Source organism: Vipera berus (genome assembly GCF_964194415.1).
Source record: "Vipera berus genome assembly, chromosome: 3".
NCBI lineage: Eukaryota > Metazoa > Chordata > Lepidosauria > Squamata > Viperidae > Vipera > Vipera berus.
The window spans coordinates 186,552,469-186,624,557 of record NC_138204.1 but is presented as its reverse complement, the minus strand read 5'-3'; the positions used below and the strand labels follow the sequence as shown (position 1 = coordinate 186,624,557).

Below are 72,089 nucleotides of genomic sequence, written 5' to 3'. Positions count from 1 at the left end.
TCAATTTGCTCAATATTCTGTAGTTTGGGGTCCAGGTCAATACTTTGTTTAATTGTGGTGCTTAATGAATTTTTGCTCCCTAGCTGAACACTGAATCCATTTGTGGTTTTTACTTTTAAAACTCAAAACCACGAAGACATTTCTTAATCTTTAAATAACCCTTAGTTCTGCTTTTCTTTTTCAGTGCAACTAATTAATGAGTCCCAGGTGGCAGCCCATGGTTCCTTTTGTTGCAATATATCTTGGCTTGTTGTTTCTTAATATTCCATTTGGAAATCAACTGTGAATTGTCAGAATGGAAAGGTGCTTATTTTCATTTATTATCAATGCTGACAAGAAGATATGTGTGTTCCCTCAAGCTCTAGTCTGTTAGTAAGATGATCTTTAAAAGCCAAAATCCGCAATTTGCCTACAGGAACCTTATATATTTTGACTCCATTCTGCGCCTGTCATTAAAGATCTTTTCATCATTTAGATCAGGGATCTTCAAACTTGTCCCTTTTATGACTTGTGGACTTCAACTCCCAGAATTCCGGAGCCAGGTGCCTGGCTGAGGAATTCTGGGAGTTGAAGTCCACAAGTCATAAAAGGGACAAGTTTGAAGACCCCTGATTTAGATAGCAATAAGGTGAGTAATAAATAAAATCATTCTTTAAAACTGTGTATTGGTATTAATGAAACATCTATTCTCAATATAAAACTATAGAACCATAACTTGAAAGATAACATTTAGGCCCCTTTACCCAAATCTGTTTTAGCTCTCTAATAATTCCTGTGAAAGTAATTTCTTCTACTGTCAAAGGGCTCTTTCTTCTAAGAATGGGTATATGTGTGGGGTTTGGCTTTTTTTTTGGTCATTCAACTAGAATCTGTCTTTCTGTAACTTTAAATCCCCTTTTCAATGCCTGCACTCTGTAAAGATAGAGAATAGGTCTTTTTATTCTGTAAGATCTTTTAAGTATATGAACAGGGGTATCATATATTGGTCATTATACATTTCTCACAATTGAAAAAAAAATCTTTTCATAGGATTTAAAAGTCCATGACTGCTGAAACATTAGGATGGATAGAAACAAAACCAGATATACACACACACAGCTAGCAAGTGAAGACAGCGCTGTTTATCACTATACAAATATAATTCAAAATATATTTACTGTATAGGACTTTATGTGTATTTAGTTTAGTTAGTTAGTTAGTTTATTGAATTTATATACCGCCCTTTTCCCATAGGACTCAGTGCAGTTTACAAAGTATTTAAAAACGTCAATACAATACAAAAGTTAAAGACAGTTAAAATAATTAAATTTAATCCCTGAACAAATATAAAACCCCATTTAAAAACTCTCAGCCTGGGCCGGAAAGCTCAAAGAGCCAGGTCTTCAGGTCCCGGCGGAATGACCGAAGGTCGGGGGCAGTCCTAAGCTCCACGTGTGTGTGTGTTTGTGTGTGTATAAGTGTCCAAGCATATTCTAGTACTTAATATTTAGAACTTAAATACCATAAACATTTACTACTATACTAGAATACACATCTGCTTTATTGCTAGCTTCTTCCTTTTCCTCCCATGCTAACTTACCTACAGACTTAGGAATGCTAACAGCTTCTCTTCATTGTGTCCAGTTGTTCAGGTACAGTTCACTTTGCAACCATCTGGAGCACGGGTGTCAAACTCGCCACATCACGTGACATGTCACAATGTATCACGACTCTTTTTACATTGCCGGCAATGGGGTGGGCGCGGCTTCGGTATGATGAAACCAGCCTACGGGCTGGCAGTTTGACACCCCTGATCCTGGCTTTTCGCTGGCTTTTGGCTGTAGGTTCTTCTTTGACTTCAACTGCATGAGAGTGTTTACTGGTTCTTTTCCTGGACTATGGATTGTCTAGTTTCTGGCCTTCCTTCATTGCATCCTCTGATCCATCCCTCATCCTGTTGCCATTACTCCTGACACACCTAGAAGGTGGAGAGCTGACAGTCAAACCATTGCAGAAAAAATAAATTTACCTTGACAGGTGCAAATAACCTTTTTCTGTTTTAGGGCAATTTGTTCTTCCACAAATCTCATGACCATTCTGGTTTTTTCCCCTGAACCTGTTATTGTTTGTCTGATTCATTGTGGTGGTTAAAATTTGACACAATGTTTAGGATGGTATCTTGCCAATATAAAATAAACCGGCTTGCAGAATAAACTTACATCTTGTAGAATAAACTACATGGCAGCTTGAAGTTTACAAATTATACTTTTCTTCATGTAGCCAAATACCACACTTCTTTTTTTTCCTCTTCTGCAGTGACATCGCAATACTGGCATTTTCTTTGTTTGAAGTAAGTCATGATTTAGTATTTATCTGGACTCATTTCCCTAAGCCGTCACTATCACATCTGTAAAGCTGATTTAATAATGGAAAAGCTTTCCAATCTTTTATACCATCTCTACTTCAGCTTTATATCACATAGCAGAATAACAGTTGCTGTTTTCTGCACAGTTCGGAATGGGGAAATATGCATTCCATTGGGACTCAGCCAACATTTGTTAAGTTTTGAATTTTGCATGTGTTGTTTGGAAAACTAAACTTTCATCTTCTACTTATTACATCAGGTTGTATGCATATTACATTCAAAGATAACATTTTAACAGAAGCATTTCTGATTTTGCAAGGGATCTGAGGAAATCCACCTAGAAGGAACACATTGAGACCATACTGAGGTAAAAAGTTTACAAGAATACAAAAACTATCCATTTAGCAAAATTATTGGAATCCAGAAAAATAATATGTTTGGGGAAGAAACTGTACCAAGTTATATACTCTTGGAGAGAATGATGAGAGTCTCCAGATAGGCAAAATGAGTTTTATCAGGTTCAAAAAATGTTAAATTATACTAGGAGGTCTTGTAATAATTGTTGAAGTTATGAGGAGAATTCTGAGGAGCATCTAAGGTATCATGACAGGGAGAATTATTTTACGTGTGTGGGATTTCCATTGATTCCAAATGCAAGCATGTTAGCTATACAGAAAGTATTACAGTATAACATTTTCAAAACAAGCATATGCTTCCCAAGTAATTTCCAGGTCTAATTAATGCTGGACATAAAAAGCTGGATATAAGAAGAGGCTTTAAAATATAAGGATTATACTTGAGAAGATTCTTTTCTGGAACATTCACTTTCATCCCACTATTGTTCTTTCATTCCTCACATAATCCAAGTAACATGTTGAAGTAATCTGTCTAGCTTAGTGTTTTCCAACCTTGGCAACTTTAAGCTATGTGAATTTCAACTCCGACAATTCCCCAGCCAGCCATCCCCCATGGTAGCTGGGAAATTCTGGGAGTTGAAGTCTGTTGTTGTTGTTAGCTGCGAAGTCATGTCCAACCCATCGCGACCCTATGGACAATGTTCCTCCAGGCCTTCCTGTCCTCTACCATCTTCTGGAGTCCATTTAAGCTCACGCCTACTGCTTCAGTGACTCCATCCAGCCACCTCATTCTCTGTCGTCCCCTTCTTCTCTTGCCCTCAATCTTTCCCAGCATTAGGCTCTTCTCCAGTGAGTCCTTCCTTCTCATTAGGTGGCCAAAGTATTTGAGTTTTAGCTTTAGGATCTGGCCTTCTAAAGAGCAGTCAGGGTTGATCGCCTCTAGGACTGACCAGTTTGATCGCCTTGCAGTCCAATTATCTTGAAATCTACTTATCTTAAATTTGCCAAGGTTGGAAAAACTGGTCTAGCTGGAGACTATTTATTGTTTATTTATTATTTAAATATTATTAAAAAGTTGCTCTTAGTATTTCTCTGGTGTCCAGGTCCTTGTGGTTTCTCTGCCTTCGTTCTGAAGTAACAGATGGGTACCATCTTCTCTCTGATATAACTGAAGGCTACTATTCTTTTTTCCTTTTTGAATAAACCGTAGAACATGTTGTTTGTTTACAAAATGAAAAACAGTATCTTGCACATTTTATCTATTGGTATTCTGATCCTCTTTGTTGAAAAATCAGCTTGCTCATGCTCATTAAAAATATAAGAACTTTACAAAATTCCCCGATTGATTTAGTTTTTCAGTGAAGCCTTTATAATGATAGAGAACCTACTACAAAGAAATGCAGTGAAACAAGTTCAAGAGTCAAAATAATTTACAATTATTATCACTTTTTGCTAGGTAGCAGAAATCTGTCCATCATTTTATGCAGACTATTATGCAAACAGCATACCAATTCACTTCGGAAATAATTATTTTTTTAGACAGAATATAGAATGCAGTAGCAGCAGGCTGTTAAAGCCTCTGTTTGAAAATGCCACCTTTTTCATGTTTTGTCATTAGAATTGGTCTATAAATTTTAGGCAGACCTCAGTTGAATGAAAGTCTGTCACATGCCAGACATATATTGATTTTTCTCTCTCTTGAATCAATGCTTTCAGGGCTCCTTATTATTTATTCATAAGGTAGAAAACTTATCTGAGAGGTATTTATAGAAGTGTAAATCTGTAATCCAGGTAGCTGTGTAAAATGGTCTGCAGGACCCAGAGCAACTGGTGTTGGCAAAAAAAATTGCTTGATTTTATTCCAAGCACATATTCATTTTAGTAATTTTTCCTTCACTAACACCTTCATCTAGATATTATTGAAGGCTGATATCCCACATGTTAGTGCTTTCATAATTTTATGTATTAACATTCAAGTAAAGGAAGTGAGAGGACTTTCCATATTCCTTCCAGTTTTTGGAAAAAGATGCCTTTAAAACATTTTAAAATCGATATTTGCGCCTAAGGAAAGAAATGTTTTCAACAGACCTCTCCATTTTTGTTCCATCATTCTAAAGATGCTTAATCAGTATGCATGTTGTGAATTTCCCTTGACCATAAGAATATTTCATTTTACACTGCTGCCTTTGCATATGTTCACAGTGTTAACACAGCTCTGCACTGAATGCAGTGCAGAGCTGAAAGGGTAAGAACCTGCTCACAGGGCTTGCAATATTGTAAGATGTATCAACATGTTCAGAGTATTGATGTTTTGGCAAATTTTAGGAAACATCATAAGCTGTCCCTTGAAATTGGTTTAATGGAGTACTTTACGGTGCAGCTCAATATATATGTAACTTTGTCATTTGTATAAGGGAATCCAGACAAGGCGTATACCCAGAAGAACTAACTCTAACTTCACTGTTGCTTAAATTAACAGAATCTTGCAAGTCTAAAAATATATCTTTTGTCCTTACCTATGCAGTCCAAGGAACTAGGGAGTGGGATTTTTGACATATTTTTTTCTCATTCACATTCCTTCTGTGAGTTCAACAGCCTTTTGTTGGATTACTGCCTAGCCTATCTGTTAGGAAGCTTATTACTAAACTATAGTCTCCCAAGTAGCAGTAGGTTGGTGGGCAGATGTGGAATTTCTAAAACCTTGCTCCTAAAAATGGCTATTGGGAGGATTTGCCAATTCAAAAAGTGGCCGCTATTGGGGAGGACAACATAGCCAATTACAAAACAGAAACTTCCCAAAATACTACTAGTCATATTCTCTATCCTCCTTCCCCTATTTACACGATGCTCTTTTTATCCGAGCTTTGCTTTTTTCCTTTCCCTTGAAGCAAAGCACAGGGTTACAGTCACCCATTATTATCTTTTCTTTTTGAAGCTCAGAAGTATTTGTGGAAATAAAGATTGTGCTAGAAACTATAACAATAAGGCTTTAAAATAATATGAAAAGCCAGGTTGTCCCTAGGTTGTGTCAGGCATCACAAGTTGTCGCTGTGACCACACTGGCATCCCTCTAGTTTATGCCAATCTGGTATAATATTTGATAAATATGTACAAGATGGTAGCTTCATTATAATTTAGATAAATCCAATTCATATTGATTGGCTTTAATTTTGGTTCAGCGTGCCCATAGGTATTCTGGGGTATACTTATATCTCAGTTGATTCCTATATAGAAACAATTGATATGGGATCTAAGATCCATCCATCCACCCACTGACCCACTTACCTAAGATCTATATATTTATTATTTGTGAGATTAGATTCTAGCTATGAGCTCAATATTGTCTATGGAGATTCTCAGTCATCCAGGTCATGGTTGTCCCAAAGATGCATTTTCAAGAGGCAACTGGATTTTTTGTTTTTCTTGGATGACGTTTCGCTTCTCATCCAAGAAGCTTCTTCAGCTCTGACTGGATGGTGGGGAATGGAAAGTTTTATATTCCTTGCAGACATCTGGTCATTTGCATTCTTTCAGAGAGTTGTTGAGGCCACTTGGGGGTTTGTCTGTGTCCTCAGGGTCAACTGAGTAGTGAAAATACATGTGGAGCCTTCTTGGAACTGCTAAAATGACTGTGTTGTGTAGTTTTACTTTCTGCGGGATGTTTTCTGCCCTGTGTCCCTTCACTGTTGAACACAGGTGCAGGCTGCTGAGGATGAGTCTGTGTTGTCTGCATCTCAAACTGAAGCACAAATGATTCCTGTAGTCTGCAATTTTTTGGAAATCCATTCATGTCCTAGGATCAGTATCCTTTTGCTTCCATGAACTTTTCTAAGCTTAACACCCCTGATTCAGAGTGAGAAAACTAATTACACTGAGATACGTCATTGCAGTCATATTTTTATAATCTTCATTGATATTGGACTATAGACCAAAACCATGTTAGAACTTCTGCTCATCAATCTGCCCAACATGCTTATATCCCAGAAATCTGTTTTAATTTACTTTGTGAACCATTGCAGCAGCTGCAGCTTCATAGCAAAAAATAATTAGTCATAGCAAAATCTTTTAATTTACATTCAGTCCCACAATAAACTGTATGTATCTGCCGATAATTGTATTTTTTGAACTTCTTAATTATGTTTTTGATATCTTTGATACTCATTTATTCATTTAATCATTATATCATTCATACTACTAATTAGTTTGATTTTTGCACCTAATTTAAATCTCCTTTCTCCAGTCTGTCTTTAATCTTCACCTTATACAAAGTGATACAAATATAGTTTCATTTCCCTTCCCCACATCCAATTAAATTTCTTTTCATTATGGCTTGGAAAAATTGTTGGAACTTCAATTCAGATATTTGCCTACTCTAATATTCTGACTATAATCTCCCTTCCCGGTACTATACAGTAATTTTTTTATGCTCTCTACATAATACTTAGAAATTTTAATGCTCCATTCTTCATTGAAGTGATATGTGGTAGCTTTTGATCGCTAACCAGAATATATTCTTCGTTTGATATACTTTCTAGTACCACTATCAGTTAATACATTTATAGCAGCAAAAAATGAGGCTATGTATTATATGAATGAATTATTTAGTAACTGATTACTCAGTGATTTAGCTCAATTATTTTTTCATCCTTCTGCAATACAACTTTCCTATTTTTATGCAGCAGTAATTCATATTCAACTACTAGGTGTGAAACTGACTCTTAGTAGTTGAGAAAATAAGCCAGGGATTTGATTTTCTTTGAGGTGACATTTTGCAGTCAGGGGATCTTGTGGATCTGGCAGGGCCATCAAAGAGAGCCATGTGACCTCTGTGGCAAGGTTGTTTATCGCTTTTACCTCGCCACTAAAAGAGAGAACTGCTGTTAGTGACACATTCCCTGATAACCTTATGGCTGGTTTATTTTTCATACAACACCCAGAAATACAATGTGACAGCACAGTTAGAAAATGGAAGTATGATGAAATGGGCTGGTTACTGTTTGCTTTTCGGGGTCAAATCAGAGTGTTTGTTTTGGTAAAAGAAAACCTAATTAAGGCCCAAGTTACTTGTATGAGTGCCTGCTCTTTCAGATCTTCAAGGGAACATTTTTTGCAGGTGAAATCACAAATATCTTCAGCCCAGTTTATCCACCCACGCCTCCTCGCTCAGAATGTATCCTTTTGGCCTTTGCATGTTGAGGGTATTTTTTTTAATGTGCTGACTTTAAAAATCAACCCATTACATTTGTAATCCACCAAGAACCACTTGGAAATAGGCAGCATAAAGATTTGCAAATATCTTTCCAACTGAAGCTGTTAGGAGAGTTACAACTGCATCAATAAAGGAGAATATCTGTAACTCCGGGTTGATATGAGGGGCCCTTAGTGCTCTCTGAACTTGGTTGTTTTCTTGTAGCTATTTCATTACTCAAATTAGGTGACATCATCAGTGCTCAGAACTGATGCGCAGCATTGATGATGTTACCTAGTTTGGGTTTTGAAACGTCTGCAAGAAAACAACCAAGCTCAGAGAGCACCAAGGATGCCTAGTTACACCTGAAATGCTGTTTTCTATCAGCCAAAATTGCTCTTCCTGCACTGCTTCACCAGACATGGAAAAAGTATTCAGGGACTGCATAATGTTTCTCCCATTAGGATAATAGATTTCCATGTCTTTAATCAATGGGAAATCAGCATTGTTGGGTTACTTTGCTGAATAGAATGATACCATGTTAAAAAAATTGGATAGTTCTGCTCATCAGCCATCAGCTTCCTTCTCTTACTGTCACCTCAAAAAATATTCCAAAGGTTTTTCCAAACACTTTCCTGTGAATCAAATCATTGGCAGTTGCTATAGAAGAAGGAGTTGATAAAGATTCCTATTACTTTAATGTAGGAAGAGCCCTGTGGGGTCTGGTGGACCATGCTGGTCCATTATGTTGTGTCACACAATGTGTCACACAAGGGCCCATCACAGGTATGAAGGAACCCAAAAGCATAGACAGGAGAAGGATTAGGCCTAAATACCACTGTTGGTCCTTAGGTATGCTTCCTGGGATTCAGGAGATAGAAAATTATGTTACTGACGTTACATTCTTTTGTGAATTTGCCCAATGCATTTTAAATCAGTGGCTGTCACTCATCTGTTGGCTGCAAATTTTGGTTTAATTATGTGGTATTTCAGTCTTGAACAAATGACCCAATGTTCTAAAGGTTTGGGAGAGACACTGTCCAGATTTTCCTTATCATCATGATTTTATATCATAACATTATATGTCTATGGTATGAACACATTTCAATTGGAAATACAGATTCTCAGGGCTTTTTTTCTCATAGAATGCTCAGAATGGAGTTCCGGCACCTTTTTTGGATGGAACCTTTTTTTTTTAATTGAAAAGTTTTACAATACATTTTTAACAAAACAAAACCCCTCCCAACCCCCTCCCCTCTCCCCAACCCTCCCCAACTTATCCTTTTTTGGATGGAACCTTGTAGGCTAGGCAAGGTTGGTTGTATGACATGTGTGAGTTCCGGCACCTTTTTCTTTTACAAAAAAAGCACTGCAGATTCTTGTTCTACTTCTGCATGCATACAGAATCTATAGCCAAATACAGTCTGCAAGGCTTTCGTATCTGAATTTCTTAGTTCATTGGTCTTTTTCCTATCAACCCCCCCCTCTCATTTTTGACCCTGTAATTCATCTTCTCCTGCCGTTGTCAGCTGCTGAGCACATAACTCTCTTTTTCTGTATATAAAATCTCTAGTGGATCTATTAACTTTCTGTTTTGGTCTATAGCATTTAAGGAGTTTTGTCAAGAATTGGTAGTTTGGCAGCACATTCTGATTTTTTCTTTCCTTTCGTCTTTTAACAACTTTAATACCTTTTGACCCAGCAGGATCCTCTTTATCAGCAATAGCGAAGGCCCTGAAAATTTCTTTAGAATTCTCTATCTTCCATAGGGTTTCCAAGCATTTTTCATGAAATTGTGGTGGTTAAAAAATGCAGGAGAGATTCTGCACTAGAATATATTTATATGATTTCATCAGAAAATAATTTTTCTGGATAATGAAGGGAGGCAGAACAGAAGTAATGCAATTCTTAACGCATTTCATTGCTATGGAGTCAGCCTGTTTTATAAATCTGATAAATAAAACAGTGCAGAAATCATGGCTGCTTTGCAATGAGCAGTCAGGTAGATTTCTCTCTTTCTTTGTAACACTTTATTCTATTTTGAAATATATAAGGTTTAACCATTGCTACTGGAATTAATTGAAGAAGTGGCAGTGTTATTTTTGGCAGCAGCAGCAGTATGATTTTAAGGAATTCAATAATATGGGAAATGCAAATGAATGCAACAAAAATACGATTCTGTTCTAGCTGATGCTCTTAAAAAGGATAAGCAAGATGGGTAACTGTATTCTCTCTGGTGAACAGATTGGAGGTCAATGTCAAATTCTAATGGAATAGAGATTGTGCCTGATAAAAGGGAGACAAAATCTTAATGTACTGATCTCTGCTTTCCACTGGAATATAACTCCATATTTTTCCCTGGTTTAATGCTTTATGAAATCAGTATTATATGAAGGCCGTTTAACAATTATTGGACAATCTGAAAAACAAGCTTCCATCATATTATATGTATCAGTTACAATATTTTAACTAATTTTCATTTACAGACGAACATTTTTTATGGACTTTGGGCAATCCAATAAATTTTATTTCTTGTGTACATATATATGTATGTGAGAAAGAGAAACTAGAAATGCAAAACCAGAACCATGTTTTGGTATGATAGCAATTTTATCTATATTAGCATTTGTTTCAAGCTTGATATACTGTAAACATATGCTTAAACAGATTCAATGTCTAATTTATGAAAATGACTTACTGTGATAATAATACCTTGGGATTTTGAAATTAAACCCCAAAAGATAATGTCATGCATTATACCGGTACTAAATATACTGCTTGATTGGAAGACAGAGAGAAGCAGAGTTTTGTGGGTCTATTTTCTGTGTGGATGAAGGCTTGTGTCGATACATTAGCATTTTAAGTCTACCTGTCCTGTCTGTTGCTTAGATGCTTTAGGAAACAATAACAATAATAAAGTTGGAAGGGACCTTGGAGGTCATCTAGTCCAACCCCCACCTCAGGCAGGAAACCCTATACCATTTCAGACAAATAGCTGTCCAGTCTCTTCTTAAACACTTCCAGTGTTGGAGCATTCACCGCTTCTGGAGGCAGGTTGTTCAGCTTCTAGAGGCAGGTTGGGGTGGCTGCCGGAACTGCTGGGGTGGCAGTTCTGGCATTATAGTGTTCAGCTGTTTTCAGTGGGAAACTCCTGATTTTCAGATGAAAACCTAAGTCTATACATCCATTTAAAGGTACAGGTTCCCCCGCACATGCATGCTAGTTGTTTCCGACTCTAGGGGCCGGTGCTCATCTCCGTTTCAAAGCCGAAGAGCCAGCGCTTGTCATGTGGACGGCATGACTAGACGCCAAAGGCGCACGGAATGCTGTTACCTTCCCACCGTAGTGGTCCCTATTTTTCTACTTGCATTTTTACATGCTTTCGAACTGCTAGGTTGGTAGAAGCTGGGACGAGTAACAGGCGCTCACTCTGTTACGCGGCACTTGGGATTCGACCCGCCAAACTGCCGACCTTCTGATCGACAAGCTCAGTGTCCTAACCCACTGAGCTACTGCGTCCCTTTAGTCACAGTTTAATTTAACATCAATTTAGTCACAGTTTACTTGGGTTACAGGACTCCACCATGTGTTTTTCCCTAACAAACTATGATTTGATTAATCATAACTAAACATGGTAGACTTGCCTACATTACGTTATCAATTAATCTATGGTAATCTGAACAATTCAGAGCATGCTTAAATAATCAGAGGTTTTTTTTTTCCTTTTGGTAAGTAGAAACAGGAAAGTAGAAGACCCTGCTATAATTACTTGTACTAGACAGTGCAGTGGTTAGCTGGAAAATATGTGATTACTTAGAAAATACCCAGGTGAGCACGTAACATCAGTAGAAATCAATAAAAATCTACCCTACCCTTTTTCTTTCAGATGGTTTCAAAGTACTATACAGAGTTGCGATTTTTTTCTCCCTTGGTTTCTGCTCAACCTTTCAATGCAGTGATTGGTAAGAGTGAGTTTAAGATGGGAAATTCTAACTTAAGAAGAAGGAAGGCTGATATTGATGGCTTGATCTCTTCTGCTGTGAGATATAAGACACAAGAAGAACCACTAAAAATACAAGCAACTAACTCACTAATTTTCTAAGTATTTTTCTAAATATCCTTACTGTTTTTTGAAAAATACAAATAATAGATTAAATATCAAGATTCTAGTATAATTACGATTGGATGCATTTTAGGCTCACCTCAAAGTATTTTGCATATTTAAGTAATTAACAGTCATGCTGTAATAGTATATTGAACCAATACAGTTTGAGGGGTTTTATTTTATTTATTTATTTAATTTTATTTTATACCGCCCTTCTCCCGAAGGACTCAGGGCAGTGTACAGGGCAATACAATAAAATACAATATATAAAAATTTTAAAAAATATTAAATACAATAGCCCAAAATGTTAAAATACCCCTAAACCCATCAGACCAGGCCGGCTTGTTCAAATAAATATGTTTTTAGGTCACGTCGGAAGGAGCGAAGGTCGGGAGCCGTCCTGAGCTCCACCGGTAAACGGTTCCACAGGTCTGGCGCGCCCACAGAGAATGCCCTCCCCCTGGGGGCCGCCAGTTGACACTCTTTCACCGACGGCACCCTAAGGAGGCCCTCTCTGTGGGAGCGCACTGGACGAAGGGAAGTTGATGCCGGCAGCAGATGTTCCCGTAAGTAACCCGGACCCATGCCATTTAGGGCTTTATAGGTCATAACCAGCACCTTGAATCTTACCCGGAGGTAAGATGTTGTACACATCTTTCAATGTATATGATGTAACCATAAAAACTTTGTTTATTCCTTCTTGAAAAATGAGCAGCTGCTTTTTTATTTCTTCTTCTTTCATTTTCATGTATACTGAAGCAACTCTGCATTAATGTGAAAATTAATTAATATTCTAGATGGCTAGAATGATTAAACCACTATTTCCCTCCTATTCAAATGCTCTTTTAAATTACTTTCCACATTGCTAGCTAAAGTGTAATCATCTCATTTCTTTCTAATGGAATGTTACTGAAGGCATTAAATCTAGTATTCCAGAGAAAGCCTTTTTGAGAATACTATTTTGTTGCTGTAAATAGGCATCATTTCTGTATATAAACGCTTGGCTAGGGGAATGAACACTTGATGCACAACCAATATCTGACTTAAACATAAATGACCATGTGTGAACATCAAGTTGTTGATTTAAATGCTTATAATTATTGGTACCATTATTTTCTGCTCCTGCTTATTACAGGAGTATTTTGGAATAAAAATGAAAAACACCTTCATAACACCATTATACATGTTATTCTTAGGATTGGATATGTAATGTAATATGGATGATTGATTTATTAAAATCAGTTTATTTTTAAAAAAATATGGCTGCCCACATTATAGAAAAATAACCCAGGACAGATAGGGACCAAATATACGAATAACCAAAAATAAAAAGGTAAAGGTAAAGGTTCCCCCGCACATGCGTGCTAGTCGTTTCTGACTCTAGGGGCCGGTGCTCATCTCCGTTTCAAAGCCAAAGAGCCAGCGCTTGTCCGAGGACATCTCCGTGGTCATGTCGCTGGCATGACTAGACGCCAAAGGTGCACAGAACGCTGTTACCTTCCCACCGTAGTGGTCCCTATTTTTCTACTTGCATTTTTACATGCTTTCGAATTGCTAGGTTGGCAGAAGGACGAGTAACAGGCGCTTACTCTGTTACGCAGCATTCGGGATTCGATCCGCCAAACTGCCGACCTTCTGATCGACAAGCTCAGCGTCCTAACCCACTGAGCCACCGCGTCCCTAACCAAAAATACTAACTAATTAAAAAACCTTACTTGGCACCAGATGCTGTAACACTCCATATCAATAACACAATGTTTTCCTCCAAATCTCTGGGAGGAAAAAGAGGTCTTGATGACTTTTGGAAGGCCAAGAGGATAGAGATATATCTTGATGGTGAGGAGGCTGTTCCATAGGCTCACTATAGAAAAGGTTTGCTTGCTAGGCCCCATCAGATGACAGTATTTAAGGGAAATCACCTGGAGTGAGCTTACTCTGTCTGATCTGGTGAGATAGGCAGATGTCCTCAGGGAGACATGGTCCCACAAATAACCTAGCCCTGCAATATACAGGACTTTAAACATGATAATCAGCCATCTGAACTGTGCCTGGAAAACAATTGGAAGTCAATACAACCCACACAGTGGCAGTATAATGGAGACAAATAGCAGTGAGCCAAGTACGCATGCAGTTCTGCTTTCTGATCTAGGTGTCTTCAAGAGCAACTGCATGTGCACTGTATTGCTGTAGTCCAAACAGGAAGTAACTAAGGTATGAGGGACTATGAGCAAGTTTGGCTTATGAGTTTATTTGCTGTTCTTTTTTTTTTTACAGCCCTCCATTTAAATCAGGGGTGTCAAACTCAATTTCGTTGAGGGCCGCATCAGCATTGCGGTTGCCCTCAGGGGGCCGGGTGGGTGTGGCCAGGGTGGGTGTGGCCTACTGGGTAGGCGTGGCTAGAGTGCGTATGGCCTACTGGGTGGGCGTGGCCAGCTCTACATCGTTGGCATCAAGGGTGCCTATGGGGGCCTGGGCAGGAGTGGGACAGATCTGAGGGTCTCTGGCAGAAGGAGGGTCTCTGGGCCTTGGCCAAGGCAGTGGGGGCCGTTCCCTCACTGTTTCCAGGATGGCTTCACGGGCCGCATGAAACCACTTCGCGGGCCAGATCCGGCCCCCGGGCCTTGTGTTTGACATGTCTGATTTAAATGGTCAAAGAGGCAGCATAAGACTTACTCTTTGATATAAATTCTAGTAAGTCCTAGTGAAATATTTTGCTGGTGACGCCTTAAAGAAGTTGTATTGTTTCCTGGGCCCACAGAGCAGCTACACAGTGTCAGAAAATTGCACATTTGAGTTAAGGATGTATAGTAACATAGTAATATCTATGGCCATTTCCTAAACTCAAATGCATATTTCCTGGGAGTGCAGGTGAGCTTCAGAAAAGGCCAGACTTCTTGTAGGACCTACTGATGGTATAGTCAGTCGGTCTCTACCTTTTCCACTTTAAATTCCTGCACATGAGACAGCACATTTCATAATGAAAATTTACCCTGTTGAAGGTGGCATAGAGAGTAAGGAAAATTATTTTGACAAAAGCATAAAAAAACTAATCAAAATGGGCTGAAATGTTATTTTAAATTACTCCAACACATGATTCGCTGGAGTATAAGAAGGAGAAGGTACATCTTGGTTAACTTTGCTTGTTGAAAGGTTACAAGGAAGGAAGGAAAGGAAGGTTACAAATGTTGATTACACAATCCCAGGATAGCACAGCTGCCATAAATACATGCCAGCTGCTAAGCACCCAAATTTTGATCATGTGACTGTGGCAATGCTACAACGGTTTAAGCGTGAAAACTGGTCATAAGTCACTTTTTAGGTGCCACTGTGACTTCAAATGGTTGTAAATTGAGAACTACCTATATAAATCTTACCTGAGACTAGGCAGTGGGAGGATCCTCAGAGCTTAAGGAGATATACAGTTCACACTAAGTGAGAAAAATGTCCTATAAGGTTTTCTAAATTGCCTACCATTTTTGTCATTCAGGGTGGTGAGTACTTTCGGATTGGGAGTCACCTGCTTAGTGCTGACATTCCTGAATTCTTTCATCTTTTTTGGGGGGGAGGGGAGTATCTGAGAGATTTGCTCTGGGATCCAAAGAATTATCCTCATGTACTGCTTTTGAGGATGCTTTAATTTGGATTCGTGAATTCATCAGGTAAATTGACTTAACAGTGTAAACAACCCCTTCCAACTTTGACTCTGTAAAAAGCAATGAAGAAATGAAGGAAATATAGCTCAGAATTCTTCAAACAAAAGAGGTGCTTCTCATTTTTTATATTTTCAAAAATAATAACTTCTGATTTGTATATATGCTAATAATCTATTGTTATATGTTTTGCTTGTATTTTGAACACTGCAGTTGTGGGATTTTTTTAAAAAAAATCATTATTAGGTCTCTTCCGTTGTCACTAGCAACAGGAATTCCATTCTAGTTATATGATAATCTCTCTGCCCCTAACTATATCTTGACAGGAGTGCTAAAACAAGGTAAGATTGTAAATTAACTCTGACTATTCTTGCTATTGTAATTGCTTTTAATTCAAAAGAATTGTGTTGCTCTGTTGAAATTCAGTTGTGTAACATTGCAATGATACTGATTCTGCATGAAAAAAAGATACCTTACGAATACCTTTATTACAAAATTCAAAGGAAACATTAGAAGATTGATGTGAGCATGAAGTCATGAATGCTTGGTGAATTGTAAGTCTCAGATTAGTTCAGGAGAAGGTAACATATTTATTTTTGTTGCTTTTTAATGTTTGAGCTAGTAAGCATGCTGCTACACAATTTTTCACTTACTGTTATGGTTGGTCACACAGTCAGCCACTTGTTTAGATTACCGTAGATTTTGCATTTTTATCTATCCAGTCCTTTTTAAGGACCTGGAATAGGCAGATGCTGTTTGATGGTGTTAAAGATATCATTGCACTATTTAAGCTGTTCCAGGTAAAGCTACCTTGTGCAATTGACTGTTGCAGATTTTGTCAATGCTGAGAGTGTTCAAGTGGTGCTTGTTGTTATTGTTATTATTTTAGCTGTCTGCCTTTTAATTTTCATTATGCTATTAGATGGGAGCATTAGGAGTGAAAATCAAGACTGCAGTATTGGTTTTCAATGCTACTGTACTAAATTCAACCATTTTAAACTTATGGATCCAGAAATCAAGGGTTCTTAGAAATGTATTAGTGTGAAGCCAGTATCTGAATTGAAAGATAAACAGTCTTTTTTGAAAGACTGTTTTTAATCTTCTCCTGCAGTGTGCAGCAAAAGCAGTGTTATTCAGTGATCCATGAGAATCAGCTTAGCCTGACCACCAACCTCACTGTCATCTTACCCTTAAAGAGGCCATCTCTTTAAGAGGTGTAGAATACTTGTAAGAAATATGAAGCATCTTCTTAGGATATTGAATGTCTAAACAGGAAACAAGTTTAACTTTATGACTAGTTTTATCAATTCCTTCCCTGCCACCAGAATAGCTCCTTCACCAGAAATACCATTATTTTTCTTGACTGTGCTTTTCATGCTGCTCCTCAGAGAGGCTGTCTTGCATATGGCATTGAGCTTGTTAAACATTGTTTTATAACAAATAAGCAATAATAATTCTGAAATCAAAAGAAAGCATGGAGGAGGATGGACCTTCTTTTTATTATTTTTTAATATGCATTTATTATTATCAGCAGCTTGTAATAAAATGCCTTAAAATTAAAAGATCCCTGACAGCAATAAATATCTGAAAATCAATTTGTGGGTTTGAAATTTTGGTATATTAAATAGTCTGCACTGCAACTTAGGGAATCTTTTTAAACTATGTTGCTTTGGTTATTGACTAATATACAGTATGTTTTCTTAATTTCATTTACTGCTGGGTAAACACTGGTAGCTTTGCTTTGCTGCTGTCCTAAATAAACCTTAGTGGAAAGCCACAGGACTTGATCTGCAAATTATACATAATACTGACATGGGGCCTTTAAAAAAAAATCTTTAATGATTCCTGGTGGCAGAAATTACCAAGAAGAAGCAGTTGTGCTAACCTGCTTTTATGTGGATTGCCACTGAAATTGATAATGAATGTTTAGCTTTAAAGTTACTTGTGTAGTGGTTAAGGTGTCAGGCTAGAGATGGGGAGCTTGAGTCTCACCTTAAGCACAAAGTTAATCGGGTGACCTTGGGCCAATCACTTTCTCTCAGCTCTAGAGGGAGGCAATGGGCAAACCACTTCCAAAAAATCCTGCCAAGAGAACCGCAGGGTCTTATCCATCAGACACAACTGAACAGAAGGAGGAAAAAAGTTAGTCAAAATGTACATTTGAACTACCCTTAAATTCTACTGTGTATTTTTCCCTTCAAGAAATACTTGAAGGCAGTGATTGAGGGCACTCATACTTGGCTTGATTCAAAGATCAGGAATATACAGTATAGTTTTCCTCTATTGACAGCTGCACTAGGTTTTATGGAGCATGTCAAGGTCAAGTGAATAAGCCCAGAATTAATTGGGGCTTAGAGATGGTTACTGACAAAATGAATGCCTTAGGTGGGCTGCCCTATGCCTCTTAATACCCTCCAGGTTTCCCAAATTTTTTTTAAAAAAATCCTTAAAAGGAGACCAAAAAATTAGTCTTACCAAATTTGCGGTTTCATAAAGGATATTGGTAGGTATCATCTGATCACTGAGTCATACTCTTTGCATTCTAGCTATATTTTTGCAGCATTATTTAATATAGCTGAGTTATACTTTTCCTTTATTTCCTCCTATCTTAATACAGTTTAAAATTCTTTGCATTCATGAAACAGATTCAGTTTCAGAATAACTGATTCTGGTTCTGATTCTCATTTTCTAGAGAGAAGCATCCCAACTAATAGATGTGTAAGACAAGGTTGCATATTGGCTTCACTAGTTTTTAATTTATCTAATGTCAGGTGCAGGAAATCAAGAACCAGGGTAGAGTTCAAAAGCATTATGAGTTTATTCCATGAAACCTATACATAAGAATCTAATATACTAATATGTGCCCTGTTCACCGCCCTGAGTCCTTCGGGAGAAGGGCGGTATACAAATATAATAAATACTAAATACTAATAGTCAAGGCAAATTGGCACCAAATAAGAGTCCATGGACTTCAAGGAGGGGCTGAACCTAGATCTCTTTTAGGAACTTAGTGACTCCAAACTGATAATGTACAGTATTTGACCCCAGCGAGGACACCTCCTACATATATCGATCCATTTTAGCTATAGTAATTGTGTGATTACAGTATTACTGTATGCCAACAATGTAGTTATTATGTCTATTTTGCAGATAGGAATGAGAAAAGCATCCTATTTGTCGCCCATTTTGATTCTGAAATTTTGTAACGTTTTTCACTTTAGCCAGGCTGAATGCATTGCTCTCAGCAGTCTGTTTTGGACATTTTAAGGATTCTTCTATGTATCTTTGGTTATGTCCATGTAATGATGGCTCATTAAAAAACTGTAAGCCTTATGCTACCATACTGCTGCCTATATAAGAAGTCTGTATCTTGAAGAAAATTCCAGGCAGACAGTATGATTTCTACATAATGTGACTTCCTTCAGAGAAGGACTCAGGAATATCTTCCCAAGTCATCCAGCTTTGTACTATATCATTTGTGCAACACACTGCACCATTAATTAAGTTTGGAACAATATACTATTCTTATTCAGGTTTTTTTTCATATATATGTTCTTAATTATTTTTAGATCCTACTATACTTTTTTTCCTGTTTCTTATACATATAAAAGAATTCTATTAGACATGTTATTGTATCTGACCTTAGAGCTGTAATAAACTGATTTTATTTGGAGGGAAGGAGGAGAATTCTGAGCAGCAAACTAATGCTGAAGCCAACAGTTTATGCTGGCCACTTTTCCACCATAAGTTGTTTTCCAAAGCAGCTTCTGTCTCAATTGAATAAGTAAATAAGAACAGCAGAGAAGAAAAAGATTAAAATCTAATCTATTTGGATTAAATAGCCTGTATTGCTTTTTTTAAAAAAAATGGCATTGACATTGTTTATTCATTCTGAATACAGTGGTGATCTGTACAGATTTCCTGTCTTCAGTAAGACTAATTATTGTTCTCCAAAATGATCTTAAGTTGTGCTGGAAGAGATAAATGTTTATTATGTGCTATGCAGTATAGCAGAAGTATTTCCATAGTATATTGTTTCTATTCCCCACTATTGTTCCTTTCCCACTTTGAAACAGTGTGCATTTGCCCACAGTCTTCTTGACTTTGAAATGCTGAGACCAAGCAAGTAATTCTTTTGGTCAGCAGTGGTCCTTCTAGCTAGCAGGTACAACAGCCTAAAACTGGACTTACATTTTCTGTTCTAGCTCCTGGAAAAACAAAAATCCCCTTGCCACCCACTCCAAACAGAAGGGGGAAATCTCCCCTCTCTCTGTGTTTCTAGACTTGATGTATGTGGTTTCTTGGCTTGCCACCAAAATGCATATCTTTTACATACCGTATAAACTTTCAAACAGTGAGGAGATGATACTATAGTTTGGCAGCATGTTCTTTTGCCAACAGCTGAAACTATGCCCAATTGCTGCAGTACAGGGCCTCTATATTCATTTGAGTCCAGAAGCACAAAAAGAAAAAAACAACAACGATGCAGCAGTTATGAAATTAACTAAAAGGATTACAAAGGATGGAAACTAATCAAGGAGAGAAGCAACCTGGAATTAAGGAGAAACTTCCTAATACTGAGGACAATTAACCAGTGGAACAGCCTGCCTTCAGATGTTGTGGGTGCTTCATCACTGGAGGTTTTTAAAAAGAGGCTGGACAGTCACTTGTCTGAATTGGTATAGGGCAGGAGTCTTCAAACTAGGCCGTTTTATGACTTATGGACTTCAACTCCCAGAATTCCTCAGCCAGCATGCCTGGCTGAGGAATTCTGGGAGTTGAAGTCCATGAGTCATAAAAGGGCCGAGTTTGAAGACCCCTGGTATAGGGTCTCCAGCTTGAGCAGGGTGTTGGATTAGAAGACCTCCAAGGTCCCTTCCAGCTCTATTCTGATTGATTGATTAATTTACCTTTACTGATAAGGCTATGTGTACAGCACTAGTAAGAGACTGGTGTAAATTTGCTATATGTGCGGTCCTCTAATGCAGGAGTCCCCAACCCCTGGGCTATGGCCTGGTATCAGGCCACAGCCCATTCGGAACCAGGCCATGCAAGCGGTGGGTGAGCGTGCTCACGTGTGCAGCTTCATTTGCATGAGACCTGGGCACTTGTACACAAAGCTCCATTTGTGTGAGTGGCGGACACTCACGCTCACATGCGAAGCTCCATTTGCACGAGCGGCTCCTGCTGCTTGCACAGAACCATCCCCTCCCCCTCCCCCAGTCTGCAAAGCCAAAAAGGTTGGAGGTCCCTGCTCTAATGCATCATGGGAAGGAAAACTGGTTAAACTATAAGGAATAGATTTATTCAAAACAATGTTGTAAAGTTTACATACAACAAACTGAGGTCAAAATGTCAGTGCATTATATAATAATAATAATAATAATAAGTAAGTTGGAAGGGACCTTGGAGGTCATCTAGTCCAACCCCCTGCTCAGGCAGGAAACCCTATACCATTTCAGGCAAATGGCTGTCCAGTCTCCTCTTAAAAACTTCCAGTGCTGGAGCATTCACCACCTCTGGAGGCAGGTTGTTCCACTGGTTAATTGTTCTAACTGTCAGGAAGTTTCTCCTTAGTTCTAGGTTGCTTCTCTCCTTTTTCCATCCGTTGCTTCTTGTCCTGCTTTCAGGTGCTTTGGAGAATAGCTTGACTCCCTCTTCTTTGTGGCAGCCCCTGAGATATTGGAACACTGCTACAGTATCATGTCACCCCTCACCCTTCTCTTCCTTAAACTATATGTATTTATGTTTTAGTGGGGCTGGCATTTATTCCTTTACTGCTGTTCTTTACAGCTTTTTATGACTTTGCTGAATATAAACCCAGCAATACTAATTTGCTTTTACACATATGATTTTTTTAAAAAAAGTAAATAGGCATGTTTTTCCATTTTTATGCCACTTCTCAAGAAGTTAGTAAAATAGTAAGTAGGTTTAAATCTACTACTAAGTGAATGGTAATAATTTCTGGTTATAATTGCTTAACAGCAGCAGGAGTTCATATTGTTCTCATTCTTAAATAATTGGTGAAATATATGTTCTGCCAAAGATATATGGGGTAGAAAAATCAGATTATTTTAAAACTGTGTTGAACCTTTTATCTTTACATTTATAGCTCCATTAATGTTACATGAATTAACTTAAATATTCCTGCAAAATAATTCATTGGCTGACCGAATGCTAAAGTAATGTGCAGAGGTGAGAGTGAATATCTAGCAAATTCCTTTCTTTTTATTATCCTTCTGTCCATGAGCAAAACTGAAACATGAGAAAGTATTTATATTTATAATCTATATAATATAGGTTATTCCTAGAGGAGATCAACCCTGATCAACCCTGATCAACCCTGACTGCTCTTTAGAAGGCCAGTTCCTGAAGCTAAAACTCAAATACTTTGGCCACCTAATGAGAAGGAAGGACTCACTGGAGAAGAGCCTAATGCTGGGAAAGATCGAGGGCAATAGAAGAAGGGGACGACAGAGAATGAGGTGGCTGGATGGAGTCACTGAAGCAGTAGGCATGAGCTTAAATGGACTCCAGAAGATAGTAGAGGACAGGAAGGCCTGGAGGAACGTTGTCCATAGGGTCGTGATGGGTCGGACACGACTTTGCAGCTAACAACAACAACAATATAGGTTATATTATTTGCACTAAAATAACCATAGTTAACTTAGAGTCCAGTGTTTACAAACCAATTCTGGCCAACACTTCAAAGAAATTTAGGGCCAAAAAAAAGTTAGATCCAAAGTTAATCATACTTAAAGTTGAATCAAAATTAATCACCCATTAATATCAAGTCAACTTGATTTCAGTGATTGTACTAAGAATGGTTAGATCCGGATCTAATCCTATGCTTAACACAAATATAATGTGAACCATACAAACTAGGAGAGAAGGAAATTGGTCCATCTTTATTGGGTTGGTGGCTGGAGAAGACTATAAATTCCTGATGAAAGAAAGAGCAGTTGAGCTACAGAGATTATCTTTATAATCTTCACAACCATTTTTTTTTATTTAAAAAGTTTTACAATACATTTTGACTTTAATCCCCCCCTCCCCCACCCCCACCCAACCCTCCCTATCCCTTCCCCCCATTCCCTCCTCCCCCCCCCCCGACTTCCCAGAGCTAAATACAGGGTATAAAATCAAAAAACAAACATAAGCACCCCTATGTTATCAGCAATAAACTATTAATTCTATCTCCCTCTAGCTCATATAAAATGAATACAAACAATATTAATATTACAAATAAAGTAAAAAAGAAAAAGAGAAAAACAGAAAAAGAGCTTTACTCAGAATAGATTTTCTTAATCCCAGTCCTTATTCATATTAATTTCAAAAAAAGAAAGAAAAAAAAACCTTCACCTACTATTTACATTCTCCAACCTTTCTCTAATTTCTAAACAAATTCTCAGTTACACGCCAAAAGCGCCTATCTATTAACCTTAATAATCTCCAACCAAACTAAACCATAATCAAAAATAATTCTTGCATGTATCACGCCAAATGTCTCGCAGTTCCAAGTCATCCTTGAGTTCAAATAAAAAGAGTAAAAAAAAAGGTTTAAGCAGTCTGTAAGACAACTTGTTGTTAATTAGGAGCTTGCATACCCATTCTTAGTTCAACACATACTTTTAGTCCATAACCCTAATATACTTTTCTAACAAGCAAATAACATCCATCTTAAATTGTGTTAAATATTAAAAAAAAACTTTCTTTCTCCTCTATGATAAATTTAATCCATTAACATTCTAATTTAAAAATTTAATCAGCAATCTTAACGCCCCAAAGCTTTTGGAGCATGTCTGTCATGATCCCCAAAACTTCTTTGGACCGCGCCCCTCCCACAGCTTCACTGTAAGTACACTTTGGAGATTCCATAACTATCTGCTGGTCTTGCTCTTGCTCTCGTCTCGCTCTTCTTAGGGCGGCACGCGTCATCCTCTGGCCTCCTGCAACATCCGATGAAGCTGTATCTTGATCCCCTCCAACACCATTGTCCTCTATCTGTCTGTCTGCAACATCTTGAAGCTTTCCCTCGCCGTATCCCTTTACAGCTTCCAAAAATGATAGGGGGGTTGCTTTTAACACATTGCTATAAAAATCACGTGCCTGGGCCACAGTAACCAGACGATGTCTTTTACCTTCATGCGTCACCACCAGTCCAACTGGAATCTCCCATCTAAACTTAATATCACATTTCTTAAGTTCCTGTACTAGAAATGCAAAATCTTTCCTTCTCCTTAAAATCTTCGGAGGAATCTCTTTTAAAACCAAGACTTCTTGCTCAGCCACTACCAGTTTAGTATCATAAGCAGCTTGAATGACTTCATCTCTAATTACTCTCTTTGTAAAATAGACCACCACATCTCTGGGTAACTTCCTTTGTCTTGCAATCCATGAATTTACACGAAAAAGTTTGTCCATATTTCCCTCAATTTCAGATGCTGGCTGGCCCAATACCCCTTCCAGAGCCTCAGAAATCAGCTGCTTTAAATCTTCTTTACAGTTCTCCTTTAAACCCCTGATTCTAATAGCATACTGCATCTGATGATACTGAGCAAGGCTCAATTCTCCGTCCATTTTATCCCTTATATTTTCATTTTCTAATACCTTTGCTTCTAATATAGAGTTCTTTTGACTGAGATCCTTCACTTTTACATCCAGCTGTTGCACACATTCAGCTACAGATTCAATCATAGACAACATGTCCACCCTCATTGCTCTAAACTTCTCTTCCATCTTCTTCTCCAATTTCTCCATTTTCTCCTCCATTTTCTCCTCCAACTTTTTCAACTTTTCATCCATCATGTCAGACATCAATTGTGAATGCTTTCCAAGAGCATCTTGTAAATCCTTAAGCGTCAATGCCGGAGGAGGTGCAGGAGGAAGCAAAGCTTGCAATGAGGTCTGTGTTGTGACTCAGGGCCAGCCGGTGGGTCCGGCAGCCGGCTCAGATGTATCGGATGACTCAGATGAGGGGGAGGAGGGAGACGAACTGGCTGATGATGGCTTGGAGGCTTGGCAGAGCTCCCAGCCGGGGCCCTCTTCTCAGCTGCGTGAGCCCGATAGTGCGGAGGATGATGACCCACAGCTGGCCCTGTTCAAGGGCGCCCGACGCAGGAGGCAGTCGAGCAGGACTAAGCAGAAAAAGGCTGCGGGTCTCCTCGGGAGGAGGCACAGGGAGACCACGCCCTGAACTCTAAATAAAAGGAGTGTTTGGGGAGGGGCTGGTTGCTGAAAGCAACCCTTCCGCTTGAGGATTCAAGTTCCTGTGCTTTTGGTTTCTTGTTCTGTTGTTTGCTTGTGAATTAAACTTGGCAGACGCTTTGCAGCCTCAGACGCTCTCCAGTCTCTACTGCTTGAACAGGGGTTTGCCTTATTACAAGGCCGGTAGTTGGCTGGTTCAGAACAGTCTGTTGCACCAGGGAAGACCCCGCACTCCGAAGAGCTTTAGAAGTTTTAGCCGCCATCTTCCCCCACTTTCACTTATTGCGCACTTTCACTTTAAAGCTATAAAATCCATTGAGCTAGAGAGTAAAGATAAGAGTCCACATCACCTTGACCTCCTGTACCGCTCTGCCTGCATCTTGATAATCAAAAGTATTTCCTTTTGGCAGGGGTGGTTGCTAACGCCTGGCTCTGCTCCATAAATCCCGGAGCAGGGGCGCTGCGCAGCTTGGAGCAACCCAGGCTTCGGGGGGGCTCAATCCTTCAGCCGCCCAAACTCTCAGCTCAGGCGGCCCCGGAGAGCTCAACCCCTACCTGGGGCCTCACCCCCTCCTCTTCTCCCGAGGAGGGGGCTTCAAATCCATCTAAACAGCTGATCGACGCTGTTTACGATGGAAAAACACAGCTGCGGAGCGGACAGCCCGAAGGCGGCTGTCTTCGGCGCCGCGTCGCCACCGGAAGAAGTCTTCACAACCATTTTTTTAACTAAATGTCCCTATACTAAACACTAAAATTAAAGAATTTTTCAGGCTTATTTCAGCATATCTGAAAGAACAATCGCAACAGAGATATATTGTGGAATGGAGAAGATGGATTGAATATATTCAGAATAAATATGGGACTAAAAAGTTTCATTTAGCATTTGAATAAGTATTGGTTTTATATGATGTATTATTATATACATTATTAGTTTTTTGTTATTAGTAATATAGTTATGTTTAAGGGGAGTTAAAGTGTGATACAATTTAATGTTTTATTTTAGCTTGTTAGCATATTTTAGCTTCAGTTTGTAAAGTTTATACCCTGTATTCAGCTCTGGGAAGTCGGCGGGGGGGAGGGTAAGGGGGAGGGGAGGGGAGGGAGGGAGTTTTTCTTTTTAAAAAATGTACTGTAAAACTTTTCAATAAAAAAAAAGAATTTTTCAGGCTTCCTATTTCTTGATTCTAAGAAGATTCAAGTGAATGGTTTGGGTAATTTCACATTAGTAGAGGTTAGATCAAGGAGGCTTTCGTTTATTTCATTTTATTCAAATTGGGATTCAAATTAACAGTATCTGAACATAAATCCTTGAGTATCCCTTGTCAATTTCACAATAAGAATATGCTTGTTTATGAATTATATTGCATGCTGTGAAGCTTTTTTGTTATGGACATTTTGTGGCTTAGACTGTGATACAATTGATTTGTGGAAGACATTAGAGGTAAAAAGAACATTAAAAACATTTATGGGTTTGCTGAGAAACTGTTTCCTGTTAATCTAGTCGCTTTTATTCAAAACATGCTTACAAATAAAATGCTTTTGTTTCTTGCATATAAAATCAAGCAATACTTAGTCATATTTATGCCTCTCAAGAATAACGCTTAACCCCATAAACTGACTCCTGCCTTTAAAACTCTTCTAAAACAGAATGAGGGAGAAAATTAAATGTTCCATTCTCAATTTCCTGTAGGATTTTAATGGATTACTAAATAAGTGCTTTTTGCTCTCTTTTTTTGGTCAGAAATTAATGGAATTTTGGCCCTTTCCCATTTAAAGTGTGAAAGTAGCTGTTGGACAGTGATATGCAGTTTTTTATGGCTAAATAATAAAACTCTAATACATTTTCTTCCTTTGACAAGTTAGAATTTGTAATAGTGCTTCAGGCCATAGTAATTTCAAAATCCTAATAGCATCCAAATAAGATCTCACAGCTTTTTTTGTACAGCTAAAAATCCATCTCCAGTACCAAATGTATTATTACATGCAAAATCATTTTAAAGAGTGACAATTTGTTCAAAAGAAATCACCATTCCTGAAAAAAAATATTAATGATATGCTCATTAAGCATAAGGTCCAATTAATGCCTGGATAAAGCTGGTTAGTATATTTCCTTTTTTGAAGGGAAAACTTCCAACTTATTATTATATTTCATTCTATAGTTTTACTGTTTAAAACCTTGCTCTTGCGGAAGTGTAGAAGACATCACCACTTCACTGAAAAACCACCTGTGGTGTCCAATTGCAAAAAATGTACTTTCTGCTATTGTATCAACTATTTTATTTATTTATATATTATTTAAATTTATATACCGCCCTATGCCCGTAGGACTCAGGGCGGTTTACAGGGAGAATTAAAATACATAGCATACAAAAATTAAAAGCAGTTAAAAACTATGATTAAATTCCAGTCCCTGAAATTAACTAAAACCCAATTAAATTAAATTAGTTAAAACCCCTCAGTCTGGGCCAAACAGCTCGAAGAACCAGGTTTTCAAGTCCCGGCGAAATGAGCAAAGGTCGGAGGCAGTCCTGAGTTCCGTGGGAAGTTGGTTCCATAGGGCCGGCGCACCCACAGAGAACGCCCTTCCCCTGGGAATAACCCGCTGGCATTCCTTAACTGGCGGTACCCTGAGAAGGCCCTCCCTGTGGGAGCGCACAGGACGATGGGAAGTTGATGCCGGCAGCAGGTGTTCCCTTAGATAATCCGGATCCAAGCCATTTAGAGCTTTATAGGTCATTACCAGCACCTTGAATCTCACCCGGAGGGCAACCGGAAGCCAATGCAGCTCACGGAGAAGAGGTATTACATGGGAATATCGGGAAACTCCCATAACAACTCGCACGGCTGCATTCTGCACCAGTTGAAGCCTCCGAGTGGTCCTCAATTTTTTAAAAAAATTCTGTAACAAAGTTTGTAATGAAGTATGAAGAGATTCCATACAACTGAGTTGGGATTCTGCTCTATCTTTCTATATTCCATGTGAGAAGGGAGTAGGCCATATCTAGATATTTTGAACTATATGTTCTATAAGCCTCACCCAACCTGGCAAATACAGTAAATTCTATTCCAGAACATGTGCAGATACTGGCTTACCTATCCCTTTGTTAATTTATGTAGGGTGTCAATAAGGCCAACTTATAATTGCTGATTGCATTAAAGCTATAAGTGATGCCCAGCTAAGGTGCATAGTTATCAAGGCAAGTTAAATTATTTTGACATCCAAAACACAAAATCCATCCACATCTATTTTTCTCACCAACGGTAAAAATACATCAATAATTAATTAACAAATTGTTCTTTCATGTCACTAAAAATCTCTTGCTTGAGGTAGCCACTATAGCCTAAAGCTTGATATCCAGTGCACACATTTGTCTTTATCAGGGATTGAAATTTCATAAAAGCAACATTTTGTATTAACTGGAGAAACATATGGCAGTGACAACTTGAGCTTGTTATAAGCAGAGATTTTACCCTAAAGATAAGTCTTTAGGATAAATTAATAAGACTGGGTTGAAACAGCAAGTTGCGATACATGTTCAAGATATTGTTGCTGAAATGGTTTTAAAGAACAGTTTCTACCTAGTTAATATTTTTAAGATACATTGTTGTTTTGAAAAAGAAAAAGAATGTAAAAGCTCAGGCAGACTCTGCTTGTTAATTCATGAGATGTACAAGCATTCTTTATATCAGTCGAATGCCTTTGGTTTATGGAAAAAAAACTGGTCCACTCTGATTATGACTTTAGCAATGTTGTATTGATTATGGTTTGCAAAAGCAATTTTGCCCTTTTCCTAACTGTGGCTCAGCTGAATCAGTTTAAAAGCCATTTTGGAAAAAGGGATTTTTCTTAATGGAGTTTTCTTTTTACAGTATGCATATGGGATTTCCACTATTTTTAATTCAATGATGCATTAAAAAGAGGAAATATCAGCTGATGGGACTAGGTCATGTTAAAACATCTGTTGCTAGGAGAGATACAAGATGAAGGGACCGAGCTGGAATAAATATATTAATAAGACATTAAAAGATAGCTAAGAGAAGGAAGTTGGGATAGGGCACTAAAATGGATGAGGTACTTACAAGTGAATGGTACTCATTTGTGAAAAGCATTTATGAGGCCATAAATTACTCCTTGCGCTGTTACTGGGAATGTTTGTTGGGTGGTTATAATACAGGGCTGCTGTTTGGAAGCTCTTATATTGATTTAATTTGGTCTCTTAAATTTGTTTCCATTTTGTCACTTTTTCACTACTGATCTGAAATTGGGGCACTTTCAAAAGAATGCAAAATAATTAGAGGTATGCATTCCCTGCTCCCCTTTTTCCTATATACCATAACCTCTTTGTTTTTCCTTCATGGCAGATAGTGCTGCCATTTGAAACAGAGGATGGTAGAGTTTCCTGTAGTTGCCAGGCAACCGGAAGAGATATGGACCAAACGCCCTTTCGTCTTAACCAGTAAAATGCCCCAGTCTGGCTGTCTGCAATTGCACGACTAAGCTGAAAACTCTCCAGAAGAAATTACCTAGGAAGTTTTTTAAAAATCCGTATTATGTACTTGATGAGCTACTTGAATGTAATGTTCTTACCAGATGTAAGGATGCTTATTTCTGAAAATTGACATTCAGTGTTCAGTGTAAAGTTAAATGAAATCCTATTCAAGATCTATAATGTCTAGGTTTTCCCCATAATTTGGAGCCTGATTTTATATTGAAAGACATTTCTTAGTGATTAAGGAAGAATTTGAAATTCGTTATATTGTGTAGTCATTTAATTATTTCAACATGAAGAAAGAAACAGAATATAAAATGATTATTGGAAGGCCCAATAAATTCTTTTGAGGAAGTAAATTCTATTTCAAGAGTGGGAAATATTTTACATAATTAATCTTAATTCTCTTCATGCTCTTTCTTGGGCATGTGTATTTTTAGTCAGTTGGTTCCCAGATAAAAGAAGTCCCTTTTTGGCTCAAATAAATAAAATAGCAGTTTGGCTGCCTGAGTTCCCACAATATGAGCAAATGATCTTATTTCGGGGATAGCTAAGGCCCTTTCATCATAGAATGATCATTGATTTATCAGAAGCAGCAGCTGCAGACCTCATGGGAAAGTTCACAGCTGTCTGCAGCTGCTATAGTAAATTGCTCTTCTAAGGATCCAGTACAGCTTTTTGAAAAGAATAGAAAGACGTGTAAGGAAAGGATATTAACTATGAATGTAGCATGGAAGAGTCTGGTGGACTACTTTCTTTCTCATTGAAGGAGATCTGTGTAGCCGCAGTTCTGATTCAGTTCTTACATTTTACCTCCCTAACCCTGCTATACTCCAATTATTACTTACTCTTCTGGTACAACATCCTCCATATCTTCTACATGGATCAAAGTAGTTGGTTTGATATACTTGTACATCAGACATGCCTTTTCCCTTATCACTGGCTGTTGCTCAGATGAATAAGAATGCAAGATTGGATACCGGTATTCTAGGTAGTATTATCCTTTCTAGGAACTTGATTTCATTGGCTTTTCCAGAATTATTTCAATCTTCTCTTACTGTCCAGCTATGCTAGCATCCTCCTCCATTACATGATGCCTTAAATGACATCTTCTATTTCAGACTTAATCCACACCCAACACATCATATCATCCTCTGTACTTCATAGTCTTAAATCTAGATAATGTCAGTCTGCAACATTCATTCTTTCCAGATAGCATGAACAATGACAGATTTATTCATCATCATCATCATCATCATCATCATCATCATCATCATCATCATTATTATTGTGAAGACATTATTATTAATTATTATGCTACTTTTAATCTAATAAGAAGGGTCTGAATTTGATTACCTCCTGTTTTATCTCTTCATTGACCCAAGAAAGCCTTTATCTAGACTGTTTATACTCAATACAGGTAGTCCTCAACTTACAACAGTTCATTTAGTGACTGTTCAAAGTTACAACTTATGGCTGTTTTTCATACTTTTTTTCAGCATCCCCATAGTGATTTGATCAAAATTCAGATGCTAACTAACTGACTCATACTTATGACGGTTGCTGTATCCCAGGGTCATGCGATCATCTTTTGCAATTTTCCAACAAGCAAACTCAATGGGGAAGCCAGATTCATTTAACAACCGTGCTACTAACAACTGCAGTGATTCACTTAACTATGACAAGAAATGGGGCAAAACTCATTTAACAACTGTCTCACTTAGCAACAGAAATTTTAGGGTCAATTCTGGTCATAAGTCGAGGACTACGTATATTAAGAAAAGTAGGCTTGAATATGAAAAAAGCTCTCTTGTATTTGTCTGAAAGTCACCCTCCTTCTGTTTCTCTAATAACTTGCTACATATTTCCATCTCATGAAGCACATGGTAATAATACACTTCTTAGGAACAAGTCAAGGCTAGGTGGAGCCCATTGATCTTAATGAGTCAGGACTGGTATGTCCAAACAACTAGGATCAAAAAGAATTATCAGAGAAAGCAGAACAACAATAGAAACAAAAGGCACTTGGCCTTGTTAAAGAAAGATTTGTTTTATATATCTCCTATCAGAGGGATATGGGTAAAAGCTGTTCAATCCTTCACCGGAAAGCTCTGCTGAAAAAATCGGCATTGGACACTGGTCAAAAATTCACACGTTACAATTGGAAATCTACTAAGTGATATTCATGCTGTACTAAACTAAAAGAAATTCTGCCCATACTGGCAATTTATCACATATATTGAAGGAAAGTGTTATTTTTTTCCTGGAAATTGCTTTTCTTAATTAAAGCTGTACAAATATTTTTTTAATCTATACCAGAATGTCTTATTCCATAAGATGGCTTTTGTCTGCTATCTAAACTAAGCTTCTGAAATTCAAATGCATTTTAAGTAGTTCCATTTCTGGAAATGTATTTTACATGATGAAGACATGTATGCTTAATAAAAATATAATTTGTTACGGTAATAGTTAATGGCAGGAGAATCTTCAACAAATTTGTTATAAAGCTCATACCTAGAAGGACAGTGGCTATGTACAAAAAGAAGATAATATTTTCAAGGTATCTGTAACAAATATTTTATCATACCCCAGCCTAGAGAGCTGCATTGTTTTTTGTTATTCTTCCTACACACTGATTTCCTGAATAGATCAGTTGCTCAAAATATGTACTTTGTAAAAGTAATGAGAATTGTAGAATGATTCAAAGAGAACCTCTTTATCTGTAGCCTAATGTTAATGTTTCATTAATTAGCTCAAAAATGGGACAGTATGTTTCCAACTGTGGTACTCATTTCTTTCTTACCCCATCATATCTTCATTAACAACCTTGTAATTCAAGTGTTAGCTCTTTTATAGCAAGTAAAAAAAATCTTATGTGAAAATGACAAAATATTTCTAGCTAGAAAGTGATTTATAAATGTTCACTGGCTGACTGCTTTCAAAAGGAATTGTAGAACTGGGAAATAACCTTACCATTGTAATAGAGCTTATTGCTACTAAGGGTAGTAAGTAGGATAAAGAACAGTGGAGCAAACATTTTAAATATGAGCATTATAATATTACTTAATTTAAAATGAAATAAGCTTTTGACACTTTCAAAACAGCAAGTGACCCTAAGGGGGGAAAAAGAGGTCTACCATTCTGTTGATCCTCTAACAGATTCAAGATCCTCTAACAGCTAAGTTCATGGTCCCAATTTTACTTACGTGTATCCTGTTTACACCTTAATTTACAGATGACAAAATGTCAACACAAAAAATAAGTAGACAGAAGAAAAACATGACTATAAATGAAACATATTTGGCTGCTACTATATCTATATCTTAGTAACAGGTTCATTGTAGATTGTCCTCTTAGCAAATTTTGTCACTCAGGAATAGTTTTTTGTATATGAATAACATTTCTGCTAGCCAAACTTAGCAAAATCCGTACTTTTTCACATATAACTGTGAGTAGACATGCTTCAAAACAATTTTATAAACAATTTCTCTCCAAAATCATAATCATTCTAACATTATTATGTCTGAAGCTATAAAAGCAAATAAAAAAGAGCAACAAAGAAGCCAAATTTCTTATGTGCCTTGTATTGATACTCAAAATTCTAGGATTAAAATTTAGGGATTAATTTTAGTATTAATTATCTGATAATGTACAATGTGTCATGATTCCGATAGATAGAGCCAAATAAATCCAAACTCCGAGGCAAGAGGCTTCCTCAAAGAGCATGTTTATTGGATACAAAATATTAGCACGGTCAAAAGTGAAACCAAGTCTAAAATTCCCCCCCAAGAGTTACACTATTACAAAGTCAAACTTCCCACCCCAGTGCTCTGCAATCAGCTACATTTCCCAATAGAACAGCTTGGGAACACACTGCCCAACACACCACCCAGCCCCCTAGCATAACCAACACAATGACCTTGGTTCCCATGGGACACAGACTTGTTTAGACTTGCAAAAATCCTACACACCCCCTCCCATTCATGTGACAACCTAGAACGAGCATGTTGGCTGCAGCCAGGTTCATTATAGAGTTGACACAATGCTTGGCATCTCCTTCTGGTGAATAAACACAATTCTGTTTCCATTAATATTTAATTTCAAAGTTTTCCATTATACTGACATCCAGTGATTTGGCATGCTACTTGACATTCTTTTTAATCATATATGGCATGTCAGAAAAGCATTGTTATTACCATTCCCTTGTGTCTTAAAGTCTTAGCAAATTTATTTACTCTGCATAATTTAAACTATGTCCAGGGAGTCTTTATTATTTAGTCATGCTCTCATTGTAAATGGATTGGCTTTTATATTTTTGAAGTCATATTCATTTAAATATGATTCAAAGTCACTAATATAACAGAAGACAATATAAAAAGGAAAATATCTTATGAAAAACCCTCCTAAGTGTTTAACCTATGAGTAGTGCTACTCCTCTTCTTATGTGACACAAACAGTACACTTGAAATGGCAAACTACACCTGTAGTCACTGTCTGATATTGAATAATCATTGCCACTCCAAATAGTTAATAATTTGTAAAAACCATAAATTTACCTTTATCACCTTTATTTATTTCAGTGTATATGAATCCATTGATCATTGCATAATCCAATAAATGGATTCAGAACATTCAAAAAGATGTTTTTCAAGCCTCGTTGTAGATACTTTTTCTTCATACTGAATAATTCATTGTTTTGGAAAAACTGTTTCCAATTCATGTGAGAAGAATCTCATTAGATTCAACAAAGCTATTTCTTATTTCTCCCAGCAAATGGCAAACAAGTGTTCCAAGACTACAATATGAGGATATTGTAAATAAATATGGAAAAAAATTCCAGTGGAGCTCAGGAGCACTATTGTCCTTTTTCCCTTTGTGCAATAAGCACATCAGGACATTTCAGGCAGCAGAAGGGTTTGGGTGTTTTTTTTTAAAGTGAAATAGGTGGGTTCTAAGTGAACATTGATTTGTGCTTTAGATTGTAAGCCGCCCTGAGTCTTCGGAGAAGGGCGGGATATATATGGGATTTTTTTAAAAAAACTTTTTTTTCTAAATTGTATATTTTTCATCTCCATTGTTATCACAACATAAAGCAATATTCTTACTCTGATTGTGTTTGAATGGTTCAGCTCTACTAGCCAATTGTATATTTTCAGGATCCAATCTGGGTCTGATCCCAGTGACCAACCCAGACTGGATCCTGCAACATTTTCCTGGAACACATATATTCGCCTTCATTTGTGTATAATTTCAGTAGATGAAATCTTAAATTTGTTTTATGTAAATGGAAAGGCATTTCCATCCATGGAGATTTTTTTTTATTCGATGGAACACCAGCTGGATGGAAGAAGGGAGAGTGGCGTTTTCAATTCTCTTCTTGCAGTCTCCTCCCACTTTTTTTGGAGGGCCCACAAGCAGGTTTTTAGAGCAGGTAAAGAGGAATATCAACAAATGTTGGCAGGAATTTCCCTGAAATTCTCCTTCTGAGACTGGAGCATTTTCTGAACACATCTGTGTCTTGAATCTTCTGTTGAATTAATTGATTTTCCCAATTTTAAATTCAGGTTCTTTTTATTTTTCATCAAAAAAGATTTCTCATAAATAATATGAAAGAATATTGTGTACAATAGCTCCAGAATAACTTAAAATTCATTTCATGTTACATTTGAGTGCTTAAATGTTATTTGATACTTTTACAAATTGATGAACAAACTAGCCTTGAGCAGTAAATGTTTTCCAAATATCTATAAGATCTGTGTGCTACTTCCTTTTACTATCCGATTGGGAGAACAAGGTCTATAATAAGCAGCAGAACTAAGTTGTATCTGGGAAGAATTAGAAATTCATCACATGAATTCACTGCTCTTATAATCGTCATGGAGCTGGTATTTAAGAAATGTGTCAAACATAATTCTTGCATGGACCCTATTCATCAGAAGATTGTCTCAACTCTGCAGGGTCAGTTGTCTCGGATGTTTAGAAAGTTGTTATAAATAAATGCACATGAAAAGTTGAAGACTGTTTTCTTCTGATTTATTACAAATGTAAATCTGTTTTTAAAATGTACCTCTTTGGCTAATGTAAAAACTTGAAATTTTGGATGAGTTCCTATAATAGTCTTCATTCCAGCCAAAGGGCCATCTGATCTAATGTTCTCTCTCCAGCAGTGACCTGTCAAATGCCCTGAGAAACTCTGAAATAAAAGAGGATGGCAAACAGGCACTCTCTGTTTGTCTGCACATTTGGCAGCTCTAAATTAGCCTCAGGCAGGAGGAGAATAAAACAGAAGGCCCAGGAATCATTAGATCCAAGTGCTTTCAGACTAGCAGTGTAAAAGAATTTCATTATATTCATATTTTGAAATTTTATCAACTTCATATTTTCTGGATCAATATAAATCAAACTTAACTTGTATTTACTCCATTCAGAATTTTATAATGCAGTCTTCCTGACAACAAAAAGTGCATTAAAATGGGAAAATCTATCAAAAGAATACTTCCACCTTTAATCATGTATTTTGAGCTAGGGAAATGTGTGGAAGACGTTTATACAGTCTATTGCATCTCCAGAAATGTTTACTGAAGAGACTTCTCATTGCTGCCATAGGACAAAGTAAATCTCCTGTCATTGCAAAGACATATCTACTTTCTTAACTAAAATCTCACTTGAAACTTTTGCTTTTTCATTTAAAATACACTTTATCTCCAAATCCATTTCAAAATAGAGAACAGCAGACAGATATAACCACATTCAGATTATTCCCATTGAGTTTTCGTCATGTCTGTCTTTTTGCACAAAATATCTAGCTCGTAATGGTTATTCCAGATGTTTTCTTTTACATTCAGTCACTTGGCATACAAATATGAGGCTAGCAGATAGTTTCCATCCGTACATCTGGAGTTGTGAGGTTTTTGTTTTGTTTTGTTTTGTTTTAAAAATGGTATCATTTTACTTCCATTTTAGTAATAATTATTTCCTTTGGGGGACCATCATAGTACAGATATCTGTGATTTTTCCCCCATCTGTTCTCACCCTACTTAGATTGCTTTGAAAGGAGAAAGAAGTTCAGATCTGTACATGAGAGGACTGTCCTTGTGATACTATTCATTCTCTGTTCTGACAGAGAAGGCATTGTCTGTTCAGTGTAATAGGCTTGGCAGCCAAATTAGGTAGTGATTTGTGCTGTGCATATAGACTCAAAAAGTAGCAGAGCAGGCAAGAATCTGATAATTCCAAGAATTGGATCACTGGAAAGGACGTTCTAGCTTGTTACTATATATATAGGAGGCAGAGTTGGGAGGCACATTGCTTCTGCTTTGGAGTCTGTGCAGTTCTACATGAAGAGGTGTTTTAGACTGAAGGTAACTCTCTAAGTTTGCATGTTGCTTGCTTGCTTGAAGCCACTACCTTAAACATGAGCATTGTGAGACTAACTTGATTCTTTCAGTTTCTAAGAATCATTTATGATCAGAATGTATGCCTCTCCACTGTGCCATATTGAGTGAATTACATTTAAATGAGAAAGTATGTGAAAAAGAAAAGACTAACCAGGTTCCTATATGTGTAACATTATGCCAGATAGGTTATATTTATATGTAGTGGGTTCGAAGATTTTGTTAATAGAAATGTATTAATGTAGAACCACTCTGCATCATTACAGGCTTTGCACTGAGTTTCTTTCTTTTTGATGTCTTTTGTAATAGATGCTATACTTAATGATGTAGTAAAATATTATTTCCATATCATGGAATAAAACTGGGAGAAGAGGGAAGCATTATTCAATATTAGGTTGTACTGCAATAAAGTAATTTACTAAACATTAGGAAACAATATTTCTTAAGAAATTGACTACAAATACTTCACAAATTGTTTAATTTAGATTTCTTTTCCACTTCTCTTACAATTATTCCTTGTTAATGTCTGTTTCCTTAAAAGATTTAGCTTTTTTTAAAACAAACACAAATCCCAGTTTGAGAGCCTGCATGTCTTTCAGCTATTTTTAATTGCAGCTGTGACCTAAAATTATTGATGTATTATTAAGTAGAGAAATGCCTAATATTTGTGGGTGGAGATTGGATATTTGTTTACTTATTTAACTTTTGCAAGTTTGGGGAAGAAACATAACTGGCCAGGAATCTGACTTCCAGTACTTGAAAGGTGAGGTGGGAATAGGAAACTATCTGCATGGCATCCGGTTGAACACCTGCAGTCATTCATTCTGGAGAACCTTCACATGCTGCTTGTGGCTCTGCTAGCACTTCTGATCTCAAGGGACTCAGAGTTACTTTGGGCTTCTGTTACCTCTTAATCCACAGGGAACAACTGTTCTAAGTAGCAAAACACACTAGGTTATATGTGAGGTACTGGAAACGTGCTGCTGCTTGACAACAGCAGTCTTTGCCTGCCTCATTCGAAAGAGAACTGGCCAGCTATATTTAGCTGTCAAGATTAGGGAACCAATAATTACGCTTTTAGCTAAAAGAACGAATCATTTCACATTTGGTTACCAACTGCTTTGAGCTTACCATTTTTAAAAGAAGACATTCAGGATCTCTTCACTGTTATATTTTAGATGGATTGTTAGATAAAGATAAAAAACTTCTTCTAGTCGACTCTAATTGCTGGTGAGAAGAATCAAGAAAGAATGTTCCATTTAGGATTGATGGTTGTGGGGAGGAAGAAAACAGATGAGAGTGGGGGAAAAATAACCTTTCTTGGCAGTGCTTGGCCTTCAATGTGATGGAAAGTAGTTTAGCCTCTATTGGGGGGGGGGGAGAAGGGAGGTAGAAAAATAGCTTCTAAATACAGGAGTATGAAAATAGGAGAGTTCTAGTTTAGGTGCTTCCACTTAATAAAAAAAATAAGGAAAGGAGAAAGTGACAGCAGGAAGGAGCAAAGAAGATTTTGCCAGGTGGCTGGATTGGTTCATGGTTCAGAGACTTACTTACACAGTTCCTCCTGTTAGATTTATCATGTTCCAGCAATCAGCAATGCAAATGGGGAATCTTTGCATGGCCTTTGAAAAATTATGAATTTGGAAAACAAATGTTGAAAATACATTTAATACAGAATTTCCCTGGCTAGAGAATTAGGAATAGCTGAAGCTTCCTACCAAGTCGGTAGGCAATAGCAAATTCATTGATTAAATGATATGCAGAATGGGCCATAGTTAGATTTGCAGGTAGATGAAAATAAAACTGCTTTGTACCACATCAAATTTCTTTGTTCATCAAAACAAGTTGACTAGGTGTACACATCATGGTAATCCATAGCGCATTTGGCTTAGCATAATGCATGAACTCAGGTTTATATGTAATGGTTTATGGTATTGTCTATTGTGTGAAGCAAATCACTGTAGCTTGTCCAACAAGCCATGATAAAAGCACTTTCTACTGTAAGAGGGAATTGTTCTGAAAGTAGCATTTTGCCCCAGAAATTTTTTCTCACCTCTACCTTCTATGTACACCGTGATCTCTGTCATAGAATATGCAGTATTCTAAATTATTTCCAAATAATTTGGCAATACTAAAAATCTAAAGGAGTTTAACCCAAAGGATTTTTTTACCCTAGCCAATTAAATATTTTGTAATCTGTGGCTGCATACATAATATATTGTTGGATTGATTAGTGGTCACTTTATGACATTCTGCCATTATGTTAAACCAGAATGTTTAACCACTGTTGGTAGAATAAATTATAAAATGGCTTGTTTCCCTCATTTTAATTAAATTACAATCTGTCTTTACTGTGTCAAAAGCTGAACGGGTAAAATAATTGGAAACAGTATGTGGATTTGTGTTTGAACTATTATGTGAAGAAATATCTGGAACAGAAGATAGCAAAAAATTTAATGCTAAGCTTTCCTGCAAACTCAAACACCGATAACAGTAGTTAAAATGTCTCTTATGTATAAAGTAAGAAAAAATATTTTTCTGTAATTAGAAACATTTTCCGATGTTTTTTCTTCGCCCCATGAAATTAGCCCAGGAAGTTTTGACTGAATTAAATTCAGTTCTTTGGTCATAAAAAATAGGAAACCATATGAGGCCATGTAGAATAGAATGCATATTGCTTTTAAGGTCTGTGTTTTGTCTAATGTATCATCTTAATTTTGTGTTAAAGAAAGACTCACTGTTTTCTATCAAGAAAACCATCACTGACGTTTAATTGTTTTTTTCTTTCATATGTTCTTAGGATTGGGAGGGAAGTAATCAGAAGATCTATGTCTGTGTAAACTGAAAACATTTGGACATGAATCCCAGTTATGTCTTTCATGAATAGTTACAGAACACATATCTGATTTCCAGATTACAAGCCACTCCACTCTTTCTGCCTTTAACAACAGTCTTCCTGACCCAGAGAGGAAACTTTTAATGATTGTTAAGCTACATTATTTTCAGAGAACATCTGCACATAAAGACTTAGTATTAAAAAGAATCATGTAAATTTCTGCAGTGTCAGGGTGAATGTTCTAGAAAAAATAAAATTGTCTTATTAGTCATTCACATAGATTTACTTTTCTGATTATTTTAATATATATTTTCTTTTAATATATTTTAGTTATTTTAATACATATAAGCAGAAAAGCCAGGCAGGAATTTAGTATGCAAATAAGACTAAAAAAGTTCAATGAAATTAATAGCTCCTGCAGGGGTATGTGAATGGGTGATTGTGGGCCAAAGGAACACTACATTTTATAAAGTTTATAGCAGTTTGACTAAGGATGTCCTCAAATATAGTATTATTTGATTTAAAATGTTTAAAACATAGCTTGGAAAAATATAGCAAGCTCAGTGTTTCTGAAACTCAGGAACTTTAAGATCAGTGGACTTATTCCCAAGGTGGGAGTCCACAGATTGTAAAGTTGCTGAGATTGGAAAACCCTGAGTTAGATGACAGCTTGGCTGATTTCAAAATGCAAAGTAAAATCAAAACTGGTTAGTATCTGTATGGAAATCTACCGAGAAATTTCAGCCCAGCCCAGGAAGCCCAGAAAACGTCCTGGAAGAAGGCAATGGCAAGCCATTTCATAAGATTGCCAAGAAAATGCCATGTCCATGAAGTTTCTCTTTTATGCAAGAAATAGAAAGCTCCCACGTCCTTCTCACGACTAGTCAATGAGGAAGAAAGGTAATTTTATGAGAAGATATTTTTTTAAGATTAAGGATAAAATAATTGAGGGAGAGTGAAGGCAGATATTGGGAAAAACATTACCAACCCATTTTCAGTTGCCATAGAATGTCAGGCATGTGTACCTGAATGGTAGAAAATGGAGGAAAATAGGTGTATTATGCTTTAAATGTGCTCTGTGTTCCATCAAACTCCCTCCAGATGCCCCCACAATGGAGGCAGAGGAGAAGGTCCAGCACCAGCTCTTCCAGTGATGCTGTTATGCTTAAATTTGGGTTCAGAATTTATGTCCCCCCACCCATAGACTTCTTGAATTAGCGGTGGCAAGGACGAGGGAGACGCGTCTTCGGTTCAACTGTTTATTTAACATAGCCCGGACAAAAAAACAGAGCAGTACAACATGCCTTTTATAGGCAGCTGTCAAATGGGACAGCGAATCAGGGGCGGGTGTTTTCCCGCCGAGGGACCCTGTGCCAATGGTCAGCTGGCAACTTTGACATTTCCCCAGTGATAGCGCAAGCGCGTTGGCTGGGGAAACCCTGTCAGCTGGCCTTGCCAAGCAGCCGGTGTTTTTTGACAGCTAGCGTCTGCGGCTCAGGCGCATGCGCCAGTTTGACAGTTTAGCGGCTGCCGCCGTTTGACAGCCCGCGGCTTCGTTGTTTTGACAGCTCGCAGGCAGAGCGCATGCGCGGCGTTTGACAGCTGTTAAACGGCCACGTGTAGTGGTTTTGACAGTCCGCAGACCGTGACTGCGCATGCGCGATTCCTTTGACAGCTGTCAGTGCGGCCGCGTGGAGCGGCCTGTGACAGCTGTCATTATTGGGGATATGTTGCACTTCTGATGCAGCAGAACATTCTGATGCTAAATAGTGATTTTCTACTCACCAGCAGTTCTACTACAAAACATGATTTGTACAGATGACCAGAATCGAAAGGAGGAAGGAAGATGGACAGACATATTTTTTCCTCCTGTTTACTTTCAGCAGGAACAGCTCTACTCAATTATCTCTTGACTCTGGTGGAACTGAAATAGTGGGTCCAAGAAACTTTCTGTGAAATAACCAATTTTTTTCTTCTTCACTGTGGCTGTTTAATGATTCCAGCTTTATTTTAAGTTAGGAAGACTAGGAGGTTATTCATCTCAAGCCTTTTTTTTCCAGGTTATGCATTGCTTCCTCACTGAAGCTGCATGACAACTCTGTAAGGTAAGCAAGCATTTTGTGATATTCAGGTCAGTCAAGGAGATTCAAAACTGCTGCCATGTTTCCCAGTTTAGCACTGGATTTTGCTTTCTATATCGTTACAGCTCTTGCCTTTGCAGGAATGTTTGAATGCAACTTTATACTGGGTCATCTGTATCAATAATAGTCACCTACATTATTTGAATGGCCATCTATCTATATACCAAACACAGTTTCTTGCAGATTCTATTTATACCTAAGTGATGAATTCTAATGAAAAAGTCATTTCCTTGGAGTCACCGAACTGTGTGAAGCCAGTAAGACTGAAGGATGCTCAAGCAGTTAGGGTCAAATGAAATATAGATAGTCCTCAACTTACATCCACAATTGAGCCCAAAATTTATGTTGCTGAGAAATTTGTTAAGTGAGTTTTGCCCCATTTTATGATTTTTCTTGCTAGAGTTCTTAAGTGAATCACTGCTATTGTTAAATTAGTAACACCGTTGTTAAGTGAATTTGACTTCCTCATTGACTTTGCTTGCCAGAAGACCACAAAAGGAGATCACATTATCCTGGGACACTATCAGAAATGTGAATCAGTTACCAGGCATATGAATTTTGATTAGATGACCATGGGGATGTTGCAATGGTCTTGTGAAAAACAGTCATAACTCATTTTTCCAGTGTCATTGTGACTTTGAACAGCCACTAAACGAACTGTTGTAAGTCTAGGACCATCTGTATAGTGCATTTACATGCCTTTGTCCATTTTGTTATTATCTACATATTTTTAAGTATTTTTCATTAAATTGAATAAGATGGAGTGAGAAAAACACTGAAGTTTTCTGTTGAACATTACATATAACAAAATTCCGTAAACCTGTAAGCTGCCTCTCATAAAAAAGATGACAGAATAAAAACATCATATAACTTATAATCATAGTTTTATAAAATCATAAATTTAAAAGCTGAATTTTATTTCTTTTCAGAAAAATGCAATGTTTTAAAAACAGATGTTACATTTAGTAATATCACAAGGTAAAAAAAATGCTTGGTATGCTTTGGTTTTCTTTTGTCCTGGGGAGAATAAGACCTCCTGTGCTACTCCAGGTGTGTGCAATACCATCCTTTGACACACACTTCAGAATCGCAATGCATATCCATGTAGACCTTAACATCAGAAACCATGAGCTACAGGATCAGTTAATCGCCCAATGAAAAGCAGACTGCTCCTCAAAAAGAATAAAATAAATCACAACCTCAAGTCAGTCAGCACTGGGGGGAAAAATCTTGAAGACTTTGGTATGCTGCTGAGACAACATTTTTTCATAAGTCTTTGTCAACCAGCTTATTTTCCATTGATCTGTCCAAGGTGCTGAATGTCCCTGTTGTCTTGTGCCCTGCACCACCATGACATTGCATGCTCCATAATCAGACCAATTCTATACAATATGTTTATTTTTAAGTGTCAGATCACTTTCCAATGTTCTTTTATATTATGAAAGCTTTACCTGGCTTTTTATATGGTAAACAGAAAAGGTATCAATAAAATTTCAATGAAAATACTTATTTATTTATTTATTTAAAAGACTTACATGGCTGGCCATAGTGTAGACATGATTCTAGGTGGCTCACACAATGATAAAGCCAAAGACATTAAAACCGCACACTTGAATCTCCATTCCATCAAGCTAAACATTCCTTGGGCTCCAACTTCACCCTATCTCAATGCCTGGGGGAAAAGCCAACCCTTTATCGATTCTGGAAGGCTAAAGTGTGGGAACCTGGCAATATCAAAGCTATTTTGCATTTTGCCATAATAATAGAGTGTGGCTGTATTCTTTGCTTGTAACTGGCTATCTTCCATTATACGTGTGTGTGTGTGTGTGTGTGTGTGTGTGTGTGTTTGTGTGTATAAGGGACGTGGTGGCTCAGTGGGTTAGGACGCTGAGCTTGTCGATCAGAAGGTCAGCAGTTTGGCGGGTTGAATCCCAAGTGCCGCGTAACAGAGTGAGTGCCTATTACATGTCCCAGCTTCTGCCAATCTAGCAGTTCGAAAGCACGTAAAAAATGCAAGTAGAAAAATAGGGACCACTACGGTGGGAAGGTAACAGCATTCCGTGCGCCTTTGGCGTCTAGTCATGCTGGCTACATGAGCACGGAGACGTCCTCATACAAGCACTGGCTCTTCAGCTTTGAAACGGAGATGAGCACCGGCCCTAGAGTCGGAAATCACTAGCACGCATGTGCGGGGGAACCTTTACCTTTTATACACACACACACACACACACACACACACACATACATACACATTACTGTTTATACTAGCCTTTGATTCTAGACTTGGGAGAAAATTTGTGCAATAAAATTATGTTAAAATGTTCAGTAGCTTGAGGTAGGTGGATAGATAGATAGATAGATAGATAGATAGATAGATAGATAGATAGATAGATAGATAGATAGACAGACAGACAGACAGACAGACAGACAGACAGACAGACAGACAGACAGACATGCACATATACTCTTCCATATTAGTTTAGTTGCTGTCCAGAAAGCTACCGTGTAGCTTATGGTCTTCCATAATATCTGAAATATGAGTGTGAGACACAAGAAGATAAATAGAAATATTCAGCTTTACAAGACCTAGTTTGTTATAAAAAGATACAAGAAAGCAGGAAATGTGGAGGAGGGGAAAGCAGTATCAAAATAATCACAAACAGATGTGAAGCCATTCTTTATATTTTTATACGTTATATTGCATATGTCACATTACAAGCTCCTTTGTATTAAGTCCTTCATATTTTTGGATACACTAAAGTCATGAAATAGAAAAGTTGATGATATAAATCATACATAACATTAAAGTCACAAATTGAAAATCTAAACTTTAGAACCATGAACAATTTTATTAGTGATTACAAAAAAACCCCAGAAATATAAGTACAGTTTCTATTTACTTCTAGATATTACATTTTCCATTAATGATATTTTACATAGGACTTTTATTGTGTACTTTTACTTTGGTAAAAAATTACTAGAGGAATTAATTACTTAGTTGTACTAATTATGTCTTTTTCTTTTGTCTGCATTGGGAATGCTAATAGGTGCTTAATTTTATTTAATAATCTTACAAAGGATAGTACTTTAAAGTGAAGGGTTTGTTATGCAACACCTCTGCTTAATTCATGCAGTTTTACGGGGCAGCAAAATGTCACAAGTTTCCTTTTGTAATCATTTATTTTTTTCATTGCTGTTTTGTCTTTTTTTCCTTAGATTTTTCCTGCACTTAAGAATAAACCTGATTAAGTGGAAAAAGACAATATAGTTGAGGTGAAAGCTAGGGCTGCATAAATTGTTTCACAGAGGTAGTCTGAAAAGCATTAGATCTCTTTATCATTACCATAATGATGTATTTTTCTTGGGTGCTGTTCCCTGTGGTCTCCACATGGGTGTACACGCAGAGCTACTTCACTGCAAAGGATATATCCAGCCTTAATGAAAATTAATAGGTGAGTGTCTGAGTTCTGATTCCATAGCAGCATAGTTTTTCCAATCTCATTTCTGTGTATTCTTTTAGAAGACACTTAAATATCATAAGCTTTTTTAAGGACTAGATCAGGGGTCCCCAGCCCCCAGTCCATGGACTGGCAGCAGTCCACGGCACGTCAGAAACAAGGTCGTTCAAATAAGCGATGCAGTCAGCATGTGAAACCACGCCTCCTCTGGTCCACAGAAAACTTTTCTCTAAGGAATCAGTCCCTGGTGCCCAAAAGGTTGGGGGCCGCTAGATTAGAGTCCTATGATTTGGTGTTCCATATTTGCCATATTTGGTAGTTTGCCATTTCCCTTCGACCAATTCAAGTCACCTTGATAAAAAAACGTACCTTAAGAAAATTGAATTGGCTAGATCCCACTACTGTGATATGATTAATCTAGAACTGTAATCTAAGAGAAATCTCACCACCAGGGCAAATATTTCTTCCGTAGTTGGAGCTGCAGAGAAACCCACAGGAAAACAAATTAAAAGTTCAGAAAAGAGCTAGTATCATGTTTCACCTAGTGTTAAAGAGTCTTCTCTTGTCATATGTTCTGCACTCCCTTCCTGCCCACCAGCCAGCCACCATTCATCCTCTGACTTTCTGCTTAAGTGTTCATCGGACATTAAACTAATCCCCATTCTTATTTACAAGATTACAGCCTCTCGAGTTCACAAGCTGGTGTTGTGAATTTCATGCTGAGTAACAACAGAATCAACAATGAGTAACAACAATGATGAGTAACAACAGAATCAAAAATGATTCATTGAAAATGGTGCTCACACAAATATTTTGACAGGTAAAGAAGAGAGTAAACAGATGTGGCATGTTTATCATGTGAAATAGCTGGGGCCTTACATCTCCTGCTTTCTAGCCTGGTGCCTTAACCACTAGACCAAACTGGCTTTGCTATTATGTAAGCAAGTGACATAACATAGGCTGGATTGCCCTAATGATTGTGTACCCATTTTACAGATATTACCGGGGCATCAGAAGGTGATTTCATTCTGGAAAAGCTGTAGAAATATTTTTCTTAGGTTACAGATGTTTGTAAAAAGACTTGTCAGAATGTATATCCCTTGCTGCACAATTTTCTAAACTACAATGTGCAAAAATGCCATCAGACTAAGATGGACTATGAAGGAACACGAAGCAGTGTAAAACAGAAAAGAGGAACAAAACATTTTACAACAGGCAAAGGAAAGTTTATCTTAGCACAGTTTGCTGGGAACAGACTTCCATATGTTTACCTACTAAGCATAAAATTACATCCCAGTTACAGAAATGATTATGTAATTTCTGAGTGATGCACAAATTTGCAAACTATCTTAAGAAAAAGCTTATCTTTCAAACTTGGTCTTCCTAAAATAACTTATGTGGCACAGAACATTTTATTTTAATTCTGGAATTGAAAATGGTAATTCTCCCCTAGAATTATCATATCTGGCTGTTTTTAATTATCAGTTCTATGCTTGTGTATTTAGTCACAGTGGGTAAATTTGCAAGCAAAGCAAGACACACAGGCTCTTAGATGGGCTCTGCTTGTTCAGCAGATGGTTGACATAATATCTTGCAGTATAGGCCTGCTGAGTCCTAAAGGCAAATGTGCCATAAGTAACTTTGCCATAAGCCAGTTAATGCAAAGGCAATTTTCTGTGTTGAGCTTTGAAAAGCTCCTCATTTGTCTGCTGTCTGTGTACAGAGGCTGCCTAGCAGATTGTTTCCTTTAATCATACACTTTTTCTTGACAGTGTTTTAACAGACTGAACATGCGTGAACTTTCAGCCTTTTATCATAGAACAGAATAACACATTATGCCATCAATTACAACTACTGAGTAGTGCTGTGCATCTTCAAAAGACATTTCACATTACTAGGCTGTTTTACAAATCTATTTTCACCACATTTGCCACCCAAGATTACTGGATATGCTATATGGGTTTCCATGTAATGCTGCAGTAAATAGGAAGCTAATCACTTAGACCAGGCGCATAGGAGTCAAGGAAAATCGAAATTTCATTTAAAAAGGGACAGTGCTCTTGCTTCAGTTCAGAGCCATCCAAGCCTCTTATGTTTGCAATGGGGATAAGCTAAATTTTTCTTAAGCTGCATCTCACAGCTTTGTGTATGTGGATAAGGGAGAATTTTTCATTGATAGTAGTGGACCAGAAATGAGAAACCAGAAATGCTGTAAAAAGAAAAAGAGGTGTGTAACGGTCCCAATAGGCTTAAGAATATAGGAAAACTCCTAGTAATATTTTAAAAATGCCAGAATGTTTATACCTGCTTTGCCCAATTTGCTCAACTAGGTGATAGCACTTGGCTGATCTTGAAAAACAATAATAGAATGGCTTAATTGGTTACTGCTTGAGTGGAAAACTAGCAGAAAAGATTATAGCAAGATTGAAAAAGCATAAACTGGAATAAGATAATGGCTAACAACTTCAATATCAGAGTCACTAATTTCTGAAGCTCCTGCTTTGATGACTCCTGATTTTTCACCATGCCTAATATCAGTATTAAGACAATATATTTATAGATCCAGTACACAGAAAATCTCAAATATTTCAAGAATAGTCATATAAAGCTATTTTCTCCAGATACTGAGGACACTGCTATTCACTCCCTTTGCTACAGCTGTGTAGCAGGTTGAGTTCAAATAACAAATTTCAGTGTCAGATTATTCTTCAGCTATAAAACTTGATGAACATTCATGGATCAATGTTTCTCACTTAAATCACTTTACAAGCTTGTTAGGGAAAGTGCAAACTCCTTAAAGGAAAGTTGAAAGTAAAATATAATATATGAAATTCAGAACCTAGTCCATAGTGGGTTGCAAAATCTAACAGGATTACAAGAGGCAAACCAGGCAACCATGAGTTCCAGTCCCTGCCTTAGGTATGAAAACTGGTTGATGACTTTGGGCCAATCACTTTTTCTCAGTCCAACCCATCTCACAGGGTTGTGGGGAAAATAGAGGAGGAAGGAGTATTTGGTATATTTGCCACCTTGAGCAATTTATAAACAATAATAAAGGCAGGATAAAATCAAATAAATACATAAATAAAACATTTTATCCAATCAAAGACACCTATTGCCGCAAAATAGAATATTAAGCTTAGTTCCATGTAAGATTCACTCTCATTTTCAGGGAATGGTGGTAGGAGATCATGTGTGTGAGAATGCATGTATACTTATGAACTTGGGATGATCAGAATTGCAAAATTGGTTGACGTATAAAATTGTCTGAAAACTCCATCTCTCTCTTCCCTCTCTATCCAATTAAATGTGCAAAGACTGTTATTCATTAATTACGGAGAGTTTTAAGTCTGTATAAGCAGCAGATAATTAGATTTGATCATCATATTTGCTCTGTGGTGTTTAAGGAAGAAAATCCACTGCTTGCAAATTGTTCTCTCAGGTTTATAATCTTATGTTTTCCTTTTGTAAAAAGAAGGCAGGCAAGTATCACAGCACTGGAAAATTAAAATAGTTCAATACAAATTTCCTTATGCATCATCTAAAAATATTAAGGATAATTAATATTTTAGAAAAGCAATGTTGAGTGGATTGTTACATGCATAGCAATAAAATTGGAATCATGAAGATACTTCAATTAAGTACTTTATGCTAAATGTATTTAAACACTTCAGCTTTCAGTGATCAAATGCACACTATTCTTGTCTGCATGTGAAATACTACTTAATTATTTTTAAAACTATTATTCTGAAGGTCCAAGTACATGGTTCTCAAAACTTTTCAAAGTTCTTTAGTTTAAACCATGCCATTTATCTCTTCATCACCACTCGTTGAAAGAGATTGAAGATTAAGAAAAAGTTATATAGGCTTGTTTAATGTGCTTCCTACTTCATGTGAAATTAGAAGGAGCACATTTTACAAAATTTAAGAGAATTAGAGAGTTGGGGAAGCTTCAGAGATATGCACATACATGCATCCCTTTTTAGAAATGACTCATACAGAAGATTTTCAGCAAAAAGCTTAAAGGCTCCAAAGTCAGTTTTCAGCACAAAAAAAAGTAAATTTGCAGAATGTAGAGTTGGCTTGCTTTAACATACATCTGACATATTCAAAGTATACAGATAATTGTGTCAAATTTTGAAGTTCACATATCTTAAATGGATACAAAAGAGCTATTTTAAGCCATATTGAATTTTTAGAACACTTCATTTTCTTCTTTCTTGCAAGCTTCTTTAAAGTTTGAAGATATAGTTTGGGTCGTTTTAGTTTATATTTGGTAATGATAAAAGAAATTATTTGTAGTTCAGGACTGAACTGTGGGGTCCTTGGGGCTTGCTGAGCTTGGTGGTTTTCTTGCAGACATTTCATTACCAAACATGGTAACACCATCAGTGTTAGAGGACACTTCTACCTAATTTGGTAATATTTGCAAGAAACTCAGAGAATACCAAGGACCTGGAATACAGGTGAAACTCAAAAAATTAGAATATCGTGCAAAAGTTCATTTATTTCAGTAATGCAACTTAAAAGGGGAAACTAATATATGAGATAGACTCATTACATGCAAAGCAAGATAGTTCAAGCCATGATTTATCATAATTGTGAGGATTATGGCTTACAGCTCATGAAAACCCCAAATCCACAATCTCAGAAAATTAGAATATTGTGAAAAGGTGCAATATTCTAGGCTCAAAGTGTCCCACTCTAATCAGCTAATTAAGCCATAACACCTGCAAAGGGTTCCTGAGCCTTTAAATGGTCTCTCAGTCTGCTTCAGTAGGAATCACAATCATGGAGAAGACTGCTGACCTGACAGTTGTGCAGAAAACTATCATTGACACCCTCCATAAGGAGGGAAAGCCTCAAAAGGTAATTGCAAAAGAAGTTGGATGTTCCCAAAGTGCTGTATCAAAGCACATTAATAGAAAGTTATGTGGAAGGAAAAAGTGTGGAAGAAAAAGGTGCACAAGCAGCAGGGATGACCGCAGCCTGGAGAGGATTGTCAGGAAAAGGCCATTCAAAAGTGTTGGGGACTTTCACAAGGAGTGGACTGAGGCTGGAGTCAGTGAATCAAGAGTCACCACACACAGACGGATCCTGGACATGGGCTTCAAATGTCGTATTCCTCTTGTCAAGCCGCTCCTGAACAACAAATAACGTCAGAAGCGTCTTACCTGGGCTAAAGAAAAACAGACCTGGTCTGTTGCTCAGTGGTCCAAAGTCCTCTTTTCTGATGAGAGCAAATTTTGCATCTCATTTGGAAACCAAGGACCCAGAGTCTGGAAGAAGAATGGAGAGGCACACACTGCAAGATGCTTGAAGTCCAGTGTGAAGTTTCCACAGTCTGTATTGATTTGGGGAGCCATCTCATCTGCTGGTGTTGGTCCACTGTGCTTCATTAAGTCCAGGGTCAATGCAGCCGTCTACCAGGAGATTTTGGAGCACTTCATGCTTCCTTCCGCAGACGAGCTTTATGGGGATGCTGACTTCATTTTCCAGCAGGACGTGGCACCTGCCCACACTGCCAAAAGCACCAAAACCTGGTTCAATGACTGTGGGATTATTGTGCTTGATTGGCCAGCAAACTCGCCTGACCTGAACCCCATAGAGAATCTATGGGGCATGCCAAGAGAAAGATGAGAGACATGAGACCGAACAATGGAGAAGAGCTGAAGGCCGCTATTGAAGCATCCTGGTCTTCCATAACACCTCAGCAGTGCCACAGGCTGATAGCTTCCATGCCACGCCGCATTGAGGCAGTAATTGCTGCAAAAGGGGCCCAAACCAAGTACTAAGTACATATGCATGCTTATACTTTTCAGAGGTCCGATATTGTTCTATGTACAGTCCTTGTTTTATTGATTGCATGTAATATTCTAATTTTCTGAGATTGTGGATTTGGGGTTTTCATTAGCTGTACGCCATAATCATCACAATTATGACAAATCATGGCTTGAACTATCTTGCTTTGCATGTAATGAGTCTATCTCATATATTAGTTTCCCCTTTTAAGTTGCATTACTGAAATAAATGAACTTTTGCACGATATTCTAATTTTTCGAGTTTCACCTGTAATCCCTGTAATTATTTCTCTGATTCCAGAGAGTCAGAGTAAGAGAGAATGATATGCCATAATTAGGCAATAATGTATGCTTGTGGACAATTATTAGGTAGCACTGACATCACTAAATACTACATTATAGACATTAATTAAAAAGTTAGAGAAGTCTGTAGGAAGTAGTACTTCACTTTCATTGTTATTTATGAATACATCAGAGTTATCTCTGCCATCCATTTTTATTTCCATCAGCATATCAAGTAGTTCCAATGAGATCCAAGCTACTAGTCTCTGTGCATTTCATTTTAAATTGTATTTATTTACCATGCAAATAAATAACTTATCTATTCAGATATTGACTATCAAGTGATGATCAGATGAAAAATTTAGGATGAGAAAAATCTGAGATTTCATGTTTCCTTCAAATCCATCTTTCCAAAGACTACTGCAGCAAATTCCAAACCTATTTGGAGTAGTAACAAAGAGGAACAGCATTGACCCTTCTCACATGAGCCAAGCAATGTCCTCTCAAGTATTGGAGAGTACCTCCCCCACAAGAAATCCCACCCAACCACCTAATCTTAAAAATAATTGTCACAGTTCCCTGGGGGCGGGGTCAGAATTCCACATCTACCTACATCTACTCAATTCAAAATACCAGCATAACACTTACCACTATAGAGGTCAGGGGAACTTAAGGTACCTCTACCTTATTTTTAAAAGCACCATCATTTGTTACGTTATATGTAAATTTTAATAACACTCAATAACAATCCTTCAGAGTTTTATTTTATTTAAATGTTATTTTATTCAGTATGTTACACCTATTCCCCATAATCAACATTCTTAAACACTGGAGCCATCATTGGTAATTAAAGCAATGGTTATTTAGTCTTTAGTTTCTCCATCATCCCTTTTATGACTACTTAAATTTCTACCCCAGTATTACAGTCATTCTGTTAGTATTCATTCTGAAATATCTGTAGTCTTAGACTTTAGTAACTTTATGACACGTCTAGCCATCCGTACCTAGTCATTTCAAACATTATATATAGTTTTTTTATATAATAATATACTTCAAACAGATTTATATAGTGATATTTATCATTGATTTTAAAAAACTGTCTAGCTAGCTATCCATGCTTACTGGTATTGGTACTTAATTTGCATATTGCTTGCCTATATTCTAGGAAGAATTCTTAATGGATCTATGACCAAGATAAATTTTCAGCATAATGTGATTGTAGAAAAGCCATACTATGGCTGATTATTAGAAAGAGATAACAATTCACTCTCTTCAAGTGTGAGGACTTCCTTCTTTTCTGTGTCTAGATCAAACTTTAGACTGGCTTTGTCATTGGCCCCAAATAAGTCATTATTGCTACATGTTTCTGGTAATAGTCAACATACTAGCAGATAGGCTGGGCTCTGTGTCTCTCCACATTCACATAGCGTGTTGTTATCCGCTAAGAATCTCCACTCGAGCATATTGGTTTTACATTTAGGCAGTCCTATTCAGAGTCACACTGAAGCAGTAGGCGTGAGCTTAAATGGACTCCAGAAGATGGTAGAGGACAGGAAGGCCTGGAGGAACGTTGTCCATAGGGTCGCGATGGGTCGGACACAACTTCGCAGCTAATAACAACAAATTCAGAGTCATCCAAGTAGTACAAGGAAGGACAGATCTTCAAGCCACATTCTCCTTTAATGTTATTCCTTGCTCGATGGTCTCCATCTTTTAATTTGATTTTGTTCTTGGGTACCCTTAAAAATGTTTGTTCTTGCCATAAAGCTGTTCCTAAATCTGGGTCAGCTTTATGAGGACTTTATAACATTCTAAAAAATTATCTTCAAGCATAATTCATTTCTTGTTCTTGTTCTCCATAAGTGGCAAGACATAAGGAATGTCACATTTTCCTTTGTGCAATGTCTAAAGTGACTGTAGGGACTGTGGTCAGTCAGAGATAATACCGAAGACATATTTTGTTGTGTGAGTTCTTTACTAGTATGAATTGCTAATCTAAGAAAATGTAAATGAGAAAACGTTTGGTAATTAGTAATTTAACTTTGATGGATTACAATTGAATAATCACATTCCTGTGAAACTTCATCATAACTGCAAATTATACTATGGCTTAAAATAAGAGTGGATTGGCAATACATGAAAATGTAATGGCTTTCAAGTATCAGGAGAAAACTATAGTCCACCTCTGCCATCTTGTGCCCAAAGCTGGAACAAGTCTTGCCATCAAGCAAAATTGAAGACAAACAATTTAAAACATTCACACTGGGCATAACAATAAAACTATAAAATAACAATTGGAATCTATCAAGCAGGACAACCGATTGAATTTGCCAACTGAGACAATCCCTGGCAAATTGGATCAATTTAGTTGGCTACATACTATGCAATTTGCCATGTGAACTAGTCACAGTGGCAAGGTAGGAGCAGTAGGAAAAGAGAAATGAGTATAGATCAGGAAAAAGGAGTCTTTCAAATTTCATTAAGAGTTCTGTATATTTTCTGAATAATTTTAGCATTTATTATCCTAATATTAATATAAATATTTAGCACAGAAGTGTGCTAAATTAGACTTTTTTAGGTTTCAGTACTGGAACAAGTACTAAAGTAATAAAGCTTGCTTCTCTGCCTCTGAAAATTGCCAATCTCTTAATACCAGGTAATCACAATTATTTTATGGTTCATGATACTGTCCATTTTGATTAGATTAAGCCTTGATTTAAAATTAAGCTTTAATATGTAATATTAATACCACTGATATTTTAAAACATATTATTAAAGCAAAATTTAAAGTTTGATTTTCGCTGTTATGGCAACTTGCTCTATATAGTTTATTTGAATTGCTTTCTCTTCTTTCTCTCTTTTTTACCCACTACAGACAAGCTCTCTCAGGTAAAATGGCCAAGTGTTATTGCAAGTAATCACTTCAACCATTCCTGTCTTCACATCCTTTTTACATCATGGGACCTGACGGTGGTTTCCTAACTACTGGAGTGCTTCATATCATTGTATGGGGTAGCTTAGGAGCCATGGCAATGCTTCTGGTATTTAGTTTTCTCCTCTTTCTCTGCTCTGGCTGTGACAGGTAAGGACTTAGCCAAAAAGAAAAAAAGAAAAAAATAGAAATATAATTACTTTGAAAAGCTTAGCCAATAAGTGAAGAAAAAGAAACAATCTGTTCTGAGTTTCATTCAGGGATATTGCAATCTCTTAGAGTATTTGTAATGGTTCACTATATAAAATATATCCAAGGGAAATATTATATTGTGGTTCCTTAATAGGCGCATAGAATCTTGTTCATCATGAAAAAACAAACAAACCCAGGAGACTGGTAGCTTTTCCAACTAGCAAATTTTAATTCAACCTCCCAGGATGCTCCATAACACAGGGGTCTCCAACCACGGTCTGTGGATTGGTACCGGGCCCCGGCATGCCAGCAACTGATCCGCACAAACAAGCAAAGCCCCATCCATGGGATGCAGACAGCACACAAAACCATGCACTCTCTGGTCCACAGAAAAACCTTTCTCCACAGAATCAGTCCCTGGTGCCTAAAAGGTTGGGGACCTCTGCCATAACAGACCTCAGAATTGCCATCTTAGGAAAACAGGACTTTAACATCAATATCAAACAATCAATTGGTTAAGATTAACATCAAATTTTATATCAAAAGGTTTCAGAAACTTTCAGAGGGTTTCAGCAAATGTATAACAATTGTTAATTATTAATGTACCCATAATATGTCTCACATTTCACATCTGCACAACCAATCTATCTTCCCCTTCCTTCACTTTCCCCACCCCCACACACATGCTCTTTAATCCTACATCATTTTAGCTGCTCTGTGCACCTGATAAAGAGGCTGCAGTTCACAAAAGTTTATGTCTTTTAATAAAAATGTCTTGGTCAGAAATGTTGCTAGAGTGATGAATAATTTAAAACAAGTGTTTAGCATTTTTATTTGGCTATTATCTCTTCATAAAACCTGACCAAGAATTTCAAAAAAGTTTGGCAAAAATTGTGTAATCCATTTCCATCAAAAGGAAAACAAAGATACACCAAGGATTTCTTAGCAACACAGAGATTAATGTGTTCACTTTGACATGTGCTTTCTTAGAAGCTAATAAAAGAAGTCTCTTACTTATAAAATTATATTAGTACTAGTAATGTTTTCAGATTATAGAAATTACTTTTGGTAGTAATCAAAAAGCTCAAGTTCAAAACATCAGCTGCTCTGTGAATTATATACATCACCTATCTCTTCAGAAGGAGAAAGTTCCCCATTGAACTATCTCATAAAGGTAAAGGTAAAGGTTCCCCCGCACATGCGTGCTAGTCGTTTCTGACTCTAGGGGCCGGTGCTCATCTCCGTTTCAAAGCCGAAGAGCCAGCGCTTGTCCGAGGACGTCTCCGTGGTCATGTGGCTGGCATGACTAGATGCCAAAGGCGCACGGAACGCTGTTACCTTCCCACCATAGTGGTCCCTATTTTTCTACTTGCATTTTTACGTGCTTTCGAACTGCTAGGTTGGCAGAAGCTGGGATGAGTAACAGGTGCTCACTCTGTTATGCGGCACTCGGGATTCGACCCACCAAACTGCCGACCTTCAGATCGACAAGCTCAACGTCCTAACCCACTGAGCCACCGCATCCCTAACTATCTCATAGTAGAGGGAAATTAATAACATTTCCTATGAGATTTAAGAAATGAAGATTTTCTTGCATGTATCGAGGTGGCGAAAAAAATTCTGAATTGGCAACAAAAAAAGACTTGATTTTTTTTTATTGTTCAACTTCAGCCAAAAAAAAGGATAGAAAAGAGTATCAACTTGAACTATATTATTCTCATGTGGAATATCTGAAAGAACAGCAATACAGAATTCAAAACAATACCAGTCAGAATTCAGAAATAGTCATAACTTACATTATATAAATCTTATTTGTTGAAACTGATTGTGGATATTCTAACAATATATCTAAATCTGATTTGTATTACAGGGAGAAGAGTCCTGAGCAGCAAAATGGGGACCATGAAAATCTGATGAATGTGGTAATAAAAAGTCTAATAAAAATGTTTTTCTATAATTTGTAATGAAGCAGAAAGACTGAACAGTGGAGCTGGAGTATTATTTAGGGGTTGTGTATGTATAAATGCTAAGAATGCATTTATGTAATCCTTATAAAAATGATAAATATTTGCCTCATTTTATAGATGAAAAATTACAGACTACCTAGTCAAGCTGAGCCCAGTTATTAGCATACTAGTACATGATTTTCTGATCAAAATTGGTATATGTAATAATAGAAAATAAGAATTCTGATACATACTCTTTGACAGAATTTTCACCATTTGAAAAGATATCTTTAGAATTTCAACAGACTTTCAGACTATCTAGAGATCTTCTGTAAATATTTGATGTTTCTGCAATTCTCACTACTAGAACTCTTAACATTAACATTTCATCTACCAATCTAGCTAACTAGCTACCATCAGTTATAAAATGGATGTTCATTTCCTGACCAGTTCATTTAAATCCACATTTCGTTTTGCAGCCTTCAGATAAAGAGGCATTTAGTCACTCTGTCACAAGTCTGGCTACAGATCCAATTGCAAGCAGTGAACAAAATGGTGGAATTAGTAATGGAGATGGTAAGATTATCATTATGTGATTTCTCAGCACGATGACTCTCCATAAATATGTACGTTGCCACTGTATTGTTTTTAAAATGATGTAAGCTCACAAACCTGATTCCATTTACAGTAACTATTGTTACAGAACAGCAGTAGCTCAGATAAGAGAATAAATGTCAATGTAAGACAGCTGGCTGGTAGAGCTCAAGAACAGAGCTGGCTCAGGACCTTGGACAGAACTACATGATTCTTGACTTGAATTCAGTACTGTGGCTAGCCGACCTGCAGTTCTTAGTACTGTAGGAGAACCCTAACTAGTGCAACAACTCAGTTGTTAATACTTAATGCACTACTATAAATATTTTTGACACAAATGACTACTATAGTCATTCCTTTGGAAACAGTTCATAAAACTAAAGATGTTCTTATTGCCCACTAGAAGTTGAACAGAGATATAGCTATAAATAGGATTTTACTATGAAGAGACTTTGACAAGCCTTATAACAATATATGAAAAAAATCAAAAGAGAATAGAGGAAAGCTACAGAAATTGGATCATAAGTAACTTAAACCCCACTGATTTCACTGGGATACTTCAAGATGATTAGTCAGGATCCCACTCTGTACTGAGAAAAGAAAAGAAGAGAGAATATTTATATTGTGATTCTGCATGGAAAAATAGGTATGTCTGCACAGTTTATAAATACACTCTAGACTTGAATATTTACTATATGTTAAGATAAGATTTTTCTCTGTTATGTAAATAGTGTAAAAATTCAGTTCCTGAGTCAATTACAGGTAGTCCTCAACTGACAACTTACATTCAACTTAAATTCATTTAGTGACCATTTGAAGTTACTACAGCACTGAAAAAAATGACTTATAACCATTTTTTACACTTACAGTTACAACTGTTTCAGCATCCCCATGGCATGTATTTATGACAGTTGCAGTGTCCTAGGGTCATGTGACCTTCTGACAAACAAAGTCAATGGGGAAGCCAGATTCACTTAACAACCATGTTATTAACATAACAGCTATAGTGATTCACTTAACAACTGTGGCAAGAAAAGCAAGTAAAGTTGTAAATGCCATTAAGCAAAACTTAACTTAACTTGCGTAGCAATAAGTCTTGCTTAGCAATGGAAACTTTGGGCTCAGTTGGGGTTGTATGTCAAGAAACCACCTGTAATAAATTATAATATACAATGCTGTACTCATTACTAATGAGCAAATGTGTATAGAAGAAAATGTAGGTGAGGAAAAGGGAAACGGTTAGGTTTACTCACTTTAAGTTGTAACTGGAAAGTGAACTGAAAAGTCTTCCAGGTTGACTATGCATTTGAAATTATCTTAATTTTCGAAAAGTGTTGAAAACCTTTCTTTCTAGAAGCTTAAAATAAACATAGTGATATGATGGGCTGGATTCCTTAAAGTAAATATCATAGACTTGGATATTTTTGACATAACACAGGACATTGGTAACCCTTTAGCTGTAGTTTGTCTGCTCCAAAAAATTATTTTATTTGTACATATTTACTATAAAAATGGTGTTCTGGCCTTCCAGTGAGTATGATATCAAATCCAAAGGAAAAGTTAAAAAAGGGATAAACACAAACGGTGTCTCAAACATCAGTCTCCCAAACAATGCTGCAGGTATACTAGGCATAGATAGGTCTGATGGGCAGGATCAAAGCTCAGGTAGCTTAAAATGGTATGAAACTATGAAATGGAGTTTCTATTCAAAGCATCTTTTAATAAAGGAATTCTTTGAAGCTATTAACAGAGACACTCAAAATGTAAGAATCTATAATGCAGACTACAATACTTTAAAATCAGAAATTGGAATGTAACTTTCATTTTACTTCAGAAAGGTTTACCCATCTTGTTTCTCTAGATAGCTTCCTAAACCCTTCATCCATAGTTTTAGCAAAACCTCTTAAGTCTTATCAATGCTCTACAGATTTCAGAGCCGTGGTTTTGCAGCTTGTGTCACCTCCAGCTCAGAGACACTCTGTCCTTATCGCTGACCTTCTGTTTCTCTACACCCACTGTTTTTTACTCACATCCTTCATTCAAATATTCATCCTTAATGCCCTCATCCCTTGTGCTGTTGGTTCTAATTCACATACTCCTTCCCCTTCAATTCCAGTGTAAGTTAGTTTTTGCTCTTGTCACAGTTTCCTCCTATTTGAAGAAGTGCTTAGCTCTCTTTTTTTCCTGAAAACCAACTCACCAAAACCATGTAGCTATTTCTACATTTTCCTGCAATCTCTCTCTCATACAGTCTCCCAGAAAAAAAATATCCTTCTTTTGCTTTTTAAAGGGCCAAGGGGATTTCTTTAGCCTTTATCTAAACAAATCTGGTTATATCTCCCTTGCTCAGTAATCTCAAATTGATGTCTGGAAATCATCTATCAATCTTATGATAACAGGAGATAGTGGAGTGGGGGGACTTGAGCATATTTGGATTTCCTTGCCCATTTCCTTGCCTAAATATGTTAAATAAACTTTAGCTTCTAGAAAAAGAAGCCTCTTCCTGAAAAATAAACCCTTTACCAAGGGATAAAGAACTATTAAAAAGAGGAAAAGCCTAGTTTAAAAATAATATAAAGCAATAATCATATCAGATGGGACTAACTCAACCTTAGGTATCTTCAGCCTAATTGTTTTCCCTAGGGCATTCTGCAGCTAAACCCATTAGAAAAGAAAGATTGGACTGTTATTCACTAGGCCTAGATCCAGTGAATTCCTTTTCAAAAGGGAATTCACCAGATTGTGCTTAAAATTAGACAGGAAAATCTCACTACCAATAAAGTATCAATAGTTTCATGGATCCTGTGGTCTGTTGTTTTTTTCCTTCTGGTCATCCAAAGGACCCCAGGATATGTAAGCACACAGATAGTGTCTTATTTCAGTGAAATATCAATCACAGTATACAAGTCAAAATGAATCCTAGATACTGTCCCAGTCACCATTTCAAATGATCCTGCCAATAAGGAATAAGATTCTGCTGAAGTTGAGTGACTTTGCATCAAAATATAAGAGAAGTTGCTCTCGGTAACTAGGAAGCAAATTTTCTTTTCTCTTTCTAATAGAGATTGACAGATTGACCAATAACCCACTAAGACAATAGAAGTGCCAACATTTCATCTTTCCAACTGCAGTTAACAATTTTCACACTTACCAATCCATTCTACAATATTTTAGTCTATTTCACTGTCTTTCATCTATCAGTGTTATCCATCCATTCTCTTCTCGATGAAAAAGTCTAGCCTCAACCTTCAAGAACTGTTGGAAATATGCTGAAGAAATCTCAAAGAAAAACAGATCCAGTATCAAACAAACTTCATGTGACCACAAAACAAAACAAAAATCCAAATGGGATAAAAAAATAATGAAGTTAATAAATGAAGAAAATAAATAAATATAAACCAAAATAAATTTGTGTTAGTATTTCCAATCTGGTAACAAAGATGTTCCTTATGTGTCAATATCTTTTTAAAAAAAATGATACAAAGACATTATGCAATGTAGATTAGTGGCCTTATGAGCCTAAAATTATACTTAAGTATTTATGCATTTATGTAATTTTCTTCTAGTTCTATCAGAAGATAGTACAGCTGCTTCTCTCCAACCTTATGAAGAAGTGCAAACCTCTGTTACAGATCTTTTGGATCAACAGGACACATTGGGTAGATCTTTAAAATGTCATCAAAGTAGAGAGTTACCTAGAATTCCTCCAAATAATGCCATGGAAACAATTCTCACCACAAGAAATGTAGAAAATGACCAGAGTCTTGGAATGGAGGGGCCTTATGAAGTGCTGAAAGAGAGTTCCTCCCAAGAGAACATAGTAGAAGACTGCTTGTATGAAACAGTGAAGGAAATTAAGGACCTGGGAGCAGCAGCCAACTCAGAGAAATGCAAACCAAAGACTCCTGTAATGGTTAATGGAATTTTAAATCATGTTCTTGAAAAGAAGACAGAATCAGCAGAATATGCATCCGTTGACAGAAATAAAAAAAGTTGCCACAGTGTTAATTCAGAGAGTCCTCTTAGCAGTACTACTCCAGATGTGGAAGAAGATGCTCCACCTCCTGTACCAATAAAACTTCTTGATGAAAATGAGAATGTACAGGATAAAGGAGCCAAAGAAGAGGAGGAAGTAATGGAAAGGCTTAATGAACCCGACAAGGTACATGTTATTTTGTGTTCATCAGTATAAGAAAGTGAAGTTGTAACTTGAAAGACTTGAAGTATGTATATATACTATGGCAAATGCTGTTGTTCATTAGTAAATATAAATATACATTCTTTTTCTTGGTATCTTCTGCTGATGCAAAATCTTAAGATCAAAACTAGCAGTATTTGTGTGATCTATATATAATGTGTCAATGTTCAGATGTGCATTCATAAATGAAAAATAATATTCAAGTGGCTAGAAGAAGGCATGGAATCATATGCAGTTGATGATAGTTTCAAGGTACTGAAACTTTAACTGCTGCTTAAAATTTTAGAGACATTTGCATGAATATTTTTTCAGCATTTACCCAGGAGACACATACTTGCCAACTGATCATTAATTAGTCTAATTAGTCTGTCCCTTGTTTTGAAATATTCCAGATAATCTGCGCTAGGAACAGAAGGTATTCAAAGTGTTACTGTTGGCCAACATCTAGCCAGTCAATAAAACACAAAATGTAGGAGAGAGCAGAATCCTGGAGTGGCATCTAAAATTGAATTTTGCTAATGTGATATGGAGTTGTTGTTTTTTTGCTCTCCTCTGCTCTGCAGAGTCTCAAAAACCTTCAACATTTGTTCCAGAAAGACAGAATGACTCACGCCCTACTGTTTTCATTACTGTTCATGAAAACTTGCAATTGTATTTCTCCCCTGGCCTCCAGATTTCTGATCCAATTTTAGATTTAAGTGTATCCACAATTTTAATTTGTAATGAAACAAAGAACTTTCTCTAGTTCTTACCCCAAAGGTCCAACTGCTTATAACAGCATGAATTTCTATGTCAAATATTTTAGTTTTTCAGAAATGCAATCTGTCACATTTTAAATAATATTAAAAGTAATTTGAATAACTCCTTAAAGAGAAAAGCAACAACTTAGGGAGTTAATTATGCCTACAAGTCCAGGATAGCGGCTTTCAAATGAGAAACAAATTAGTGGTGTTTTCCTGACCCAAATATTAAAAGGTAAAGGTAAAGGTTCCCCCGCACATGTGTGCTAGTCGTTTCCGACTCTAGGGGCCGGTGCTCATCTCCGTTTCAAAGCCGAAGAGCCAGCGCTTGTCCGAGGACGTCTCCGTGGTCATGTGGCCGGCATGACTAGACGCCAAAAGCGCACGGAACGCTGTTACCTTCCCACCGGAGTGGTCCCTATTTTTCTACTTGCATTTTTTACGTGCTTTCGAACTGCTAGGTTGGCAGAAGCTGGGCCGAGTAATAGAACTGCATAATTATAATGCTGTGGATAAGGAGGAGGATGAAGATGATGATGATGATGATGGAGTGTTTGCTGGAACAAAACTTATTTGATGATAAACAATTCAAAGAATTCACTAGTACTATCCAAGTGATTGGAAAATGCTCATGTCTTATTCCTCTGTTTTCTTCCATACCTCATAAAATTAATCTTAACAAAATTATCATAGAAATAAAACTAAGTAAAACTGTTAGCCTTTTTTCCCCCAGATCAGTTGGCCAAACCTCATGCCTGGATGGGGAAGGGGGAGGGAGGAGAACTGAATCTTAGTCTGATTATTCTATATGAGTCAAATGCAGCAGGAGTTAAGCACACAAAGACAGAGACAGTAGGTTTTCTTAGTATTATATTTAAAGTATTCCAAATTTCTTAACCGCAAAAATTTAAAAGTTAAAAAAAAGAACTAATATAAATTTCTTTGCTCCAATTCCATGAATGCTCATCAATTGTTGCTCATCCAGACTGGAAAAATACTTTTGGAGTTATTATTATTCCAAATATTCAAAATTTTTAGTAATATAAAATACAAAAATGCAAAAGAAAATAACAGAAAAGTAAGGGAGGAAAAAGTGAAGGGAAAAGTATAGGACAAAGGGGAAAAAATAAAGAAAAAGCACTGACTTCTAACTGCTTTTGGTTTAATTGATTAAGATAATAGCATCAGACCTCAACTTTTTACTTTTATATAAGAATACAAAGTAGTCATTTGTATAACAACAAATCTATTTAATCGGCAAAACCCAAAATTGAAGTGTTTTATTTTTTCCACCTCAAGCACAAAGTCCAAAAGCAGTTTCCAAGTACAAAGTTAATTGTGTTTTTTCTTTAATCTGAGCAGTCAATTTGGCCATCTCTCCATCAACTTTAGCAGCCATTTATCCACTGTAGGAATCAAAGGGTCCTTCCACTTTTGTGCATAAAGTAATTTTGCTGCCGTCAACATAAAGTTCCACATTTTTCCCCAAATCTTTTTCCGTGGAGTTTTTAACTGTTGCTTTTCCTTAGCTATTCCAGATACCTTGCTTGACTTGATTAATTATTTATACTACTGCCTATTTGTTGTTGGGGGACAGAAAAAAAAGGTATTCTCAGTTTCATTGAAGGTCTCCACATTTATAGCCTTCTACTTATTCCTTCTCTCCATTCTTTAATCAGTTGAATCTCTTCTTTTATCCTATGCCTGCTTGGTTTGATGAACAATTTCTGATAAAGGCTTTGTTTGAAAGCCTTTTGAAAATCTAGATGATTATCTACCTATCTGAAAAAAAATAGTAAGAGACTTCTCTTTAAGATTTTTTTTTCTTTTTAGCAAATCTTGATAATTTTATCTTTAATAATACTTTATGTTAATAAATTTCAAGGGATTAACTTGCCCTGATGCATTTTAAAAATCACTGTGACACTGCATACTTTCTAGTCCCCTGGGAAAGAAGCCAATCTTAGAGAGATTTTTATTACCTACCGTATTTTTTCGTGTATAAGACGCACCCTTGTATAAGACGCTCTGGCATGCGAGTTCCAAACTTACAGCAAAGTCACCGATGGGAGCAACCGCCTCCCAACGCTCTAAATAGGTGCCTCCCAGCCGGCCCCACCCCCCACCCACCTAACCAGCATCCGGCATGATGAGCATGCATAGTCAGTTCACAGCAGCAGCCTTCCAACCCTGGTAAACAAACTGGCGTGAGTACCAGCATGACAGCAAGGGAAGGGAAGCAAAGGCAGGTTTTAAACTCCCCGCCATTTCTCCATGCCAATCAGCTGTTTGGCAGAGTGTCAAATAGCTGAGCCGGCAAATGGCCGTTATTATCAAGCAGGACGGCCTCACAGCTGCGTTCCACAGGGTCCCTGGCTGGCATATAGGTATGAGGGAGGGAAAGGGCTGTCGCTGCCGTCCATGCTGCTGGTCCCATCTGCTCCCTCTATACGCCGCCATCTGACAATCTTGCCCCCTCCCGTTAGTGGCAAACCCACAGGAGCTTGACACTTGCACCAGGTGGCATGGCAGCGGCATGTAGAAAACCCAGACAGGCAGCCCTGGGCTGCAGAAGTTACCATTGTTTTTTGTGTATAAGACGTTGCACTTGTATAAGATGCACCTGATTTCTGAACAGGGTGTTTGCAGGAAAAAATAGCGTCTTATACACAGAAAAATACAGTATTTGTTTAGATCAGAGAGGTTTTCCAGTAAGATGTAGACCTTAATTTCTCAGACTCTCACTTGAAAAACTTTAAACCCACACCCCCTTGCAGTATATTCATTGCAGGGAAAATTTAAAAAAAACAAAACAGCTTCTTCGCTAACATTCTGGTACCCTTCACATCCAATAAGTCACAAAATAGCCATTTTTCTGCTTCTGATAAAATTACAAAAGCATTCACTGATCTTAATATTGATATTAATGTCTTCCTTCTTCCACTCCTTTCTAGTGTCTTTCTTTCTTCTCTGAATGGAAGGATTCCTTTGGTTTGGAAAGAGCAATCCATTTTCCAGTCTTGCATCTTCTTACTTAGGAAGGACCTGTAGCTCACTGGTCAATCTAGCATATGCTTTGCATCTTCCTAGAATGGGGATGGTTGGAAAAATTCAAGACAACCTGTAGAATTGCTGCAAGTCACTGAACAGAAAATGATGATCAAGATATACTAGTAGTCTGATAGCATAAGAAAGTTTGAGTGAGAGGATGGTTCTCCCTATCTTGAAGGAGGCAGTAGTATGCCTTTTCTTCTTCAGGAAGCCCCTGCTGGACCCAACAGTACTAGAAATTTTTGTCTCATCTCCAACCTTCTCTCTCTAGGAAAGATGGTTGAGAAGATGGTCAGATTGCAGCTTCAGACAGCCCTGAAAGAAGTGGATTATCTGGACCTTTTCAAGATTCAGGTTGGGGATAGAATAGAGATGGCATTGATTGCACATCTCAATGCTTCTGACAGAGCTAGGATAGCTGTAGTGCAACTGTCCTGGTTCTTTTTTGCTTTAGTCACCTTGCTTCATTACATACTTCTGCACTGACTGCAGGTAGCAGGACCGGGAGACATGGTGATTGGTGACAGGGTTATGGAGAGGTTAAACCTGAATTCTGTGATTTGTATGATGCCACATCTTCCCTTCCTGCTTAAGATCTGCATGGAGATGCTAAGGGAAGTCATCTATCAAAATAGGATCAAGTATCATCAAAATGCTGATGATACCCAGTTATATATCTTGATCCTGGCATGATCAAGGGGTACTGTGGATATCTTGTCCTAGTGCCTGAAGACTGCTGGGTCCTGGATGGAAAGGAACAGGCTTAAACTCAACCCTAATAAGACCAAGTAGTTGTGTGTTCTTTGGATTTTCCATCCTTGGTTCTGAATGAGGTACAATTATGCACATTGGTGCACAATTTGAATTGAAGCTCTTACTTGCACGTTAGATGGCAGCTGTGGCCAGGGATGCTTTTGCCCAGATTTATTCAGAAAGCTTGTTCTTTCTTTGTCTTTCTTTCTTTTCACAATCAGTCCCACCCTAGTCATCTCATGTGTAGACTATTGTAATGCATCCTACATGGGGAAGTCACTGAAGTTTAATCAGAAACAGCTGGTCCAGATTCTGGCAATGCAGACAGTTATGGGAACCCCTTGCTGTGACCATATAAAACCTCTGCTACATGAGTAGCATTGCTTCCTGGTGCAGTTCAAGCTGCTAGCTGTGACATACAAAGAATCTTGCTATTTGAGGGACTGTCTTTCTTCTATTACTTCTGCTTGTCCAGTAAGGTCTGGCTGAGTGGTCATGCTCCAAGTCCTTCTTTAAAATAATGTCATCTAATGAAATCCACTTAACTTAATTCCTTGGTCACAGCACTTTCCCCTGAAATAGTATCCCCCAAGAGGTTCACGTTGGTCCAACCCTGCTCTTCTTTAAATAAGCCTGGGAGACCTGGCTTATTTTCCCTGATTGATAAAGTGTTTTCTCAGAGAATTTTACTAATGTACTAGATGTATGCATCTCCAGGTAATTGTTTTCCTTTTGCTTTTATTGTGCTGGATGTATTTTTAACTTTAATACACCAGAGTCTTTATGAGTAGCCTTATAAATCTGATTTATAAATAAACAGATGATTCTGTTTATTTATTTATTTATTTATTTATTTATTTATTAGATTTTTATACCGCCCTTCTCCCGAAGAACTCAGGGCGGTGTACAGGGCAATAAATATCAAAATACGAAATACAAAAGTTAAAAAACATTAAATAATTATGCCCGATGTAGTACATTGGTTAAAATCCATGTTAAAACCCCAGACCCCAAAGCCATCAGACCAGGCCGGCTTGTTCAAATAAATAAGTTTTTAGATCATGTCGGAAGGAGCGACGGTCAGGAGCCATCCAGAGCTCAACCGGTAAGCGGTTCCACAGGTCTGGTGCACCCACAGAGAACGCCCTCCCCCTGGTGGCCGCCAGTCGACATTCTCTGACCGGTGGCACCCTGAGGAGGCCCTCTCTGTGGGAGCACACTGGACAGAGGGAGGTTGACGCCGGCAGCAGGTGTTGCCGTAGGTAATCCGGACCCATGCCATGTAGGGCTTTATAGGTCATCACCAGCAGAGAAGCATTTGAAAACTGAAGCATAAAAAACATTTGGGAAAGGTCAAAGGTTTATCAATTTTGTCATTCTGCAAGCATTCACTGTTACATTTTTGCCCCCCACCCAAATCCTACAAACTGGAAGTGTGCCTGCCTGTTGTTTCTTTGCAGCCCCAGCCAGATTTGGCCCATTTACAAACTTAATCTTTCTTTTGACAGCTTCTCCTCCCACTCCAAATTAACCATTCAATTCTGTTTCATTTTCAGAGATTATCCTGCTGAGAGACAGCCTGTCAAATGAGTGGACAGAGTCCTGAACCCATTTCAAATAGCTGCATTCCAAATATTGGCAATGTGTTATTTGAGTCTGATTTTTTTTGTATTAATAATAACAAAAAAAATCCCCGAGGGGTTTAATGAAAAATCCTGGGTTTATTTATATTTTATTGTATTGTTTGGGATTATTTATTTAGTTAGTTAGTTAGTTAGTTAGTTAGTTAGTTAGTTAGTTAGTTAGTTAGTTATTTTCCTTCCTTCCTCTTTCTCTGTAGAAAACAGCTGTTTTGTTTTGAGTACTTAATTGTAATTTACCTCAGGTTGAGAGCATTTTATTTCCTGGACCATTATGTCATCCAATTCTTATATTGCTTGCTAGGTTTCATTTTATGTTGTGTTTTATCTCTAATTGTGTTTTTTGTATTGTTTTACAGTTTTATATTATCATTTGGGTTGTGTAGGAAAAAAAAGGATAGAAATAAAATTGCCAAAAATCACAGCAAAATAAACTGCTGCGAACAATTAAGTATTTTTATGATTCTGAGTTGGGCTGTTGTGAGTAATTGAACAAAACTTGAACATTTTGTTAGATCTAAGAAAACACCACTGAAATAATATTGATTATAGAATTCAATAAAAATGCAAAGGAAATTCCTACATCAGTCAGAAACTTTGTTACAAATGCTTAAATATAGACTTTTGCTGTCTTAATCATGTTTCAAGCATTTAACAGAATTCAATAGAACAGATATTAGTGCCGTTATTTTTGCCACATATAAAAATTCTGTTTCAGTCTGCTTACCTTCAAAACTGAGCTATTAATTTCAGCTACTGAAAAATGGACAGTTGTAACATGAAAGGAAAAAATATTAATTTATTCTTTTATTTTTGTATTGAGGAAAGTGTTAGCTTTTTAATAAGATGTTATTTTCTATCTTTTTCAGAGGCTTAGTTCATTGATTTATAAATCTCGAGAAGATGACCCATCTCTTACAGAAGATGAGGTGGGTCTGTCTTGTATGAAATATATTCAGAAAATATTACCTGAATAAAGTAGTATTAAGTGTTCTTTGATTAAGAAGACCTGAAAATAATGGTTCAAATGCAAACTGGGTTACACGATTATTTTTGCCAAATGCCTTTATATCACTTTCAACCTTTCACAGTGGAACTGTTTTGGGTCACTGACTATTTTTTGGAGCTCTCTTCTTGGCTATTTAAGAAGTGTCAACATTGATATAGATGTAAGCCCATATAAATATCTGAAGACTGCACACATTAAATTGTAAACTGTCAGGGCTGAGAAGAACTTTTAAAATGGAGTATAATGTGACAAAAGGATTTGTATCTGAACCAGAAAACATCCTTATTGCAGGAAATGAAAACTCTTTAATTTCACAACATATACGTAGATTTAACCATAGTTTCATTTGGGAAAAGGTGATCAGGGAATTTCTAGAAGCTTGACAAATCAGCCATCAATAGACACATAGATATTAACAACATGTGTAGACTATGCAAAAGAGACTGTCACCAAGCCCAAAAGGGGACAAAAAGACCTAAGCACCTCTCCACCAGCAATCAGCACCCAGATCAGGATAGATTAACTCCAAGGTTAACATCAGACCAACAATCATGTAAACTATACCCCAATCAAGAAACTGCCAATGAAGCCAACAGCAAACAGCCCAACCAAAGAATCTCTAAGAACCCTCCCACCAATATTGACATGCAATCCACTAGAATATAAACTGACGACAAAATGCACTTCTTACTAGCACTGATGATGTTACCTAGTTTGAGCAATGAAACAGCTGCAAGAAAACAAGCAAGCTCAGAGAGCACTAAGGTCCCCTCATTTCGACCCTGAGCTACCAATATTATCCTTTATTGGTTGCTTAGGACTATTTAAGTCTAATGTAGAATGGAGCATATATGCCTCAGTCAATTCAGTCAAAGTAATAAATACATTTTCCAAATTGTCAACCAGAGCATTGTATATTGGACTGAACTCCACTCTGTGAACATTTTATGACACACACACCTTTTAAAGGCAAGCAACATTGAATGCTTACCACTATTGCTTTTCAACAATGTGGTAAATTTATCATGCCTTGCAGTTTTTAATGGCAAATATTAGAAACATTTTACTAGGTGGCTTTTTCACAATGGAGAATAGTTCTATTTCTCTAAGTCCTATTCATATATCCTGATGTCAGCCCAACAGAGATGTATCAAGAACTTGCCTTCTGAGCAATACTCCCTTCCCTTTTTTCATATACCATAATGGAAAGCTTTTGTGATTGCATATGAGCTGTAAAAACATGATCTTTCCAGGGATACTACATAAACCGATATCATGCTCATTTTCACTTTAATGTTTTGTTATATCAAATAACTTATATTGAAATAAATTACGTGTGCTGCTATATTATTCACTGAATATGAAAATAATACCTTATAAAATATTTGTTATGTTTCAATGCAATTACTATATTTCTTCCCTTCATAGATTTCAGCAATGTATTCTTCTATAAATAAAACAGGGCAACCCTCTAGAGACTTAGAATCTACATATACCTGTATTCCTGAAGTTGTACCTCAGAAGTCTCCATCTATTTGCAGTGGTCTCTATGCCAGTGTGAAGGACTTGGAAACCAATCCAAACCTTACTGATTTGCCTCAGTCAACAATACTTCTGAATGGTGACTTGGAACCAGACTATGAAGCCATTCAGACTCTAAGTCGAGAGGAGGAAAGAAATGTTTTGATGTCTGGCACCATTCAATCCATCCTCCCACAAGAAAATGACTATGAGAGTATTGGCGACTTGCAGCAAAATAAAGATGTCACCAGGCTTTAACTGATTCAGATGCAAGACTTTGGAATATGCTGTTCAGTGGATCTTTCAAGATGGCTTTATTCCATGACTTATCACTTGCAAACTTAACACACAGTTGGAAATCTAAAATGGCCAAAATGTATTTTGCTTGAAATGATATCAGGTAACATGAAAGCTTAGCCTGGGATGTTTGATCAATGATTTCTGCTTCAAATCCATCAAACTATCATACAGATATGAACTTACCCTAACAAGCAGGAAACAGGCAAGTGCTCCTTTTGAAGAATTAAGATCACATGGATGGAAACACACACACACACACACACACAAAGAACATAATTGCTGCTGTTTTATCAATGTATACAGTGATTTTTCAACTCCCATAGGTGATGTTATCACAACAACAAATACAGTAGATAAAATTGGAATCAAAGATGAGGGTCTTGGAAAGGCTTCTGTAGAACAGACATGTTGAACCAAGAGTGATATGTCTGGAGCACATGCTCAGACACATACTCATATGCTAGTATATAAAAAGTGGTACTGTTAAATAAGGGCCTTTTAAAAAGATCTTTACTTTTAGTTACTTCAACCATTTTATTAAAATATATTCCCAAATTATACATTCATTTAGGTTGTTTTTAAATATAGGCACAGCTTGCAGTAAAGAATAGATACATTTAGTGGGCTAATTTGCCTTAATATGTTGTTTCTCAACCATGGCAACTTTAAGTTGTGTGGATTCCAACTCCCAAAATTCCCAGTCAGCAATAGGAAATTCTGGGAGTTGACGTCCACACAGCTTAGAGTTGTTAAGGATGAGGAAAGCTTCCCTAATATATTTAATGCAGCGATGAGATGTTGTGAGTGAATGTGCTGGCCTATTCTCAGGTTCATGCTTCAGCTTCGATCTTCCTCTAAAGCAACACAAGAGCAGTGAGTGAAACACTGGCATTTGTGGGAATTAGGAAAGTTCCTCTTTCTGAGGAACTACAGCAGATGTGGTTATTTGCTTCATGGCTGGTTTACAGACTGGCTATATAATTCCTGACTATTTTTAGTTTTTCAATACCTATTTTCTTCCAATGTAATATTATGCTAGGAATGATTTACATTTAAAGCTTCATTTTTTCTTACTAATGATAGAGACTGCAACATTTTGCAGAGGTTATAATTCCCTCCGAAACAAAAATGCATCTTTAAGAAGTATCTTTTTATATAAAATTGTAAATAAAAGGTAAGACATGTTATAGACTCTGGAGTTATTTAATGAAGTATCCAGGATACTTGAGTCTAAAAAAGTTGTAAAGATAAAATTATTTAATTAAAGTGAAAATTAATACAAATAAAGGAAAATAATGTTATTCTTAGTAACCTACAATTTTAGATGTTCTCAAAATCACTCTTGACAATATTCATGTTCACTTGTTCAATCTGGATTTGCAGCCAACTCAAGTTAGCTACTGCCACTGAATCGTTTCTTTTATAGCTAGGCAAGATTTCAGAAAGTTTTGAACCAGCAACCATAGAAACACAAAACAACAGACCTTTGTTGCAGAGATTGTAAATTCCACAGTATTACCAAAAAAGCGATACTGTGTTTGGTTTTTATAAAGGATAGTGCTGCCAATACTTAGCATGTGACTTTCCTCCGATCCATTTTACCAAAATAGCATGTGTAAAATTGTACCTTGCTTTCCTGTCTTTATATCTCCACTCCCTTTCTTCTACTCAGGTTTATTCAGTTGATTTGCATAAAAATATCTTGCAGCATTGAAAGATAAATACGTTTATTACAGCTTAAGATTTTGAATTAGATTGTCACTTTATTCAACCTTTGTTAGGCACCACAAGATGTTTAATCTGTTGCTTAAAAGCAATAAATATGGCTGACTCTAGAAACTGATCCACACAATTTTGAAAGGATGTGACATTCAAAAATTTCCTGAATAGATACTGTAGAACTAAATATCACTTTATGTAAACTGGAATTGCATGTCTCCAACAATCAGTGATATATCCTA

At 37.1% G+C, this 72,089-nt stretch overlaps 1 protein-coding gene across 1 annotated transcript; it reads left to right on the top strand.

Moving 5' to 3' along the window:
- Nucleotides 1–45,875: 45,875 nt before the first annotated feature.
- On the top strand, nucleotides 45,876–70,086 carry PAG1 (phosphoprotein membrane anchor with glycosphingolipid microdomains 1; the record flags this gene model as incomplete). Its single annotated transcript, XM_081325341.1, has 7 exons — nucleotides 45,876–45,989; nucleotides 54,128–54,334; nucleotides 56,247–56,298; nucleotides 56,802–56,898; nucleotides 60,483–61,078; nucleotides 68,168–68,227; nucleotides 69,736–70,086. Exons 2-7 carry the CDS (start codon nucleotides 54,210–54,212, stop codon nucleotides 70,084–70,086), a joined length of 1,281 nt encoding a protein of 426 aa, XP_081181467.1. The 5' UTR covers nucleotides 45,876–45,989; nucleotides 54,128–54,209.
- Nucleotides 70,087–72,089: the final 2,003 nt, after the last annotated feature.